The sequence below is a fragment of the Sinohyriopsis cumingii genome, chromosome 2 (assembly GCF_028554795.1).
Source record: "Sinohyriopsis cumingii isolate HCF-2022 chromosome 2, ASM2855479v2, whole genome shotgun sequence".
Lineage (NCBI taxonomy): Eukaryota > Metazoa > Mollusca > Bivalvia > Unionida > Unionidae > Sinohyriopsis > Sinohyriopsis cumingii.
Window position 1 is genome coordinate 42,580,685 of NC_142962.1, and position 72,089 is coordinate 42,652,773.

Below are 72,089 nucleotides of genomic sequence, written 5' to 3' on the forward strand. Positions count from 1 at the left end.
AATAATCCTTGTCCTGCACGATACACGGCGTGCTGTTGCACGGCTTTCATCATAGATTCATTATTGATCGATATTTGTTATCTAGAGTATGGCAGAGGACCGCCTGTATGGCCGATGATAAACAAAAAATGGAAGTACCAAATATAAAAAAGGCAAACAAATAAAAAACGTATAAAAACGCGTTTTTCGAGGTAAAATAAAAAACGAAAAAAAAATGTTTTTATCATCTATGGTACAAAACCAAAAATGGCGGCAACTGTATCCCCGATCTCTTGATATATGTAACAGTGGTGTAAATATTTCTGATTTTTATTTAACTGGTTAATATGAATTGATAGATGTACGATGAGCACGTCGTACTTAAAAGTTCACCTATACGACATTGTCCAATGCAAAATCTCGTGTGCCTCAAGCAAACATCTCACTCAACGTACGAAGTGGACTTTTAATAACCGCATCGTCAGAGACTTACATTGTATCTATGACGGACCAAATATATCCACGTTAGATCACTCACATCTGCAGATGACAAGGATATAACTTTCCTTTTTTCTAGTTGGACCATACAGGTTGAGTTCCTAACTATACATTAAACATACTGATGCTGTTTTCCGAACTCTTGATTCTATCGCAAAATCAGACACAGAAAAAGATGAAGGAATGCCATCAATAAGGACATAAGCATCTAAACGTTAATCTGATTGGCACAATATCACACAGTCCGGACCATACTGGAGAAGAGCCATTGATCAAGGTGCAGAAATCGCAGATTCCTCTGCAAATGTAAGTTACGCACATGTGTGGAAGAAACGCAACGGATAGCAAGCATAGTGTATATTTTATCATGCAAGAGCTCGCAATAATAATAATAATAATAATGATGATAACAATATTATTATTATTGTTGTTGTTCTTGAATATCATTTTAAAATAACATAAGATATAATTACTGTAAAATCGGATTAAAATCCTAATGACAATTGAAATATTAATTTAAGATAAAATATAAAAAGTCATTAAATTGTATCAGGAACTTATTTTGTTTGTTTTCTTTGATTGTTGATGTCGCAAATGTATGTTCTCTACCTAAATACTGACATGATCTACGGAGTAAATCCTGAAAACAGCGAGAAATAGAAAACCGGTTTTCAACTGAGCCGTTGTGCAAATTATACGCGTTACCCTGAGTGCTCTCCGTAGGCTAAGAGTAGGAAATGATTATATTCCATAAAATTGACTATATGTAGCATCAGTTGTGGATAATTGGACTTTTATTTGACACTCCGACTTAAATACCCGATTGCCCTAACCTACTGCTATTGAATGTCCTATCCTAGCGCTACTGAATGCCAAAGCCTATTGTCACCGTTCTCTACTTATCGTACAATAACAGTAATATATTCTAAACCTTCATGGTCCCAAATTTGTTTCTCTATCCACCCATCTCCATCAATCCGTCAACAGTCCCATTTTCATTTTAAAATCAGATCTCCGCAGTCTTAAATGATGATCTGACCGTGCCCGCGACCGCTTAGGGGTCATGTTCTGGTGACCTTTGAATTAGCTAATGGAGATGCAGATTTCAGAAATCTAAAAGTGAATAAAATCATTCGGCACACACTGATGCTCTTCCGCCACACTGCTCAGTCTCCCAAACGCGAAGATATAAGACTTCATCTGATTGGCTGATATAATTAGTGATCATGGTAGTAACATTGGTCAATAAAACATTACCCCTAAGCAGTCACTGTCAGTAGGACAGTTGAGATCTGGCATTGATCAAATTGACGTATCTAGCAAATCATCAGTTCGGTTTTGACTAGTGTACTCTTTTATAGCTACATGGACGTGATCCAATATTCTAAACCTATTTACGCACCGTGTACATGATAGTATGCGTAAAACTGTGATATAGGCTTGTATGAAATATGTCACGTACACATATGACTTTGATGAATTTCATGTATGTCATTCAAAACAAGTTTCAGTGTTTGCAATGTTTATTTTTGTTGTTGCTTTTCTTTAATGAATGTAAATACATTGGTTCCACAGTGGAAACACTTGTGACTTTGTGCTTGGCGGTGAATATAACTTTAAGGTTTACATTTCTGTATTGCTTTAATTCTTTATATCCTTTACTTTGTGCAAGTTCTTCTATTTCTATCCATAATGCAATTCTCTGCAACATGGAATACTACTTAGATACATTTATACGATACATACTACTTGCAACTTCATCCCCGTATCAAAGTTTCTGTGACTCGTATCATTTCTTCAAATTTGTTAGGTACGAAGGACATATTTTAACCGTTTTATCTGGAACTTAGGCTTCTCTGCATTCAGTTACATCTGGCAATTACACTTATCTGCATTCAATAATATACGGCTTGAAAATGCAATCTCTTTTTAAAATTAGTTATCTAAATAGCAGTTTATTTGCAAACTATCGAAGCAATGTTTAAATATGGTCAACTCTAAAGCTGACGAGACAAACTTAAATAAGTCAACCGGTTTCTAAGTAGTTACACCAAATTAAAGAATAATAGGGCAAGACTTAATAAAGATTGTGTTAAGTCATTTACACAGTACATGTTTGACTTTCATCTTTTCCTTTGCTCGCTAGCTACTACAAAATGAGGGGCCCTGGATGGTCCAATGTTCTAAAATGCCCACCTTCACCTCTATCCGCGTGGGTTCGAGTCTCGGGCTCGGCCATTGATGATATGCAATGAAACTTGCCAAAAGCTTCCTTTGGGTGTGTGGTTCTTGCTTCATCAGTCATACTCGCCGCCAGGCACAGCCTATCGTGTGGCTTTAAACCCACAACAACTACTACCATTACAAAATTAGTGTTCCTTTCTTTGCCAAGTTAGTGCATACATATTCTGCTGATGGCGCTACTAACATTGTCTAAGCTGTTTATTGCACTTCAGTTTCTATGCTGAATAGATGTATATATGATTAACGGTTATCAGGCGGGATTCCCAATATTTCCATTGTAATGACTCAGAGATGACCCCGAGACTGAATCACAGTGGATGAGGACAAATCCTGGAAACGATGTTACTTGCAAAAGGCAATGCCCTGTCATGTTCAAAAGAATACATATGCAATATATATCAGAGACAGAGAGACAGACACATAGATAGGTTTGAACTGCACACATTCTCAGCTGTAATCCGCGGGCCAGTCTCCATGTCAGGGAGTCAATACTAGATGCATCAATGACTGGTTTTTGTGTGCTGACGAAAGGGTCTACATGGTTATGGGATAGAAATCTCAATGATCACAAATATATATCCAGAAACCGGACCCGGGTTGTACGGACAGTTATGGGCAGTTTTAAAGTTAACGGTTTTTCTTTTTAAATTTTTTTTGATTATTAATGCAAATTTCACGAAAAATTTGGTGAGAGATGACAAAGTTATAAAAGTTTAAACATGTACGTGTTATACAGTAAATTGCTCTAGGTGTCTAACTATCACGCACAATGCCTCGCGAGTTAGAGAAGCAAAGCAAATAACCCGGTGCATGTTTAGGGTGAACTTCCAATAAAAGTCGATTAACTGGCAACGGTCGGTAGACAAGCAAAGACAGGTGATTGATCAAATGTTGTCTAGGTTTTCCGAGTGTAGTTGATTTTTGCATGCGAAGTGCAAAAATCAAGTCAATCAGTCATTAAATAATATCACTGCTACAAGACAGCCTTTGCAATTGATGAGAACTTTTTGTTTTGTAATTCAACCCGAATGAAGAAAAATGAAGAAAACATTTACATCTTGTTCAAAGTGATTTTAATGTTTACTGCATACGATTATAACGAATACATCATGATGTCAAAATTGTTTTATAATACATGCATTGTTATCATGTAAGCCAAAATGTATTCGAATTAAAATTATAATTGTTATCGTTTTAATAAATGTACAGAACAAGAATCAAAGTATTAACCCAGGATTTGTATTGACTTCGAAATATACTCTGAGAACAACAAGGGGAACAAAAATGCAACATGCATTCCACAGTGAAATATTTCCAATGAAATGTTTTACATTTGAGAATTTAATCATATGTTGACGACATTAAATTCATTTCAAATACTTTCATAAATTGCATTGGTTTCTTAATTCATCCGTATCTGAAAGGACCTTATCAAATGACTTTTGATGGAACTATACCTCCTAAGAAGTTAAATAAATCTATTACGTGTTATTAAATTAGATACATATATTACGTGTTATTAAGTTAGATACATATATTACGTGTAATTAAGTTAGATACATATATTACGTGTAATTAAGTTAGATACATCTCTTACCTGTAATTAAGTTAGATACATATATTACGTGTTATTAAGTTAGATACTGTATTACGTGTTATTAAGTTAGATACATCTATTACGTGTAATTAAGTTAGATACATCTATTACGTGTTATTAGGTTAGATACATATATTACGTGTTATTAAGTTAGATACATATATTACGTGTTATTAAGTTAGATACATCTATTACGTGTTATTAAGTTAGATACATATATTACGTGTTATTAAGTTAGATACATCTATTACGTGTAATTAAGTTAGATACATATATTACGTGTAATTAAGTTAGATACATATATTACGAGTAATTACGTTAGATGCATATATTACGTGTAATGACGTTAGATACATCTATTACGTGTAATTAAGTTAGATACATATATTACATGTTATTAAGTTAGATACAAATATTACGCGGAATTAAAGTAGATACATAGATTATGTGTAATTACGTCAGATACATCTATTACGTGTAATTAAGTTAGATACATATATTACGTGTAATTAAGTTAGATACATATATTACGTGTAATTAAAGCCAATTAAACATAACTGATACGAAGGCACATTTTACGCTTGAGTGAAAACAAATATATAGTTGTTCCCAGTGTCATCGACCAATGCATCCATAAAACAAACCCAGATTCGTTGAGCACGACTTTTCTCCGTAAACGTCACTGTATCAGCTCTAGGAAGCCTTCACTATTTTTCACACTGTCGTTGTCTATCAACATAAACGATCTTATGACGTCACCTACATTTCACCGTGTACCTCTTGTGATGGCTCCGGCCAACAGGGTCGGCTGTAGGGGTACAATCCCTAAAGTATGACCTGTGATTTAAGGAACTGTCATGTTATCATTGTGTCGGAATTGTTGAGTGTGAAGGTAGATGACATCGACAAAATGTATCTATGAAAATTGTAATATTTCCATCAATTAATTATGACTAATAATTTCGTAGGGCTGTTTCCTGAAAACCACATTAATATTTAACAATATATTTAATAAAATAATGTACACGCGTATACGCTAATATTTATCATCTGGAGGAAAAATGTGATTTTCTTTTTAATTTTGACGATTCTTATGTACTTGAGATATCATTCATTACGCATTCTGCTGATCGATAAAAAGGTATAAATCCCTATTACATTCATCGAATTTCCAGATGCCCTCATTACCAGTGTTATCCTTGCTGTTATGGTACAGCCACAAATCTTCATCAATGAATGTAAGGCATCGTCTGTGTATGATTAATAATGTGACTTTACTTAAGGGTCGATTTGATCCCATAATTGAAAATGTATGAATGAATTTAAAAATAATAGCTCTGTAATGCATTAAAGCTTAGAGGTAACAACAACACCTTTGTGTATGCATGAAAGATATGCTTAGGTTTTATTTAGCAAAACAAAAACAAAATCGTTTACTGTGAAGATAAACTAATGCGTATGATATACTTACCGATAACTGTGGCCTGTAGATAGTATAAAAGAGAAAACGTTCTCACTCAATAAGTACGAACTTAAAGGCTGTTATGTTTAGTAGCATATCTACAAATGTAATATTATTTAAAAACAATATGAAAAGTTGTAACAGAACTTTTATGGTAACTACAAAAACTTAGTTATGAAATAACACGGCATTATCGTAATTAAAAATTTAGCGTTGGGAGAAATATGGCTTTATTTGTTAATTATTATTGGTATAGCATCTAGAATTGGAAACTTTTCTTGCATTTTCAATATTCTTTACCCTTTAGAAGACAGGAAGATAGTTAGGCTAAGGTTGAATTTATTTTTTTATTTACTTGCTTATTGATTCCGAAATACACGGAATTCAGTATAAAGCAGTGCATGTACATAAACACCCCTTGCGTGTGAATATACAAAGTAGTATAAGATCAAAGATAATAATAATAATAATAATAATAATAATAATAATAACAGTTATCTGGATATCATCATGTACCAATATATAATTTTCAAAAAATTATTTTTCTTAACAGTCAAAAAGTTTGCTCGTACATTGAAATGTCAGGTACTTATAAGCTGATATTGTGTCATTTCGAGTCACTATGGGGCCATTACTTCTGCTAATCTATTAACTGTTCACGAATGAAACGTTAGGGTCAACATCAATGGGCCCGACAATTATTCTTGAAATTATGATTATTCAATTTTGCCCATTTTAATTCCAGTCATTTTCTGTACTGTTTTGAATACAGCATCCCAACTGCCTACTTTGTTTTTGATTACTTCACACCATAACATGTGCGTAATGTACACACTAATATTGTGTCAGAATATTTGACCCTATGCGAACGAAGTTCGAAAAGGTGTACATTGTAATCTGATTTTCCGCAATATCTCCTGAACCTTTGAAATACTGTCATGAGATTTGGTATGTTTTAAATCAATAATAGACATTGTATCCTGAAAATAATAAAGTTTACTTGATCAGCATTTTAATGATAGTCACCATTTTTATTGTCTGTCCGTACGTTCTATCACACTCTCCTCTGATTAATATCTCCTGACCCGTCCATGAAACTTGACATGAATTTGTATCTCAGTAAGGTTTTGTGTCGTACTTATGATTTGGGTTTCTCTGTTAGTAATTTCAGAGTTTTATTACAAGGTTGTACAAGCCCGTCTGTCAGTCCATCACACACTTCTATAATTAATATCTCCAGAACTGTTTGAAATATCTTCATGAAACTTTGCAAGCATTTGTATCATAACATTGCTTGTATGGCAGCTGGTATACCTTAAATACAGGTTTTCTAACAGATCTAATTTACTGATATTAGCGTAAATGGAACCAGAAAAAGTTTTTTTTTCTCCCTCAGTTCTCAATTACTCACTGTAATTCCAGTCGGGAAGACCAAATATGATTGTAAAATGTCGAATTTTGAATTTTATTGAACTTTAAAGTTGAATGCATTGAGCATTAAAAGTTTATCACATTTAAGCCAGATTTGTCTTTGTGAAGGGTCACTTGGACATTTCTTCTTTTCTCCCTCATATCAATATTAAAACTTGAAAGGCTAGAATTTATGAGTGAGTGTGATTCTACAGGGCATTGCTACACTGTCCTGAGAAATTAAACATTTTAGCTACCAACCATGACCGCTTGATAGGAACCCATGTCAAATTATTTTTCTCAAAAGGAAAAATTATATGCACTTTAAGCTGTCTAAGATCTGACGAAAGAAACTATTATCTTGGGAAAAATTTAAGAACTGCTGCTTACGATTGGTCAGAGTAAATTAAAGTGTACACTTTGGAAGTTATGTGAATTTAAAGTGCCGACCTTAGTCGAAATTCTTTAGTCTTAAAATTCATGAGAGGATAAGTTTGATTCTAAGGACGCCTAAGTAGAATAGTGCTTTCCTCGTTAAACATGAAACGAGGGATCAGGTTACTGTCTGGTATAAAAAAATAGGGTCTAGTGCTAGAACGCACATATTCTGAAGGAGAACAGCGATAAGGTACGCAATTTTAATTTTCTATTTTTCGATTGTTTGTTTTATGCAAATGTGTTGATATGATTAGAATTCAAATTATGTATCGTTTATTCAATTTCATGGAAATCTGTTAATGCTAGAGTTGTTATGCAATGTATCTCCTTAATTTTACAGTTACTAGTTCATTGATAGAATTGACGATTGCATGCTATCCGTTTTCATATGTGGTGTAGGATTTCATAGGGTTATATGAAATTTATTTCTTGGTCTGTTATGACGATTTTGATTATTATGCGCTAACGATAATCGCATATTTATATCTGATTTTGCAATGTTTAAATAATCTTGTAATATAGGGATTGCTGTGAACTAGAATTTTGTGAATTTTATTCAATAGTAACCGAGCATGTGGTAGCGTAGGTAAAGAGATATGGTAACGTGCGAAGCACTGCTAACGTGTTAATTATGACCGGACGCTGTGAAGCGAGGTTAATGTTCATACGGATTAGTGCAGAAGGTATGCAGTGTGAATAGCTAGTGTGCTTCTGAGTAACGTAAATGAGGGAATTTATGTACGTGTAGAAAGTGGTACATAAAGAAATTTAGGGGTATTTTTGGCCTTTAAGGAACAGCTTTCTGAGGAGAGACGGGACAGTCCGAAGACGGAAGTTCGAAAAAGGAGTGCCGAGTCCAGGGAAGAAGGGGTGAAGCGTAGAGAATAGGAAGGTTCGAGAAAACAGTAAGACGTTGATACACGGTCACGGGAAGAAGGTGATGTAATCAGTCCTGGACATTGCGCTCTTTTCACATCTCGTTATTGTGATGAAATAAATCCAAATTAGACACTGCTATTAAATTGTGTTTTATTACCTAGATTGAATTGGAGTTGCACTATTAATTTTTTATGGGATTAAATTTGTTATTTTCTTGTCTAATGGAGCTCGCATTGCATTATTTATTCCCAATATTATTGCTCAGTTCTCTGTTGAAATTCTATCTTTGTACTCCCACCGGGTTGTAATATAGAGGGAGGTCATCATCTAGATAACGCTAGTCAAATTCAGTTAACCACCCCTACGTTACAATGATAATAAAATAATAATAACGACCTGACCTGTAAACCATCAAGCACAATAATTTGCATAGCCTTTGGCCTCATTACTGAAAATGTTTAAATCCAAACCCCACCACCATTAGTAAAGTGCTGAGCTTATGATAACATAAAAGCATTGCCATGGCGCCCATATGATTTAGCTGGTCTAATCATTAGCTCATGGCAAATGAGAGTGGACTATTAAAGTAATAATCTATTCAGATGAGTAGTATCATTGTGGGCCTTTTGTATTTCGGATACTGATATAGGTCCAAATATTCGATAATCCACGATTTACACTCTTAAACCTGCAGTGAGCCTACCGCGATTGTAACCTTTGTGGAGCCTCAAGTAAAATTATTTTATGTCGCACCATGTTTTAAAAAACGTATTACACATAACTAGTTTTCTATGTGAATATATAGCTAACATAACATATTTTGCAGATATTTTATTGCGTAAGAATATTTTCTTTTGCATCAGTAAATTGTTTGTGTCTATATTTCTGTACAATATATTGTGTAATAATGTGATAGTTGCAAGATATTGCATAGATTGCATTGATATATATTATGTTGAAAAATTAGGATATAAATGGCGAAAAATTAGATTTAAAGTATTTTGAAATAATTGTTGAGCGTTCAGGGATTATGCTACTAGAACAGGGAAGTACTCTTAAAGTTTCAGCAAAGAGTAAATAGTTGTTTTGTTTAAATGCATTCTACATGTTTGTCAAATAGGCCGAAAAGATGCTATATATAATTTCTTAGATAAGTATTCGGAGATAATTTGTAAACCAATTAACTTAAGGATTATTTTGGAAGCACAGCGAATCAGGGAAGCATTAAGTATCTGGTGTTAGGTAAAACATCGAGTGTGGATGATGAAGTAAACAGATGCCCTATGATGATGTAACTAGTTCAATGTAATATATCTATCAGCAGTTAATATCATCATGGATAAATTAATTAAAGATATGACTTTAGTATTATAATATTTGGAATTACCAACGACATATTTTCGTAACAAAGTAAAATATTTTGAAGATGATCAGGCAAAAGCAAGGGCATTTTTGCTTTGCGACATGTTTCCTAACTCAGTTCGTACGTTGGTCATTGGACCAGCTAGATAAGGAAACATACAACTGTTGTCGAATATGATTTTGAGACGCTTTCGTACGATTTATGGCACATAAGTACGCCGTCCGCATACGATCAACCCGGTTTATCATATTATGTGAGAGTTTACTATAAAAGCATCAGTCGCCTCCAAGAAGTGAATCGTGCACCGTTGATTTCTTCTTCAAACTGATGCAGTTCCTACCATTGACGACCTTGATTCAAGCGAGGATAATCTTTTCATGTACGACGATGAAGACGAAGATCATCTCACGCAAATACTTTGCCGGGCTCGACTCAAAAACACGTGCGTAATCTATTTCTCACGTGCCTAAATTATTCAGAGATAACTGGAACATGTTTATGATATTTCGTGTTATTGATGCAGATGTCTTTGCAAAACATTCATTGGACTTGGCGTGCCACTGACTGCTTGTTGTGTTCGTTCCGTAATATGTTTCCTGAGGTCATCCAGGACATGTAGTTTCTTCACTATGGGCTTGACTAGTGGACCACGCAAGTGTCTAAATAGTTCCGGGCGTAAACGTGTCTAAAAAAACAATTTAGCAACCAAAATGAACATACATAATGGCGAAATCCCCAGCGTAGAGGCTGCTGATGTATGTAGCAAAGCCGCGCATGATTACCTGGAACGTTCAGGCTAGTACATGGGTGCAAGCAAATATGTCATAAATATGTTACTGTGGCAACAATACACATGGGAATACTTCCCAGCGGGCTTCGAACAAACGTTTGCACTGCTGATAAAACCAATAAGGGCAATTATAGCCACGATCTCAGAAACTACGGAACAAAGAAAATGATAGGTAAGATGGCAGAGATCGGTAACGGCAAACGTTTTAGACCACTAGGCCACCCGTAGTCTCTGTACAAAAGACTTTCAAAAAACGAAGACAAGGCAAAGGATAATATTTTGCAAACCAAACATACAACTCGTCCTTACAGCAATTATTACATTCCTGAAATGTTTATGAGCGTGCTTTGCATGCGTGATATGTGGTTTGTATTTTAAATGTTCTAGACAAAGCACATATTAATCTGATTTACCCCGCATCGTTTAGAGTCAGTTGCAAGACAGTGCCATAAAGGCTTATCAAAGAAATATTTTACTTGTTTGGATCCATCGTTATCTCCGATATCACGAAGGAAATTGAATTACGCGTTGTTTACCGCCGGATAATATATTATAATTCATATTGCATTTGATTGTTGAAATAATTCAGTTCTTTTAAGAGTTTTGACATTAAATGATGATGCTTTCATACTTCCAGCTAAAATTGTAACGTTGTCCACAATGTTGCAGATGTTACAGCTCACTGTATGCACCCTACACAGTAAGGTCATTCTTCGATGGAGATGCTATAGTACAAATTACATGCATATTTTCTAGCATTGCCTCTTGGTGCATTAAATATCGAAATCTTCATTATTGTCGTTTTAAAATAGGTCATTAGTTTTTAATGTATCAAACATTTTAGTAAATGCTCTCCTCGCTGTATACAGTCAGCCGAGTCACGTTCGGCAATAGCTATACCACGAACAAAGGGAATTACACAGTAACACGATTGCCACCGCACACATATATCTATGACCTCATTTGTGTGGAAAAAAATATGCCACAGATTCACTTTAATGTGCTAGAGTAGACAAATACCTGGTAACTGAAAATCTATTTTAGGGAGGTGTCGAAATTCAGGTGGTAGGGCAGCAGACTCGTGATCCAAATGTACCGGATTAGAACCCCTTCAGGTCAGTTTTGTTGGGATGCCTAGGTGTGCCTTGGGAAAGACATGTAATCTCATTTTCTCAGCACGAGAGCGAATAATATCTTAAAATGAAATTAAAACGGAAACGTAACATAGTTATCGTTTGGGGTTGAAACCCGTTTTATTGTTGAATTTACAAAAGTGAAGAAATCTTTTCAAATTTAAAGTCACAACCTTCTTGCACCCTATAAGAGATGGTGATACATACAGGTTTGAACTTATGATTGGGCTAGAAATGCCCCTCTACACACATACACACCACTCATATATATATATATATATATATATATATATATATATATATATATATATATATATATAATAGCGAGAGAGAGAGAGAGAGAGAGAGAGAGAAATAAGAGAGAGATATTTACAAATCCTTCGCACCCTCAAAAACAGATTTAGACGGAATATTGAATTTTTGACCCCCGGTATTCTAAAAGCTCATATATACATCCTCTACTTGATACACTCTATAAAATTTACATGTGTAGCAGAACATCCAAAATTTCTCTACTTAAAGATAAAACATTTTGCAATATTTAACCTAGTCATCATCACGCCAATTTGACGCTAAGCAATTGACATTTTTTTTCTCTGTACAATGGCCTTCAGGAAATATATAGTTCAAAAGTATATATGATAATTTTAGACTAAACGACAAGTATAAATTACACAGTCCTAAAAGTCGATGAAGTGATTATAAGAATTATTTAACCTTGACAACTAGGTATCTATTTCGAACTAATTCTTAACTGTTATCATTGAATTTAGAGTGCATGCAACTGAATTCGGTGACCTGTTGCATCCTTCGGCTTAGAATCGCGTGACAGAGTAAAATTCCGGAACCGCACATAACACCTGCCCGGAACCAGATATCGTCATTTCACCCATTTCCTTCTTTGCATGAAAATGATACCCCACATTTTTCGAGATCAGGTACTAATACAAACTGTTATATATTTTAATGATTAATCATGATAAAATTTTGATCGTTTTTTTTTCTTCCGATTAGGATTGACCTTGCATCTTTATAACAAGATAACATTTTAATTATCCTCTGGGATATTTTGTCTAAAACAACTCAATGACGCCGATAGACACTAGAAACAACAACAATAATCATCCCCGTAATTTTTAAGTAGGCTACTGTGCAAAAGCTATGACTATGGTGTCGATATTTGCGGAGCACTTCAGTTAATCAGGCAACCTTATAACAATACCGTCACACGCCAGGTAGCCAACACTGCATACCAAAGACCAAAGTAAAATGTGTTCTAGGTCAAAGTATGTTCAAAACGCACCCCTATTTTAGTAGAAGTTATTGGACTGGAGTTAGCTGGACGATTTTGTTTCTTGCGAATTTTTGCTCTCTGGTTGCTGATTGCAAACTCTTTTATTACTAAGCTGTGGTATATTAAAAGCACCTACAGTGAAAAATCAAAATTTGAATTTTAGATGAAGAAACCTTAGATGCTATAAACGGTCTGAGATCTTTTGCAAGTTCCATTATCCGATAATAAGTTCAAGGCAGACATTGTCAGGCATACAATAGCAGTGCAAATAATGCTCCAGCGGTCCTGCTGCTAATGCATCTCCCCAGAGAACTCATTTATTTAAAGCAAAAGCTTGATCATTTTAATTGCACTATTTGGAAACGAATATTGTCGTTTAGAAACGCAGACAAGAAACAAATGTAAAGAAGCTTTCTGATCAAAATGCTCCTGGTCATTTGCATACGTTTTCAAAAAATTAGATTTGAATTAGAGTACAGGTAAACTCTAGTTACATGAGCAAATTTAGTCCTGGAACATGGCAGCACAAGTCAAGGTTTAAATAAACTAATTTTATTCACATAAGATCCATTCATCATTGTGAGACGGGGACATTTACTACAGAGGGCCATACGGTTTGATTATATCAAACCTGGCATTTAAAACTTTATTCATAGAATTACAAAATTAAGTGCTAATATACATTTTGTTCTTGATTTTTATAGGTTTTGCGAAAACATAAACACAGTAGATAGACGAAACGTACCCTGCCCTTTATAAAGCACATGATAACGAACTAAAGTGTCCAAATAGCTTTGTAAATAAATTTATGAACGTAGGGGTTTCCTTACCGAGCGATTCCGAACCATGACGTGAATCCCGCTAGATGTCATATGTTTACCCTGTTTCCAAAGACCTCCATGCAACTACTGATGTAAACTAAAAATATCAACGCACCAACTATAAATAATTTTATTCTAATTAATACATGACCACAAATCTCAAAACTTCCCAACTGCCTGTCTACCATACAACTGAATGGTTTCTCCTCATTAAATTTACGTAACGTATCGCCAGTATGCCATGCCGTGAAAATATACAACTCAACCACCTAATACAGGGAACTATTTTTGACCACGCCACATTAGGCCAGTCAATTTATGATCTTAAGCTTCATTTTGCCTGTAACTCTACACCATTTGTTCAACCGTAGCCGACCGCTCCGGTGGCCTAGTGGTTAGGGCTTCCGCCTCGGATGCGTGAGGTCGTGGGTTCGATCCCCGACAGCCTGATGTTAGGATAACGTAACTGGGTGGTACATCATGCAACATGTCTGCGGCATGATGCTTCAGGGTTAGACATCCCTTTGAACTGCAGACATCGTAGCGATATGACTGAAAATATTTTAAAGCTACGTTAAAAATCCAAAGCACACACACACACACATGCATACAACCATAGCAACAGTAAACGGCAGCTGCCGATGACGGAACAGTCCTTTCTCGTTTATTCCCTTGTGCATTGTACCAGTCCCTAATCAGAACTACTGCTCGTGTAGTCACACAATGACTTCACACAACTAGATTTTAATAGGGACTACTGAACTCAGGGACTAACCTGAATTCACTAAATGTAAACCATGTCATCATGAAATCTCATCAACAATTGACTCCGTGACGTTTGCTCCTAGTAATTGGCTAATGATTCGGTCCGATAACTATTTCTCCGTCACCGATTTCACATAATCAACCAAGTAATCACAAATCTAAGAAATCCTTAAAATGGAGAGTTATAAACAAAAGCACATACTCTAAATTTATTACATTGCCCCGCCTTTAAAAGAAAACTGGAGAACGAGTGATAAAAACGTCACACGTATGTGATTATGAATAAAAATTGATTACTTACCTGATTCCTGATTCCTAAACGTGATTAAGACAAAACTCATAATCAATGGGCTTGTTTCTTAATACCAGTTCCTCACGTCTAAAACAATCTCTTTTTAATCACTCATTACTAAGAAGCAAACTAAATGTCTGCAATGAACACAAATTATCTAAGTTGAATCAAACATGAAGATGCTCTGACTGGCCATTCAGGACCAAACTCTCTCAGAACAACCTTCGGAATAAGCTGCAGGAAAGACTTCTCAACACATAAGTTCCTGTTCCTGTTTACCCGCCGAACTCAGATCGGAAATTGCTTTTCCATCGGGATAACGCGTCTCCCAAAAAACCACTGCGCATCGGCGCGAAATGCAATCGTCGACTAAGTCTTTTTCAGCCGATCCTATCCTCTGACAACTAACTCACCACTAATTAACTAATGCTACAGCAACCGAAAATGGTTACCATAGAACGTACTCCTGAAAGCAGAGTCTGAACAATATAACGTATTCGATTCAATTAATCAATGATATGCAGTATTGCTAAGTAACGCTGCAAATTAATTATCATGTGCTATGAACAGTTCTTCAGAACGTTGTTGTTGTTGTTGTTCTAGGGTTTAACGCCATTTTTCAGCACAAGATAGGCTATACATGGCGGCCAGTATAACTGGTGGAGGAAGAACCCTGGAAAACCCACGATAGAACCACCGACCCACGAGAAGCTACTGGCAGGCTTTCCCACGTACCCACGCTAACCGAGCCTTGGACTCGAACCCATGCAGACAGAGGTGAGATGGCAGTGATCCGTAACGGTGAGCGCTTTAGACCACTCGGCCACTCTGGGCCACTCTTCAGAACGTCCAGTGGACACTGATCTTACCAAGCACACGATTCAAACTATGCATGCTGGAAACCATATTCGACCATTACAAATATCAAGATGGTAGCGAACAGTTTTCAACATACACTGCATGAAATTCTTCCCAAGTCACCAGCAGGTCAAAGTAAATGTAACACAGGAACATTCCTGTTTACCAAGAGGTCAGAAAATGCGTTCTTCAGGAGAATAACACGTCTCTTATGAACCCCAACAAGCCAACCATGACTTCAAACGCCCAAACTGGCGCACCATAAATTGTCGTGCACAGACCAATGCTAGACTCGACACTAACTTCCTACAATTATATCACCACTAGTACTAATTCTACTGGGACAGAAACCAGTCCACTAACATCCAATAATCACAACCTAATCCAACATCTTGTACACTAATTTAGGTCTGCCTCTCTCACAGCACATACCAGACAAATATATCTAATTTACCAAAATCTAGTTCCAAGCAGCAACAACTTCTAAAAAAATGTTCTGACCTGACACTGCACACGATCGATCTAAACAACTTATCCGTATGAACAACAAAAACCTCACATGTCATCATAAAGCTAACTCAGCTTAGAATCACACTAGATACATAACCGATGGGCACAGATCAATCGGTTTTTATCTGAGTGACTTCTGTATCTCAACCCCTGGACGCTTTGTCTTATACCCAACCAATTTAATAGTCCGGGGAAAAACTGTTACCGATCAAAAAAAGTACATCACCGCTTCTGTCGGCTAGGACAACTGTGCCCAACCTCGAATTCTAGGTATTCTTCCTCCACGCCTTCCAAAAAAGGATTTTTTTTCTTCCAAGTCAATGTCAAATATATACCAGCGAAACAAGACTTTAGTATGTTTTTTTTTTTTTTGGTAAGTTGAAGCAGTGTTCCGCCTCTCTTTGTCTAGTCACGCACGTAAACTATAGAGGCGATGCACCGAGAGCACGTACATTTTTGTCAAAAAGGACACTGTCGCTCAGTACGAGTCACAAGGGACTGAACATCATTATCTATTTCGGTGAGTTTTTCTATGTTTCGAGGCAACACATTTTATGGCGTGAAGATTTGCCCTTAACAACTAGTGGTACTGATGTACCCATTCCAGCGCTCTATGCGCAATCACAACAAGATCCCCAATAGTCATTATAATAACCAGGCAATTCCTGGAGACTTACTTCTTGGCCGTCGTAATCAAATGATCATTACTGTACAATCAATTTGCTACCTATAGTTATTCAAATCATGAGCAAAAGATCCACAGACGTTGTTGTTGCTGCTGCTGTTGGTGTTATTGTTATTGCCAAATAGGTCATGGGATGACGATAAAATCAGCATCAAGCTCATCAACTTCAAAAAAGATAAGGGGGGGGGGGGGTTGTATACGGTGTCAAAGTTTGCTTGTCAATGGTCGCTATTAAAAAAACAAACGCGGACCAATGTATGAACTTTTCAGCTCGCTGAAAACGAAGCAGGTCTGTCAAAACCGTAATTATGGGTTTTAATTAAAAAAATATAGATTGGGGTTAATGCTCATCTTGGTCAAATCTCTTTTCATAGAAGCTTAATGAAAATAGAGCCGGCCGGGCACGTTGTCAAATACTTTTATGTTTTATTTTTACACGGTGCTTCTCCAGTTAATTAAATATTATACAGCCAAATTCATGAACCTTGTATGCAGAGGATTTCGTGGCCAAACAATTCTGATTATTTTAGTTCATCTGAGAATAGTTGTTAGGAAAAATCAGTATTTGTGCTCTCAGCTAACTTACACGTCCCAATCACGTTCTAGAGAGACCGACGACCCAATTTTCCCACTCTCTTATCACATGCACCGGCTACGTCATTTGTTTTGTGTATCACCACTACATTACATCCTGGATAGAGTATCCAAGTTATAATTGAACATCTCCAACAAATACACAAGTAATAATCAAATAAAACATTTTTCTTTAGAGGAAATACATATATCTACTTTCGCACAATAAATGACACAAGCCCAAACTGAAATTTTAAAGAGCGCTCTATCATTTATTTTTTTTAAAATTTATGACGCGTCGGTCTTTCCAGTTGTGATAGAATAACACAAACCAAATCAATTATAACTATCACAGAACTAGTCCAATTGCATCCGAAAACCGCCGACAACCAGAAATTTATTTCCTGCAGCAAGCCATGCGATTCCGAACCCTGAAGTGAATTCCGCTAGATGTCATATGTTTACCCTGATTCCAAAGACTTCCGTACAACTAATGTTGTAAACTGGAAATATGTACGCCCCAAACAATAAATATTTTTACTCTGAATTATACATGACCACAAATCTCACAACTTCCCAAATGCCTGTAAACCTCACAGATTCATGGTTTCTCTTCATTAAATTTACGTAACGTATCGCCGAGATTCCATGCCGTGATAATATACAACTCAACCACCTAATACAGGGAACTATTTTTGACCACGCCACCTTAGACCAGTCAAATCTTGATTTTAAGCCTCGTTTCACTTGTAACTCTACACCATGTGTACAACCATGGCACGGCAGCTGCCGAAGACGGAACAGTCCCTTCTCGTTTATTCCCTTGCGCATTGTACCAGTCCCCAATCATAACTACTGCACATGGAGACATACAATCAATTCACACAACTATATTTCAATAGAGACTACAGAACTCAAGACTCTCATGCGGCTTTGACCTGAATTCACTAAACGTAAACCATGTCACAATGCAATCTCGCTAACAATTCACTCCGTGACGCCTGCTTCGAGTAATTGGCTAATTGGTAAATTATTCGGTCGATGGACTATCTCCCCAGCGCAGATTTCACATAATCAAACAAGTAATCAAATTTTTTAAAGAAATCCTTCAAATAGAGAGTTATTATAAACAATTGCTCATACTCCAAATTTATTAATTTATTATAGTCCTTTTTCGTAATTTGTGTGAGTGTTTGTATATATATATATATATATATATATATATATATATATTACAAAAGTCATTACGAAATGTCTTTTAAAGGAAGGCAAAATCAATTTGAGCCTATTATATCCGTTGCTGGACATACCTTAGTAGTATGGTGTTCCTTACTTGAAAGTATATTTTTTTTAAAAAATGAGAAACATTATGTGTTAATCATACCAACAGAGTATCTCCAAATATTCGAGATTTTCTAACAATACCATACAAAAGAAGATTGTGTAGAACCATAATTCACTGCCCAGAACTACGTACTGATCATTGACGGAATCCTTAGCAACTGGAAGAAAATCTATACATTCCGTCGATACTCGTTTAAATAACATGTCCATCTTCTCACTGCACAGACCCGAATCTGCCGTTGCATAATGCGCCATCAGATCTTGGTCAGTGCGGTGTGTGAAGAGTAGTCAATAATATTTTTTTTTATTAAAAAAAACAGACTATGATCTGCAAACGCAATATGCTACGGCAGATCTGGATCTTTGTTATTTGCTGTTCGTCTCGACTTATAAGCGAGTACAAAAAATAATAAATTTCAAGCTTACAGAGCCCATAAAGCCCAAGACACAAAAAAATAATCAGATTTCATGTCATGTAAGCAGGTGGCCGTTTATTAAACTATACTTCAATACATTTATTTTATTTAACTATCGTTAAATGCAGTAAAGTCTCTTAGTAAGTTTTGTATCGGATCATACATTATCCTTACATATCTCCTGCAGAGCCATAATATACGATTGCCACTTTGTAATTAGGGAACACAAGACAGCCTTGATGAAACTCTTCATTTGCACATGAGTGAATTCAATTACAAGTTTGCACCCAGCGACATTATAAAAGACAAATTTATGCTATAAAAAGAGCCCTTGTGAAACGCCCAGAAGAACTAAATAGATAAAAGAATCTTGATAAAATTAATTTACCTGAAAATGTCTTTTTAATTCTTCTATAAAAGAGGAAGCTGCTGGCATCGTAAAATGACAGTAGACAGGCATCCATCAAAATCGGTTCAACTGATAAGCTAGCATTACTTCAGGATATTAAACAAGACTTGAAGGACATCCTTCGTGTCGTTATTTGAGTGAATTAGTTCGTGATAGACAGGATCCCACGCATTCAAGTTTTTGTTAGGTCCACACCATGTTCGTATTCTAGTTAATGTGAAAACTCACACTGACATAATACCTTCTGACAAATGAACTCCTGAGCTCCGCCTACGATGATCGTGCAATAGAAATAGTCTTAATCATGACTTGAGACTAATTTTTATTACAAACCTTTCATCGATGTTTCTTGAATGTACATCGCGCTTGCAAATGTTATACATATAAATTCAACGCTAAAGAAAAAGAGCAAAAAGAGAAGTCAAATATAGGAATTCTACAAAATCATCAGCCTTATCCATTTAAATAGACTTCCAATTAACGGTTTTGCATCATCCCTTCTGACCCGAACTTTATGAATACATGTTAATTTATTAATTAAGCAATAGTCGTATCGATAATTCATTGCCATTACTTAATGAATAAACCTGAATTTTTATTAAAATATGATTTAGCGCAATCATTCTACTAATAACATAGTAAAAACACGATTCGTAGGAGAACAAAATAATATAGATTCTAAAAACGAATATTACAAAGAAATTTTGTTGGTACAAATTACCGCTAGATTTAAAAGCTAGAATGTATTAAAGTAAACCGTATTTCATAATTTATATCGTGTAAAATGACACTGACACTTATTGCTTCTCTTCATGTGAGACTATAAAATCCAGATCCGTGCGTTTATTTTGCAATCCAATGCGAAATACATAGCTGAGATTCGGATCAAATATGCTAGGTGAGCGAAACGACGATATGCAAGTCTGCCCTTATCATCATAAACATTTTTCGGATATAATCATGTAAGTCCAAAAAGACTTGGTTGCTCTTTTGGTGCTTTACGATTAAGCAAAACAAGTAGGTTAATTAGTACCGAGGCAATTATAGTAAAGTGCCTTGCCCATGTACATGCCACGGTTGCTGACCCATGATGATAGGATTCAAATCCACGCCCTTTCGATCATGAGTTCTGCTCGCTGAGCACTGAGCCACCGTAGCTCAAGTTCAATTAGTGAGTTACGAAGCTCAGTACAAATAATCATAAGTATAAGAACGACATTGCAGGATAGCAAGCCACTGTTATGATGAGCATAAGTTCGCAAACGGCTAGTATGATGAGCACAAACTAGCAAACCAGTTATATGATGAGCACAAACTAGCAAACCAGTTATATGATGAGCACAAACTAGCAAACCACTATTATGATGAGCACAAACTAGCAAACCACTAGTATGATGAGCACAAACTAGCAAACCACTAGTATGATGATCACAAGCTAGAAACCCACTTGAATGATGAACACAAGCTAGAAACCCACTTGAATGATGAGCACAAGCTAGAAACCCACTTGAATGATGAGCACAAGCTAGAAACCCACTTGAATGATGAGCACAAGCAAGCAAACCACTAGTATGATGAGCACAAGATAGAAACCCACCTGAATGATGAGCACAAGCTAGAAACCCACTTGAATGATGAGCACAAGCAAGCAAACCACTAGTATGATGAGCACAAGATAGAAACCCACTTGAATGACGAGCACAAGCTAGAAGCCCACTTGAATGATGAACACAAGCTAGCAAACCACTAGTATTAGTTCGTTTGAGTTTCTTTAGATAGCATGTGAGGAATTAATGGGAACAATTTTCGATTTCATTTTCAATTTTTCCATGTATAAAATCAAGCATTTACAGTCCACTAAAGTTAACAAACATTATTAAATACATTTTTTTTGTCCAATTAGTTAAGCTAAATGCGTGTAATTCCTGTATTGCTTATATTCCTTTGTTCTTTAATTAAGCTTAGACTCAATACTTGTAGTTCCTGTAATCACACATATACCTTTGTTCTATAACTAAAGTTAGACTCAATACTTCTAATTCCTGTATCACACATATACTTTGTTTTTTAACTAAACTTAGACTGAATACTTCTAATTCCTGTATCACACACATGCCTTTGTTCTTTAGCTAAACTTACACACAATACATGTAATTCTTGTATCACATATGTACCTTAGTTCTTTATTTAAACTTAGACAGAATACGTGTAATTCTTATAGAACGCATATACCTTTTCTTTATTAATTCTATCATTTCTACTTGGTCATCACCGTAAAGCCTTATTTATCTCAGTACCAAGATCCATAACCGAGAAAAGAACTTTCTGCCTTCATGGAATCTTTGATGTACACGAAATGGTGTAGGTAATAAGGTAAACAGATGCTGCACTGTGAAGCTGTTTCGGAGGTCAGCATTGGATATACAATAAACTGTTTATCATCACTTTTCTTTTTATCGAGTCCAAAACGTTGATGGAAAGTCCATCGTTGAGAGCTTCCAGTTTAGGGAGGTCTTTAACTGCAGCTGGAAAGATGATCCCGGTGGTGCGTATGTTATGAAAATACGCCTTGTATATGGAGACATCATTGTTTTTGACGTAGATAAATGATATGGTCGCGATGCTTTGCCTGGGAAGGGGTACATACTTACTTCCACGCAATGGTGTGAATTGAGAACTTTGAAATGAGACATAATTAACTCCGGCGAAGACCCATGCCGGTCCTGATTCGCAAGAATCTTCAATGCGACGTTAGATAAACGACCATGCGATGTCGACGATGTGGCTAAAATTGTCGCTGCGATAACCTATGAATGATTTGAATTTCATATACACGTCGATGTTCTTATCTTTCCGCACAAAATGAACGTTGAGAGCTACTCCAAGTTCTATATCAGTGTGTGTTCGTAGTTCTGCATCCACGGTAGGTTTTAGAATATGCTGCAGGGTTTTCTTAAAATCTGCATTGCGGTCAAGCACGTGTGGATGATCGTAAATAAATCCTTTGTCGGCGCATCCGTAGGCTTTTTCGTTGAGTCTGGGTGGTGTAACCGCGGATGGACGCGTGATTTTAGCGCGTTGCTGTTGAAGTCTTGCATATCGATTTTGGAATTTTTTTCATCTATGTCAGCTCGCCTCAACCTGCTCATGATCTCGTGCTGAAGGTGAAAGAGTTTGGAAGGTTAGCGGTTATTTCCGCAAACGCCTCGTATTTGTCTTGCATGTTGCATGTGCTTCATGTACTGCTGCGTGATAGTGATTTATCGCCCCACCAGTGATTTGTGCTCGTTCACAAGATTACGCAGGGACACTGTATGTCCTGAAGCAGAGATTGCAGGATCTCCTCTTGGCATCGCATTTAAGGATCCTCTGACTCGCTCGATCAACTCATGCAGAGCGGCATTTGATCTCGGATAGGGTACGTTTACCCCATGCATCAATTGAGAATTGCTCCTGAGCCGACGAGCAATATGATGCCGTAGAATAAAGGACACACACACACACACACACACACACACACACACACATACATACATACATACATATATATATATATATATATATATATATATATATATATATATATATATATATATATATATATATATATATATGCCAGTGCGTGGAATCAACAGGCGTACATGGCTACATCAGGGAAGCAAGGAAAAGTGAAACAATGCATACTTGATAAAGTATTGCGCGCAGCATAAATCCCTCATCGCGAAGGGCAGTCCAGGACTGAAACCCATCCTGGGGTGTCACAAGAGTGTTCGATGATACAAGAATATAGTCATTATTCAACAGGTATCGAGTACACAAGTGTACAATCTGAGGTCAGCCACTTCTAACACTGTTACTATGTAGCGCAAATTCGGGACAGCAACTTGTATCAATGTTCCCATTGCCGGGACGTCTTGGGTCTCCATAGTAACATCCATGTTAACCATATGGTAACATTTAACATAGGATTTACCATTGTCCCCAAGTGTCATTCCCATCTTAAATTCCAAATGTCCCTAGACCGTCCCACCCTGTTCAATTACCCTTGTCCCTTGTCCCTCGATAGCCCCGCCCTGTTCCATTCCTCTTGTCCGTAGAGAGTCTCACCCTGTTCCATTCCCGTTTCAGTCTATACAGACCCTATGTTCCATTTCCATTTAGGATATAGTGAGCCTGTTCATTTCCTATTTGAGGCTATACAACCCTACCATATTCAGTTTCCATTAGAGGCGATAGTACAACCGACCAGTTTTGACATCGAAGTCTACGTGAGGCTATAACTCTTGTGGCTATAATACAACCCTCTCCCAATTTTGACATAGAAGTCTACGTGGGGCTATAACTCTTGTGGCTATAATACAACCCTCTCCCAATTTTGACATAGAAGTCTACGTGGGGCTATAACTCTTGTGGCTATAATACAACCCTCTCCCAATTTTGACATCGAAGTCTACGTGGGGCTATAACTCTTGTGGCTATAATACAACCCTCTCCCAATTTTGACATCGAAGTCTACGTGGGGCTATAACTCTTGTGGCTATAATACAACCCTCTCCCAATTTTGACATAGAAGTCTACGTGGGGCTACGGTACCCCCCATCCCTACTTATGTCTGTGTACTTTGTTTCTAAACAACTTTACACTTTTTGTTATTTGAAAAGTATAGATTCTGCTAAGTAAAATTAGCGTATTGATTAGTAGAGGAGTAGGTGCTCACCAGCCAAAATTGCGTACTGGATTGTAGGTGTGGATGTTAGTAGGTGAATTGGTAATGGTTATTCAATGTGCGTATTGGCTAGTAGAGGTCAATGGTGGTCAGTAAAACTGTTGATTAGTAAAATAGTTAATAATTTCACATTACATTTTCCCTTGAGGTGAATATGAATGTTAAATTCACCTGGTCTCCAGTATTCCACTCAACATGTTAATCATCTGGACATTATAACACAAAATTCCGTTGACCGTAGACACCTAATCACATGGTAATCATATGAACATTGCAACATAAACTTCCATTGACCCTAGAATCTAATCACATATTAATCTAATGGACAATTTTACCATTATATTTCCTTTGACTCTGAAATATCATTTTTGTACCTAACACAAAAACAAAATCATGAGTTCACGGGTAGATTTCATGCTAACGTCATAATGTTACATTCCTTTCAACCAAGACTCCCACTCACATGTTACATCTGTGGACAAATTAGTACGGAATTCCCACTGACCTCCGACTGACATACTTTCAAGATGGTAACCATAATGTTAATTCCCGTTTACCATAGACAGGCCTATCTTATCCAAAGGCTGCCCCCTATACTACTTAGTACAGACAGACGGATAGTTAGAAAAAGTATGACTACTGTAAGCTCCTACGTGATGATAACAAACCTTAATAGTTGGTTTATTTACATTTATCGAGTAGCTTGATTCATTTATTTGTCTGTATTTTATAGTTTGTACATATAACCCGCTTTTATTTGGAAATTAATTAAAGGAATATTTATTTTCTTTGCATAAAAACAGTATATCCAGAGTCAATGGAATGGCTCTGTGCCGTGATTGAAAAAGAAATGACGAAGATTAACTGGTCTATATATCTACTATATTTTCATTTAGTTAAAATATACTTCATAATTTCCTGTATCTTGAATAACTTAATTGTGGGAGACTTTTGTTACAGCAGATTTGTTCTCTAATGCGAGCTGATGGATATTCACTAATTGTAGGCCAAAACAAAGAATATATTTTAAGGCAACAGATTATTCCTAGTGACTTTGTGAACGTTGCATGTAAACAAGGTACTCTAAAATGGAGCCAAGTAATTCTGAAGAACCCTTGATACAGTGTTTTGCACATGTTACTACAATTACCGTGGAGTGGTTTTTTGTCATGTGTAGAAAGAATTCCAAGAGATAGTATTTCTCGGTGTATGCTGGAGACCAATTATGTAGTCTAATATGTCATTTCTTTGTTTGAGCAGCAATTACGGAATAACCATTTTATGACCCTGTCCGTATCATCGCCTTACTGACATCGAATTGATGACAGTATTTGGATATCTATACGTAAACACTTCATTGATGATATGGTGTATTTCCAGACATTTTGTAAATTCGCTGTCTTTCCACGTGTTGTTTACCTTGAACGGAAACGTATGGATTAACAGTCATTTATAGTTAGCTACACAGTTTAGTCATCTTTAATACCTATTTATCCAATATAACCACTTTAATTTCGTATAATTCGGTTTCATGGCAAAATTAAAGTTTAAGATTTGGCACGTTATAAGTAGTACTATGCGAACAATTCTTTCGCTACAGACGTAATTTTCATCGTAAATCACACAATCCACTATGCAAATGCTGATCGGTGTGGAGCACGCAAGAGGGTTATAATCGCAAAGCATGGTTGTTCTGCACTTTTGTACAGATACACGTCTGTGGATAAATATAAAGTCCTCAGCAAAGGAAGTATAAAATACAACATTGGAAAACAATCCTATTCAATCGAAATGTGACAAACTAGTTTCGACCATCCGGCTGATGATTATCGTGCCATCCGGCTGATGATTATCGTATGGCATAAGCTGTGGAACCTTCAGTTTGGACAAAGCATATTTTTCTTGAATAAAGCTTACGACATCAGTTACAGGGAATGTACTATACATAATTTCTGTCTCTGAAAATAAGCTATGAGTACTAAGGTATATGTGAGGTCTGGGCTAATCAAATCATATTACACTAGATTAAACTATATATGTGAAGTTTGTACACAACGTGTATGCATGCAAATTTAATTCTTAGGATATTGCCTGCCCCAAACTGTTTTGTGAATTGATTCAAAGGCACTTAAGTTGATGTATTTTGCATTAGATCTATGGATCAAGTTTGTTTTTATTAATTGTTATTTATATATGTACCTTCCAGATACCCCTTTAGACTCAGAATTGTCTGACTTTGGTACAATGTTAAAAACAAATGTGATATATAATTATCCTTCATAAAAACACAAAATACACACATACACATGAACCCATTTCTTTAAGAAATGTATACATGATTTCTGTCTCTGAAAATAAGCTATGAGTACTAAGGTATACGTGAGGTCTGGGCTAATTAAATCATATTACACTAGATTAAACTAGACTCCAAAATGTTCATATCTTTGTTTATCAACAATACCTATTGGGATATTTGAAGAGCATCAACATGACCTATTGGGATATTTGAAGAGCATCAACATGACCTACAGGGATATTTGAACAGTATCAACATGACCTACAGGGATATTTGAAGAGCATCAACATGATCTACAGGGGTATTTGAACAGTATCAACAAGACCTACAGTGATATTTGAACAGCATCAACAAGATCTACAGGGATATTTGAAGAGTATCAACAAGACCTACAGGGATCTTGGAACAGTATCAATATGACCTACAGGGATATTTGAACAGTAAACTAAAATTGAAAATGTGATTATATGCAAGCGACATGCAAATTAAAATTAAACCAACTAATCGATCAGCAAGTCAAGAGGTCTTTTAAAAAGCTAAATTAAAAGTAATCCGATTGTATCGTCAGCTCCTGTAGAGGGGCAATGTTTCTGACCAACTCAATTTCAGAGAAAACAACATTAAAATGAAAACAATGCCTGCCTCACCATACACGTTTACAGCTAACTTGTGTAGGGATATAACAGTCCTCCATGTGCCTTGGTTTCGTGTATAATATTCACGCATAAACATTGGTTTCGTGCATAATATTCTTCAATACACATTGGCTTCGTGTATAAATATAATATTCCTCCATACATTTTACTTTCCTGTAGGAATATAATATTCCTCCATACATACTGGCTTCGTGTAGGGATATAATACTCCAACTCCCACTGCAGCCTGCTTGGCGAGTGGTGCTGAGCGCGATGATAAGGCTATAAGTACCTTTAAAAATTCACCGAAGAACATCACCGAGGCCAGTTCCATACTATGATACTTAAACAAGTTTCCTCGCGTTAAGAACACGAATGAATCTTACATGTCCATGCACAACCGTCATTATTATACTTGGATGTGAGGTCGATCTCTAATGTACAGGTGTATCTCTAATGTGCAGATGTATCGTTAATGTTTGACCGCGAAGAGCTACAACGTGTCCATCTTGATTCACAAGTGCAAAGCGAATATGTGTAAACCGATAATTATCATATCGAAGATATACACGTGCAGCGGGTGTAATCATACGAATTCACCTAGTTCCACTGTTGGCGAAAATCCAGACAGAATATAAACTCTGAACAATTATGCCTGTCATTTCAAACCTGCTTTCATAACTGCCACTGACAGCGTCACAAGTTAAATTGACTGGGTCGCTGAGGTAATCCACACAATATAAGGAGCGATACGATATCCCAGACGTAAGAATCGCTTACCGTCTGGAACGTTGTCAAGCCAACCTAAAACTAATCTTATCGGCGACTGTTAAATGATAACCGAATACATTTAAGATTATATTGAGATGAGAGAACTGAGTGTGAGCTCAGGGCACTTACGGACATTTAGTGTCTTTGCCAGTCACTAGTGCGATTCTTTGTACGATTTCTTCATTGATTGATTGTATGTCGTACGGGCCTGAAGGAGGCTCGGTATTATCTCGGGTACCGTCTCCACCATTATCGGATGTAAACCAAAATAAATTGTTTCGCGGACAGAACACCAAACGGATGTGATCGGATATTAGGCCAACTGCAATACACTGGCAGCGACGCTAGTGAGATCTCATGAGTCCGTGAATCACCAGAGGTCAGAGGTGCAGAAGAAGTCACAATGAATTCTGGTTTTGTTGATGAGATTTTGATCATCGAGATAACCCTCTGGGCTGTAATTACAAACACCTATTGCATACCAGTATATATTATGCGTAGCGTAAGCATCATCTCAATTGTTTCAGAACTCATCATCGATGTTGTCTTATACATAATGAATATATTCAACAAAATCATGCATCAGCTCACGATGTGAGTCTCTGTCCGTAATATATATTGCTGAAAAACCGCTGACAAATCGATATGTCCTCACGGATGACTTCTTGTGCGTTGTTTCCCGCACAAACTGATCCCACAAGTGTTTCCAGTCGATCAGCAAAGTCGTTAGTGTCACCCAATCCATCAGAAGCTTTTCCTTCTATTGACTGATGTTCTTTTTACTTTTCATTTGTTCATCTACCCATTTACTGTGTTCTTCCAATGTGTGATATTTTAGTGCAGGTTGTTAATCTAACCCCTCTTTATATATTGTCCTATTCTGCTTCCTATTTGGCAAACCAAATTGGAGATATATCTAAAAAAATTGCTGTGAGTAAACGTCTATATTTTGGACGTTGTTCTGTTTCATCTGGTGTGGTTGCAAGTGTTTGTTTTGGTTGTCGCTTCGGTGCAGGTTTAGGTGGACCGTTTTCCTTTTCGATTGTGATTTTCGTGCAATTTTCGCAGCTAACTCGTCGCTTAGCTTAATGGCTCTGTACGTTCTTTGTTCTAATTGTTGCTTCTCTTGAATGCGTTGTAGGGCAGTTTTTACTATAGCATATTTAGGACATGGGTCTCAAGGAAGTTGTTGTTTTAATTGCATTACTGGTTGCAATTGTTAAAAAAATCTCCCCATAACGCTTCACCTTCTTCAGTTCATCCACTCATAAATGCATTAAATGTTTGCATAAATTAATTTAAAATAGTTTCCAATAAACTCCCTAAATATCATTTTAGTTCATTAAAGGATTATGTATCATGTGTCTTTGATGGCATGTTTATAATGTATCCTTTCCAGTTGTTAAGTCATCAAGTACAATAGTATCTTTTGCAAGTACCATTAGCTTTTCCAATGTCACCAACATCTTATTTCACTCCCTCAATCGTAATTTCTGCATTACTCTAGTTGCGTTTTATAACCTCGATACGTTTGGCAATCTTACGAACTGGACCAGGTGCTTCATGGTTTCCGTTAGCGCTGTCACCTGTCCTATGGTTGCAATGGTTGCCTTTTTAATGTCCTCAGCAATTTTAGAGATTTTCTTTGTGGGTTTAATTAGCGGAGCAAATATTTGTTCACATCCGGCTGAGATGTCTTCTCTTGCAGTTTTGTCGCGACTGTAACATAGATTTCTACGGCCTTCAATCACATTTTGATTCAATTTCCGCTGTTCACGAGCGGCTTTACGGCGTAGATCCTCATACCCTTCTGTCATCACTGGCGGACATTTTATATGGTTGGTTTTTGATTATTATATTGAAGGGTCCAATCCCACACGATATTTTTTGCTGCAAGTTCCAGTTAAATCAATGGTGAGAAAGCTATACTGGTCTTTGTGATCTGCGTAAACATTTCACGAAATTCATTGCACATGTGTTCGGCAGCACACCAAATCCTATGTATGTTTCCAGAACCATTCGCGTCACTACCACGAAATACAATTAACATGCTGCAGTTGTCACAGATTACGTTGGGCACATGTTCTTATCACTGAGTCAAATAAATGACGTCAGTGTTTTTGTACAGACCTCGTGAAAACATTTATGCGGGATTAAGTTGGTTATCAAGCATTACTTCGTTGTACACTAAAAGACTGCTTTTGAAAACATCTAAACCGCCAATGGTAGGTGCTTCTTCCATCGTGGAAAAGAAATCGATGATGGTTCACCAACTCTTCTCAACTATCTTTTGTCACTCAACGCTTTTTGAAAGATATTTAAGACATCATAGCAAGGTTGATCATAAGTCGCTTGTACAATCACGTACAACACATCCCATGTTAACCATCGTTAAACCATATTCAACAACATTTGGTTTTTATTTTCCTTATCCAGCAAGACCAATGATCAGCGAACGAACATAGTTTAGAAATACGGTTATATTACCCGACTTAGACGATTTCTTCGTTGCTTGTGCAGAGGAGTCAATGACGGAAAAATCTTTGATTTTTCTCAAATCTTTCTTTCTGCCGAAAGCATCTGCGACATTCGACTTTCGTGATGCCATTGAATAATACAGTGTTATAGTACGATCGTGTTTTCATACTGAGTGCAATGTCGTGCCAAAACACGTACCGCAGATCCAACTCTATTTTATACACGTAATGGACAAGCAGAGATTACTGGAACTTGTGTTGGATGTGGAGAAAAGAAGTTCACATTCATCAGGAAAGCTGCAAACGAGTTGGAATTTAAGAAAATGTCGTAGACCGTGATATTATGGCTGCCTTAACAAAGTTACCAGAGACACAATGGAGCAAATACCCTGGTGAATAAAAAATATCTTCCAGGATACAATTATGCAGCATGATTCTAACAACCAACCAAAAGCCTGGCGAAACACGTCAACCGCGTTGATGCTGCTTGTTACTGACATGTCCATGCTTCTAAAGCAAATCATTATATCCGTTCGCGTCAACGCGTCAACATGCATCTCATCCGTGACTTAAATGCGATTGGGAGTACGTGTCGCATGATGGGTCGTCAAAGGAGATATGAAAGCCAAGATTGGACTTGGAAGATGATAGACCCTCTAGTGGACAAAAGTCGACATGGAGGAATACAAAAGTCCACTCAATAAAAACAAATTAATATACATGCAAACAATGGACATAATGAGCCGGACAAAATATATTACAGTCTGCGTGGGTATTAGAAAAGTGAAGCCGCAGTGAAACATTTGTCAAGTGCGGCAAAAGTCACTAATGGGATTTCTCGAGCATGGTTGAGCAAGTGTTGTGGAAAATTTACTTACCGGTACCAAGAGAAATTTCACGTGGGTGGTTAGATGTCCAAAACCTAATGAAGACCATCACGCTGATTTGTTGTTTCTTCTACGCGATGGTGTCGTGATCGATAAGGTAAATTAAACACCTTCAAGTACGCATTATCAGTTGTCAGTATTTCCACGAGATGCAAAGAAGAGGATCAGCTGACGTCAAAAGCTTATGCATGTTCGTAAATGCACTCGAACACATTTATGCAAATGGACCACTCACATGGCCACGATTGTTACAAGTAGATCCTGGTAAAGAATTTCTCGGATCTGTTACTGCGCTGTTGACCAAACACGGTGTACGACTACATGTCGGACACGACAATGTGCAACGTGACCAAGCTATTATGAAACGATTTAATGGTACTCTTACCGAACGGTTATTCAGTCATCAGTACTCGCAGGAAGTGCTAATGAGGTCAAAGCTGTAACACGACTTCCATTTGTTATAGCAGCATTGAACAAAGTAGTACGTAATTGGGGATTTTGCGCCAATAACCAACTTTACGACCTTTCCAGAAAGAAGAAATTGCCAGTGGATGCTTATATATAAATGGTGTGTGGCGACGAAACTAATGATGTGCAAAGTGTACTGAATAAATTTATCGAAATTTGTAACAGTGCTGTAAATATTCCAAAATATTGAAATGTCAAGAATGCGACCTATAAATATGGTTCTTTGTATCGTTTGAATGCATCAGAAAAGTTCATTACAGAAGCACAAAAGTTGTTATACGAATTCTCTGATACAAAACAGAACACATTGATAATTTGGTTAATGAGGGAGTGATCTAAGAAATGGAACCCAACAAAATGTTGGCCAGCATTTTTAAGCAAACAAAACTAAATGTAGTCTGTGGAATATCGTGCATGAAAGAGTACACCCTCAAAAGAAACAATTCATCCACTGTATCTGAAGCGTGTGAAGTTTTTGATAAGGTCCGTTGTTTCAGAGAAGGCTAATTAGACAAATATTTTGTGGCCATAAGTACAGAAATGGCCTCCGAACTCAATTTGTTTTGCAAAGCAATATACCACGAATCAGAAAAGAGACAACATGAATGTATAACAATACTTTTAGACGCTCTCGTCAGACACAAAGTGGATAAAACTCAATAGAGGAAGTTTAACATCATTGGGTACATGCGACAGTCGTCTGACAAAACTGCTGGTGCTGTCGTACTCGATGATCACTCATTTGCGCTTATTGAGGCAGGCCTGTTTCTGAAAGATATTTTACTCAACACCGCAGAAGGATTTCGCTGTGGATACACTGAGATAGGCGTAGTTAGTTGTTTGGCAAGGATTTATTTACAGCTTCGCTGTAAAAATGGAGAATTCGAGTTGGGTGCTGCTAACAACATATAACAGAAAATGTAGTTAGCTTTTCGCCAAGTAGATAAACTATTGTGGGTATGTATTCACGAAGCTGTTAAAAGCAGCAATTTTTTTAAAAAAAATTGGAACTGCAACTAAAGAGAATGCTAACTTCCTTCAGTTTTCCGCCGAACCCTAATTTTGTTAAAATTATTTAGTCAGTGCTACATATCTAGATCCATAGCTTGTCTAATCTCGACATGTAATCAGCAATTCAGTCCGTCCTGGCCGAATGATGGACTATCTTCGTATTTTTCTGTGTAATAATGTCAAAATTTACATATTAGAAGGCGCCTTGGAAGAGTATTTGGACTGTCAGGGACACGATTCTGTGTCTTTCTATATCGCTCTGGGGAAGTATCTACATTATTAAATTAAAATTTGTGTTTTCGGCCTAATTATTTCACGTGATTATTTAGTATGCAATGTTAGCATGAAATTATCACATTGCCGCCGTTGTTGATGTAAACTATCATTACGTCAATGTAGATTGCAAATATTTTCCACATATACAAACACTTTGAGAATGTCGGACAAAAGTGATGTCATAGTGCAAGGATTATATTTTTTGGCGGTTCATACGGGTATACAAAATTCAAAAGGAACTGTCTAACGAAATTGCTAAAAACTGCAAGGAAGAAATAAAAATAAAATAATGATAAAACACTACGCAATAAGTTTTATTACTAAACTCTTTCACAGTGATTACTCTGTGATCACATATAAAACAAATTGTGATTTTGGCTGAATCAAGTAAATTTTGCATTATGGAAGGCAAGAGATAATTCTGCAATTTATATTCGTGTTTGATAAAATGCTTCTTGATTTAGTTAAATCAGGACAGAAACTTAGACATTTTGCATTCGTCATTTATAAAAGCTCCTATTGTTGGTGGTATTCCACAGACTGATACATGAATTGTCAATTGATGTTCGCTATATTCCACAGACTCATACATGAATTGTCAATTGATGTTCGCTATATTCCACAGACTGATACATGAATTGTCAATTGATGTTCGCTATATTCCACAGACTCATACATGAATTGTCAATTGATGTTCGCTATATTCCACAGACTCATACATGAATTGCCAATTGATGTTCGCTATATTCCACAGACTCATACATGAATTGTCAATTGTTGTTCGCTATATTCCACAGACTCATACATGAATTGTTAATTGTTGTTCGCTATATTCCACAGACTGAAACATCATTTGTCTGTTGTTGTTGTTCCATGTATTCATACATCATTTGTCAGTTATTGGTGGTATTCCACCGATTGATACATCAACTGTCAATTGTTGGTGGTATTCCATATGCTCATACATCAATTATCAATTGTTAGTGATATTCCACCGATTGATACATCAATTGTCAATTGTTGGTTGTATTACACAGGATGTTGGCAATTGTAAATAGTAGGTGCTATGTATATTTAATTTGCATTAATCGTTATCTATTTTTTATTTATGTTTTAATTTCATTATATACCATGCAAAATTGTATGTTGGACATGAGCTTGTCCAAACTAAAGTTCATTTTTTACTTGACTTTAATCATTGGGTTTTTATTATTCTGTAAACAACTAAGAAATAGAAAATAGTTTCCTATTAAATATGGGTAAACTATTATGATCAATATCTTGTTCTGATTCAAGGACAGTGTATTTATCAAATTTTATATTCTAATCATAACTAACATTTTATTTTGTAAAAATTAGGAACCTTATAGGTTATTTTTCATTATGTAATAGTTATTTTTAATTACAAATGCTAATTGTGACCTTAGGTCAAGTAGAGGACTATATAACCCTGTTTTGCTAAATATAATTCATTAGTGGCTTGAGATCTGATCAGAATCAATTGTAATATTGTTGTGTCAAATAGTTTCTTTGAGCAGGAATTTTATTTATTCAGTTTATTTATTCTCTTGAAATACAAAGACCTCCTCAAAAAATAACATTCTTGTAAAAAAAAGAAACTTTATTTTTTGTAGTGAAATTTCAAATAAGGATATATTACTGGTGGCATTATTGTGATAAAAAAGACTGTTGGCACATCACCACTACACGGTTCACTACAGTTACATCAACAGTTCCTGCGATGGATTTAATTATGATTCAAATAAAGTGTATTCTAAACTTTAATTATTATGACTTGTTTTTGTCATTCTAAGATTATTTGGAATTAAATTTGAAATACTGTAAGTTCCTTTTTTACATATTCACTTTGTATTTCTAAGGATATAAACCGTTTGTTAAACTTTACAAAACTTATTGCTTCTCACTCTTTTCTATTACTTGTTTTAATACAATAGAGTTGTAATATTGGTATTATTGTAAGAGCGGACACATTAATTGTCAATTGTTAGTGGTATTCAACAGTCTGACACCTCAATTGTCAGTTGGTGGTGGTAGTCTACAGGTTGACATGTTAATTGTCAATTATTGGTAGTATTCCACAGTTTTGAACATCAAGTGTCAATTGTTGATGGTATCCCACAGGTGATACGGCAATTGTTAACTGTTGGCGGTATTCCACATGATGATATGTACAGTTTCAACTCATGGCGGTATTCCACATGATGATATGTCAAGTTTCAACTCCTGTCGGTAATCCACATGATAGTATGTCAATTTCCAACTTCTAGCGGTATTCCACTGGCTAAAACATGAATTGCCAATTGTTGATGATATCCCACAGGTGATACGTCAATTGTGAACTGTTGGTAGTATTCCATTTGATATGACAATTTTCAAGTGCTGGTGGTATTCCACATAATGATATATCAATTTTCAACTGTTGGCGGTATTCCACACAATGATATGTCAGTTTTCAAGTGTTGGTGGTATTCCACATAATAATATGTCAGTTTTCAAGTGCTGGTGGTATTCCACATAATGATATGTCAATTTTTAAGTGCTGGCCGTATTCCATAAAATGATATGTCAGTTTTCAAGTGCTGGCGGTATTCCACATAACGATATGTCAATTTTCAAGTGCTGGCGGTATTCCACATAATGATATGTCAATTTTCAAGTGCTGGTGGTATTTCACAAGCTGAAACACCCATTGTCATTTTGGTGGTGTTCCATATGCTAATGAGCTATGTATGGCAGCTCGACAGAAAATTATAGAGGAAGAAAAACGAAGACAAAGTGTATCAACGTTATATAAAGAAGAAATCAAGGAGGAGGACGTTTCTGCTGTCAGATCTGCTATTCTAATTTTGAGGGGCAGGATCAGGTGACACATTAATCTAGAAACGCCAAGAAATAATGTTTGTCATGAAGAAACAAACATTAATATTGACATTAATGGTTGCATGAGCTGATGTGAAATCAGACGATAATATACCGGGCCCCTTGAGCCTCGGGGGCCTTGGGCACGTTGCCCACTTTGCCCTATGGATAATCGGCCCTGTATAGCCTAGTATGTGATGTAAAATGACGTTCAAGACTGGATCAGGTTTTTAAAAAAGATGGGGGGGGGGGGCAGGGGGCAAATGACTGTGTGTGTGTGTCTGTACTAGTTTTAGCTGGGGGGGGGGGGGCGGGTCTGAAAACCCGGACCTCCAAGCCCTCTTCCACTCCCGTTGCGATTCAGGCGTCGTTAAACCCACACAACAAACCAAGAAAACCCAAAACTGTATCAAAGAGACCATTATCACAGAGTTTGGCAAAAATCAAAACAATTAGGAGTCGTCTCCCTTGCCACGTTCCGGCAAGACTGCCATACTACGTATGATGGCTGGGTTATTCGTTACCCTATAAAAGACAGTTTTAGTAAATACATGCAAGCTTCTGCGTACCATATATACTCGCCTACAAATAGGATCCAACTGCAAACAACATAGACAGTAATCTATCGTCGCGTAATGTGCCGGCAGATTAGGGTCTATGTTGTTAGTTCTACTTACTAATCCTAACAAAGCGCAAAGACCAACAAAACTGGTACATAATGCGCCGGCAGATCTAGTCTATAGAGAATCGGACCAGTTACCTCCCGCATCCGAGGCGGTCGCTTTAAGTACTTAGACAACCGGATAGGTCTGGGATGGATGCGTACACTAGGGATTGCTTTACTGTTTTATGTTCGCTGACATAGCTGACATATTTCTATAGTAAAGCCTGTAATGTGATTGGCCTCTGTTCATACTTAGATAAATATACCACTGACATGAGAGAGAGAGAGAGAGAGAGAGAGAGAACAAAAAAATTATTGATGCGTGTACATGATATACCATTTAATGACATGTATATTTTCCGTGATTCGCTACATGTATGTTGAAAGCAAGTTAGTGTCGTGATTTCATTGAACTGAATACTTCTACTAAAGGAAATCGAGGCAAAAGCAACAATAGAAAACAAAATTTGAAAGTATGAGAGTTTTAACACGTAACTTGACCAGCAAGAAAAGTTGTTTATTATTATTGTTGTTGCTTTTGTTGCTGTCAGTAGACGATAATTAGGCGACAATTTGTTACCGACATCTTACATTGACAAGGGAGTCGGCATGTACCGTACATACTCACTTTTCAAGTCGTGTCAAAAGGCGAACAAGAAAGAATGCTCCTGCAGATCAGGGTCCATGTTGTTTGTTCTACTGAATACTCCAAACAAATTGCACAGACCCAGATCTGCCGGCGCATGATGCAATGGCTGATCTGTGTCTGTGAAGTTTGCAGTTGGACTCGTCTTAAAAGTGAGTACATAAGGTAGGTCTTGTACAGTTACTAAAACTTTTATTCCAAAAATTGCTGACCTTAACTGGCTGGAAATTTCGAAATGTTACGGCAGTGCTCTGACAACTGTAATATATAGTGTAGACGTAAATGTGCCTATGTCGCCTCTGGCAGCCTTAGAAAGGAGACATTGACATATTGTGCACATTTGTTCCATAGGAGCCTGTTGCTTTTAATAGCTTTACAAGATAATCATAATTGCTGTAGCAAAAGTTTACTGCAAAACACAATTTTATTTGTTTATGTTGTCATACATATATTGAGAAGTAAACGAAAAATAAACAACCAAACCCCGAAAAAAAAACAAAAAAAAACAAAAAAAAACAAAAAAAAAAAACCAAAGGCTGTCCTCTTAGTTAAATGAAGTATTGTGAACGTTTATTTCCCGGGGAATCCGCGCCACGTTGCCTTACATTAACCATAAATATTCGATGCATTCGTCTTGCCGGCTAGGGATAGGTGAAACTTGAATGTAAACATTTATGTTGAACCCTCTGTTGCGGAATGATGAATGGAAATTTGCTTTTCTACTATACTATGTTACCAAGTCTGTCGTTTAGATCGGTAATATCGGTCAGGTATAAACCCTACCCATTCATGAATTGTACTGGTGTTGTGGAACAGAGTGTGATATGGCTTGAGGCTTAGAGGCGGTGTCTGTGGAAGATTCGGGACTGTCATTGGTGCTCGGAGTAGTGTGGCACGGCAAAATGGGATGGGCCATTGTATCAGGGCAGAGGTATTTGTTGATAGCGTTCTAACTCTACACTCATTACTTACATACTCCGAATACAAACAACATGTAGGTTGCTACTGTCACCATTTTAACTTAGGTAACCAGAATCTTAGTCAAGTAAAGGGATCTTCTTCTCCACACATGATGCGTACTGTTGATACCGCTGCTGCTGCTGCTCTCCCGGAAGCAAAAGAGTTGAGACAGGGTCGGGATGCTGATTCCGGGATTAGTTCTCAAAGCGACGGAAATGATTCTGATTTAGAAGGATTAATGCTGAGCAGGAAACTAGAATATAACTTGCGTACCCGGACTCTTGTAAATAGGATTGAGACGGAGATTAAGAAAAATTCGCCAAGAACTCCAAAACCAAAATCAAAGCCTGCTCCGCTCAGCAAGTACAGAAGGAGAACAGCAAATACACGGGAAAGGACTCGAATGAAGGACATAAATGCGGCCTTCGACCATTTAAAGAAAGTTTTACCAAATATTGAGAAGGGATCGGGAACACAAATGACAAAAATCACCACTCTCAGGCTTGCCTTGAATTATATCAGTGCTCTCCGAGAGATTCTTGGATATACATCTGAGGTACCTTGCGAGTCCGGATCCGACATGAGTAGTTCGGAGACAGCAGGGGAACTGTCATCGGACGGAAATTCAACTGGGATACCAAGTGTGTCGTCAGGTGACGAAGTCTGCATGAGTCCTGAGGACGGAGATCTCCTTGATATAGACCTGCTTTCCGAGGACCCTTCGGGTTTGCTACCTCTTGATCCGGAATCATTATTGCTCTGACAATACCAAAGTCAACTTATTTCTAAATTTAGCAGCAATCTCTCTGTCTTGAATGGCGACTGGAATGTTGATTTCAGAAATACGGGTGTATGACTAAATGACTATAAACGTCAAGCTTTCACCCAGTCGTTGTTTCGCGTAATTGCATGACGAAAGCCATTGGACTATTAATTCCGGCTGCCGGTACATCACATGGTGCCTGGATGATGGTGGTAAAAATTTCTTTACAAACTAAGCGATAGACATTCGAATTCAACAGAATGGTTCCTCGTGGGATCCTGCAAATGTATCTAACAACGTATGAAGATTGTATGGGTGGGCGTAATGGTAAAAAAAAAAATATTCGTGTTCCTTTTATACATATAATGCCTGGAATCTATTTATTACCCACAAAGACAAGGGAAGAGGATGGGTGTGGGTATTAAATTATAGTGGTCTTTGTTATATTAAAGTGCAACGGATACCAGATACTAATTCGAACAGGAATATAAATATCCATATTGCTTGCTAGGGTACTTGGCAGAAATGTGTAAATAAAAACTGTATTTGCAAATTTGCTAAATACAAACTGTCGGACCTGTTAATATATATTGATGATTCTACCTATGTTACACAGTATGACAGGGACAGAGGTGTTTTTGACTGAGAAGTAAACCTAATTACACGTGTAGTCTGATACACAGTCTCAGGAGGCGTTTATGCCGTGTCCGCTCAAGTATGCGGGGTGCATAGTGTTTGCATTTTCTAACATGCGTCTCATAGTGCTCGTCTTATTCAGAGTTCATATTCATTAATCAGCTAAAGGTATACATTTTATTCATTGTACGTTGATATTCCGCCCTTAACCCACTGTGGAAATAGTTTGTACAAATGCGGCCTGTAGATTGTGAATTACCTTTTGCAGTTCCATACACGATGTCTGTAGGACAAATTGGGTCATTGCTAAGCGCAGTTAATCGAATGTGTATCAATTTCATCTGTGCTAACGGCACTCTTTTACTCACATAATCTCAGTTCTTGTAAATCACGTGTGTATTCATGCGATAACGTGACCGACAATTTTAAAAAGATTTGAGTCATTTATACTTATTTTTACTTCGCATCCTTTTTAGCTACCATTATACGTATAAATTAGATATTAATTTTGTATTTTCTTAAAATTTCAGATTTCATATCAAAGGAAAAAAACTAAATGCATTCATAGTTTCTATTCAGAGGCAACTCACAGTAGATATAAAGATATTCTAGCTCCAAGTTTTTAAATAAAGGCACTATTTTAATGGTTCAATATATTATATTTCCTGATTAGGTTGCAAAATATGTTATTTTCAAATTGATTATTGACACAAACGTGATATTGCATCGCATATCAACCCATGACATTGCAGCTAAATCAACATTGCCGTATTCATTTTATCATTTATTATTTGAAGACAAAAAGACGCTGTCAGGATATATCACCCATATTGTTCTACTTTTCTATAGTTTTATTTATTTACAAACCTACAAACACTGTTACAAGATGTTCTATTATTTCTGTTTTTTACAATTTCCACAAAAGTTTACACGAAAATTAATAAATCTTATGTTGAATAAATACAAACGTCTTATTGTATTCGTTCCAACCTCTATCCGCTAAATACAAGGCTTTTGTCTCTACCTCTAATTACACAGGTGTAGTACTATGAAAACTGCTTGCATATGAAACCCTCTGTCTCTCTCGCTCGCTCGCTCGCTCGCTCTCTCGCTCGCTCGCTCGCTCTCTCGCACACGTTTCCGACATATATTTAGTTAAGTAAGTGCTTTTCTTGCAAGCAGAACAGGTTTAGTTATTTGCAAATGAATGACTGGTACTAATATTGCAAATGTGATACTGTGCAAAGCGTTTGAAATGTTTAGTTTTCAAAAGTATATTATGGAAATATCACGGTTTTCCTTCGCAGTTGATTTCATTCGCCTTGTTTTAAAAATCTTTTTTGATAATTTGACATTTTCATTAATTATATCAAGTAACCTTGCTTATATGTATACGGTCCCCATTGACTCTTTTTGGGCAAGGTTACATGGAGTGTCATTGATGAGCGTCTAACTACGGCTCAATAGGCACATTTTACGAAGTGCTCTCTGCTTACAATGTCAGATAGACATTGACTGTGTAAGAAACTGACCTAAATAATTGTATCTCTACAACCTGGTCCATCATCCATTTCAAAATCTCCATATAACAGAGCTTAGGTCAGATTGGTGTTCTTGGGCCTCATCTAGCGTCTAGATATATTATTATGCAGCTTAATAAATTATTTGTGTTGGCTTTGATTTTGTTGGTTTTACGGCACGTTGAACATATTGGCTATAGCACGCTACATTAATGGAAGCTAAGTGCTTTTGCCAATGACACATTAAAGCATCTAGCCTGGGTTGGATTGTGCAGGTTTTGAACCCTCAACTCTTGGATTCTGAACCCGACGCTCTTCCAACTGAAATCCCTATAATCAATGAAGTGGACTGTCTTTTATATTTCATTCCTTGATTGGCCGTCACATGTTCCAGAGGCAGTGTGTAATAGACACTTGCTATTACAACAACATTCAACGCAAAGATGTAAAAACTTTAAAACATCAATAAAAAAAGTATTCCTTTCTGTCTTTATTCCTTAAGTAACCCTACTGACACCTAATTTCTGTAACGCATGGATCTGTTGATGCCTGCGTTTTCAGATAAGGAGACAGTCTTTAGTTCGCCTAGTGTTCATATATATATATATATATATATATATATATATATATATATATATATATATATATATATATATATAACAAAACGTGTTGTTTTGCTTGTTTGTTTTTTTTTTTTTTTTTTGCATTGAAAGGGGAATTAGATAAAATCACTTAATGAATACTGTCACATTAGCCTGAATATAGGCTATATATGAGGGCCAGTATAAATGGTGCAGGAAGAATCCCCCGGTAAGAACCACCAACCAACGGGAAAGTACTGGCAGCTTTCTCACACACCTACAATGGCCGAGCCCGAGACTTAAACCCATGCGAATCGAGAGATGGCAGTGATCGGTTCAAGCGAGCGCTTTAAAAAAGAAAAAGAAAATGCACACTCTGAAAGAGTGATCTTTAAGACATAATTCGTATAATGCATCTTGTATTTCTGAAACACCAAACATATCCCGATCATTATTTTCGGACCAAAGTGTATACTTATAATTTTGGACATTTCTAAAGCTGGACTAATAAATTTCAACGAGCGGTATGATACCTGTTTATTCCGGCGATATCACTTAGTCATCAGTAATTTGTAAATGTGAAATTAATATTGTTTATCACATAGTCTGTTCACTTAACATATAGTGTGTACATTTTAATATTTGATATTACAACATGTTAACACATCACTTTATCTGATTCTGATTGGTGCAAATAAGCCCATTAAATACTTGCACAGTATTCTCTTTACTGCTTGGCTTCGATCGTGGGAAAATTATCTTGGACCCACCTTCGGGAACTTTTTTTTGACTATCAACATTCTGGAGACCATTTTTCGAATAGATTTCCGAAAGGGAACGGGGGACAGAATGTCAAGTCTGAATATGGCCAATTTACCTCACGGGATCTGCGCTATGTATTACCTATCATGTACTGAAACATGCTGTTCAATCCCAAACAAAAATAACAACAGCATGAAATAAAAGTAAAGGCATTGGTCAATAGACAGTGGGCGTGGGGGACGGGGTGGGCGGTATTCCTGTAACATGAAATCCACCCTATATGCAATTGTGGTTTACATGTCATTTTCTATGAACAAGTATACGGTCCTTGGTTTATAAAAGAATGTGGATATAAACCGGTCTCCCAGATGACAGAACGTTATCAAACCACGGCATTTTTAAACAGTAAAATAGCTCAAACGATCTAATGTTTATGTGATACAATTCTAATGTTCCAAATCAAATAATACAAATGACCCGGTCACAAGTACATTACAGTAAATCTGGAATTTCAGCATCCAGTAATCATCATTTCATATGAACTTCTAGTAGCGTGAACAGTGACCGTCTAACCTAAACCGAATCAAACTGTGGCGCCACAAGGAACTTCCACACGGCAGACATTCTGTGTTTGATTGATTGATTGATTAATTAATTAGATTTATGTCGCTTGCACCCAAAAAGGCATGTGCGTCGGGTTTATTCCCGCACAGCGAAATGCTAAATCTTCCTGGGCGAAGGAATTAGTGTCACATTCCCCAGGCGCTTATGTACTCAAGGAGCACTGCTAATTTTTCCTTCCGGTCGTAGGACTATATATCCCTAACAACCTGAATGAAGGGCTTTCATGAATGGGAATGGGCTCAACACACACTCATGTTAACCAAGAGTTGATTTCATTCCGTTATTGACTGTACTAGGTGTCGATCCAAGCAGTATGTAACGCCCGTTGCGATTGGTCGCAACGATGACGTCACATCGGGACACCTAGCTTTTTTTTTTTACTTCTGTATGTTAACATTTAAACCACGCTTGTATATACTGTGGATTCTATATCTATGTTACAGATCTACCTCTCCCTCTCCCCCCCCCCCATAAAATAAGCAATACCCTTAGTTTTACTTTTTATTGTTGTTCCCGTCTTGTAGCTTTACGCCATGTTTCTCATTATCATATTGTTATACATTTTGATTGATTGATTGATTGGATTTACGTCGCGTGCGCCCAGAAGGGCATGTGCGACGGGTTTATTTCCGCACAGCGGGATGCTAAATGTTCCTGGAGGAAGGAATTAGTGCCACACCCCTCAGGCGTTTATGTGCTCAAGGTACACTGCTAATTTAGCCGTCAGGTCGTAGGACTATATGTCTCTAACGACCTGAATGAAGAGCTTTCATTAGTGGGAATGGGCCCAACACACACTCATGTTAACAATGAGTTGATTTCAGTCCGAATTTTCTGTACTAGGTGTCGACCCAAGCAGTATGTAACGCCAGTTGCGATTGGTCGCAACGATGGCATCACATCGGGACACCTAGCATTAGGCGGGTGGAAATTGTTACACATTTCCGCCGTTATACGATGTTTGAGAGAGGCAAGAGAGCAAGGAACTCGGCAAGCCAGCCATGGATGTCGTGCACTCCCAAGAACGTCGGTGCGTGCTTAGTCAAATTTAGTCTAGTTGTACTAATGGACAATAAAAAAATGTCAATAATGTGTTAGCCACCTGTGCAATTGGGTCAAATCAAAACAAGTTGTAAAATTTTCCTACGTCCTAACAATCGTAAAAATTCTAGTACATAGTGTACGTTGTAGATGCCCTACAGAATTTTAATAACTAATATGTCTGAGCGAGATATAAAATGTTTGGTCTCTGTTAGGTCATAAAAGGTTTGAATTTTGAATTGGTGGAATGACGGATCAAGTTAGTGTACATAATAGTTTTATCCAAACGGGATACCACGCCAAAATGGTTCCCTGGATAAGATGCAGTATTGGAAGCCCTTAGAAGGGCTTTTTTTAAAGCAGAATTTCCCCGTTTTTCTTCTGCTTATTTACATTTCTCCACAGTCCTTTTTCCTCTCAGGTATTTTCGGAGAAATGGTAGCTGTATAGCGTAAAATTGTAGTTAGCTGCTTCTGCTAGCATGCTGGACTGAGTAGTTTTTGCAGGCCTCTTGATAGAATTGTGTAAGGATTCTGACACCATAGTGCCACTCGCTATTCATTTATTTTTGCTTTTATTTACGTTAGGTGTTTCATTTGCACGCTTGTGTCCTACTGAGGCAAAGGAGGTAGTGACCAGGAAAGCAGGTGACCATCTGCAGGCAGGAGTCCGCTCATTTCAGGGTACTGGTCTAAATGGATGTACTTGCAAGAATTTTGAGTTTTGGTTCTTGTGTCTGAAATTGTTCTAAAGATGAACTAGATTACATTGGATGGAAAACTCTGTGCTGCTTTAGTGTTAGTATGATCTGTATCACAGAATTAGGCCGCATTATTACTTTGGCTGTCTTTCATGGCATAACAAACCCGTATGGGGGTAACATATCCATATTCAGACAGCGGAAGTAATTTTTCCTCAATTTTCTTTCGCGAGTCGAGTTAAAAAATGGCCGCAAAAAATGTTCATTCAAAACCAATTATTCAAGAAGGCGGGGTTAAAGTCGTTTTCCCACGATCCCAGCCATTCGGTAAACAGAATACTGCACAATAATTTCATGGCCTTATCTAACCAATCAGAATCACATAAAGTGATATTTTAACATGTGGTAATATCAAAAATATGAAACTGCACATACTATAGGAAAACTATACCTACTATGTGATAAATCAAAAGTAGGATATGTTAGGTTTAACATAATATCACAGTAGTGTATGGTAAATATATTGATTGTGTCCTGCCCTAATCAAACTAAAACGTGTCTGAAGCAGCAGATCAAAAATATTACGTTAATTTCCAGCTTATATTGTGTACTCAGATGTCTTAGTATCTCATCGTCTATTCAGCATCGAGTTTGTCATCCCTTTCCAAGACAACCTAACTATAGGTTCATATTTCAGAAACATGGTTTAGGTTTTCCCATATATTACATGACAAAGTGTGCATTGTTCTGTGAAACTATAAGTTGGGTCTTGAACTATACTGGTAAAGACGATTATACAGGCGTTGCTAGGATACCTACAGCATACGTGTGAACTGACCTGGACGATCTGGGTCATCCAACTTCATCCCAGCTTTTATGTAAATAGTTGCTCAAGTATGAATTTAAGTTTTGGGATTCCATTTTAATAAACTTCAGAATTCATATCGAGAATATACTATTTTGTAACATTTAGCGTGAAAATAGACTAAATACGATAGTATTGTAGACATCAAGCGATTATACATTTAACAGCAGCCCATTCCTAGGGGAATACGACATCATAGCAAACTATTCATACAAGAATACTACAACACCTAATAAAATCAATATAAGCGTTTTAGTGAGCTTTATTTTTTCTTTCTCACACCAATCCATTCGTCTTGGAATAGGACATAGAAATAGAAACCTTCTAAATGCATTATGCCAGTATGAATTATTTACACTTACCGGAAGAAATGAGACAACACTAATATTTACACATTTTTAAAAATAACTCAATTTTCACTGGCGCAGTAGTACCTGGTACTCAAAAAAAGTATTTACTGGCACAGATATACATTGTGCTATTTAAAAACTTACTCAGATTTGTGTGATAAAATGCTATAATTGTGATACGAAAACTCACCAAGCCTGCTTAACTTTGCGTAATAGAGCAAATGAGGCAAAGTGGATTGGAGGTGCAGTTGTTTTCTACCATCCTATTTGAGCGGACACAAAAGAATAACAAATGTCAGTATACATGTAGATCTTTACTTGGGAACTTGGTAATTGAGCCCACTTTGTCAAGACGCATAGCGCGTGAATGCAAATCAAATGGCAGACACGTGAACACTATGAAGTTTAGTATTATGTAGTTCAATTTAATTGCAACTTTTGGAGTTCTTGAATATGTCACAGTGAAATCATCAATAAGTCTTCAGCGTGGTTGCTACGTTAAACTTGGAGGGACATTCACTAAGGAGTCTAAATTATACCATGCATTTAGAAATGTTGGGTGGTATGGATCTATTCTAATTAATGTAATCTTTTAGACAATGTTTATTGCACATATTAGTCCATTTGTGCACACATCAAAGATATTAACGTATTTTAATATCAAACTCCGACTTGTGTCTGCATTTCATAGGGTCTTTGTGACCCAGTTTTCACGCTAGATAGGTATGTTATAGTTTCTTGTTACCTAGTTTCCATGCTGTATGGACGTTTCTTTGTTGTTTAGGCTAGAATCTCATAATGACATTGTATATTCCTTGTAAAGTAGTAAATCTGGTTTGATGCATTTTAAATAGTATTAACGCGTCTGTTTAGAACTAGATCACTGTAACCTAGTTGTAGACTATGCTTATTTTGATTACGTTTGCTTTTTTGAACAGTCCATATGCTCACACTAAATTAGAATCGCTTAAAACCCTTTAAACATCATGTATCCACCCTCATTCATTTAGACATCATGTATCCATCTTCATTCATTTAGACATCATGTATCCATCTTCATTCGTTTTGATGCAGTCGCCATGCAGAACCATTCATTGTGTTTTTAATCACATACAGATTTGAGAGAGTCGTCGTCTTGAAGACGCTCTATATTTTAATCTGATCCCTAAATAAGTAAGTTGTATTTATTTATGAATGTTTAAAAAAATCTTTATATTTAATCACAAAAGTCTATATTATATATCTTGAGCTTAGATGATCCTCCTTTGTTTTCAATTTATCTTTAATTTTTTTATTTTCATTATGTTTTCTTTAGTTCGCCTCTACAAAGAAGAGAAAACCATTATAAAACCCATCAGAATAAGTGTTGGTGCCCTCCCTTTTAAAAGCCTATACATACATACAGTGCAATTGAATCTAGATCATTCTATCTACCTATGTTCTAGGTAAGTTTTCAGTGTCTTTCATAGCACCTACTCCATTTGAAGGTGGGGTGGGGTCAGAGGGACGACAGGGTGAGGATTTGGTTTTCGTTTACCTGAAGAACTTTGCATCCTGTATACATACTGTTATAGCTGGAATCATGTAAACTTGGTGAGTAGATGCATTTTGACGTGTGCAACTCCCGCACCAACATAATACATAAGTATATGCATCTATGTTAGTCACACACCATTATAAAAAGGTTACTTTGATCTACGTTTCACATTTTAATGATTTAAGTTTTTACTCTTAGCTCAGGGCCATATAGGTCTTTTTTGCAGTTTGTATGCATACTATTACACTTGCAGTTTGTGTGCATACTATTACACATGAAATTATAAAATTTGGTGAAGATAGGCATTGTGAAGATTGCCGCAACGTACCTTACACGTATCTAGCACGTTTTAATAGAAATTGAACCTACTGCTGAGCCCGGTTTCTAAATCGTCTCATCAATGCACTCTACTGTATACTGCATTGTTTTTCTGCATAGGGTTAATACTCTTTCTTATTGATATAATCGTTTCTTTTGTTTTCTGCATGAGGTTAATAACATTTTTTCTTCTTCATATGATCGTTTCTTTTTCGAATTTTACATGTTTTGGATATTCGCATGGATTTAACAAGTTAGTTAAGATCTCTGTCGCACTCATGTACATATATACATATAGCAGGGATAGACAATTTAGCTTTCAAACAAGATATATGTGTCACACACACACACACACACACACACACACACACACACACACACATAATGATACTATAGACAATTTCATTTTCAAACAAGAAACCTATGTCCCAAACACACATATGTACTGATAGAATAGGCAAAGAGCAAGAAACGTATGTCCCAAACACACAAATATACTGATTGGATCGGCAAACAACAAGAAATCTATATCTCAAACATACATATGTACTGATAGGATAGGCAGACAGCAAGAAACCAATGTCCCAAACACACATACATGCATATAGATATGACATCAATTTAATTTTAAAACAGGAAACCAATATCCCAAACATTGCTTCAATTAGCATTTAACAACCCCCCCCCCCCATCGTCTTTTTTGCCCCTCCATTCCATTTGGCTTGGAAGGGTTGCGTACGTACATTTTACAAGACTATTCATTTCAGAATTCGCACAATACTGACGTCACCATGATAAAACTTGCAGTTGAGGCTTATGCTATCCTTCATGTTCCCTTTGATTTGTTTGCATTTATATTGCAAGGTGTTTACACGATGGTTAAGGTGAAGTTGATTGATTTCTGAACATTTTAAGAATTTGATAAGAAAAGAGTATTTCAATGAATATGAAAGGCGGTAGATAAACGTGGATTGCTTACTAACTCAAAAAGTAATCAATTCATACAAATATTCAGAATTATTACAATACAGCTTTTCCTCAGCTTTCAAGACGCAATACTGTTCCCCCTTTTGTTGAGCTATCAGTCGTTTGTCGTTTGTCAAAAGATGTTGTTTGAGTTTCTGCAACATAAAAGCTTGAAATATAATCATAATCTGATATCAAACAGACATGACAATAAGTGTGACGATAAATTTAGCACACCAGTGACTGATTTTAGCTCTGCCTTTTTAAATCTAATACAATTTTTTAAAATCTGTTTTTCACTTGCATGCGGTTTATGAATGCGATTAAATCATTTCAAATAACTCAGAAGTAAAGCTGATTTAGCGGGAGTTTTGGCAGTATTGATTTAAACATGTCTAACTGTTCGTACCCCATACACACGGTCAGAATGTTCGTACACGTGCACAAGCTCTGACTTTTCTTATCCCATACACATTGCATATAGTTCTATTGATGCCCAGAAATGTTTCATTACAATGGCCTTTTAAGAGAATATGCTGCTGAAAACAAGTTCATTTTATCCCAAGCGTGAAAGAAACTTGAGAATATTGCCATATATGCCCGGTATATATATATATATATATATATATATATATATATATATATATATATATATATATATATATATATATATATAATGAAATAACCAACACCAGCAGGTAGAATGTGTGACCGGTTTCGCTTGAATGCTTCATCAGACTGAATTCAAACTGAATTCAATATTTATATGTTACTGCATTTGTATGGGAAAATATGAACGAGGTTTTTTGGATGGAATACTGCACGATCTTGGCTGTACAGTATATCCATCCGACAAAACGAGTTCATATTTTCCAATCCAAATGCAGTAACCTTTTAATTATATGTTCATTTTCTTATTCTACCTATGGCTTAATTATATAAACAAAATACACAACAAGAAACAAGGTAAAAGAATGTATGCCGTATTCTAAACGAAATACACAAGTGCAGATTCATCATTACACAACAACAACATTATTAATGCGCACATAACTTCGTCCAGATAAATTTGAACTTGTCGCGCGCATGACTCAAGTTTCGAAAGAAAATGGCGTTTTCGTCTACTTAAAATTGAACTTTGGAGTCATATTGTGTATGAATGCGCATTGCAACAACTTTTCCATTTGATCTGGAATTAATAGATTTTGGTATTTTTGTCGATTCTACGATATTTCGTGATTATGGTCTGGAGTCATCTGTGCAAATTGTACATGAAATACATCGGGTTGAAGCAGCGTGGGAGAAGCGTGTTTACATCTGCAAGTGTGTTTGTTCTGTCATTGACTATTTGAAATCATAATGTGGGGAAAATATGAAGTGTTTCACATAACAGTGCACACTTTGTCATGGAATATATAGGAAAACCTAAACCATTTTACTGAAATATGAACATATAGTTAGGTTGTCTTGGAAAGGAATGACGAACTCGATGCTGAATAGACGATGAGATACTAAGACATCTGAGTACACAATATAGGCTGGAAATTAACTTAATATTTTTTAAGTTATTTTCCCCCCGAGGCAAATATTATTCGAGTATTGCTTATGAAATAATTTGCTTATGTCCTTGCACTCTAGCTGTATATTCTTATAAGGTAGGATTTCAATATAAACTTGTCACATTCAGCTTCCGTTAGTCGCCATACCAACCCCTTCTCCACAATGAGCATCAGTCAAGTGTGATGCATTAAGGCAATGTATATTCAACTTTGTCGATATACTAAGGCATTATATATTCAGCTGTAGAGATGCATTAAAGCACTATATATTTAACTTTACCGATGCAGTAAGGCATTGTATATTCAACCGTACCGATGCATGAAGGTATTTCCTCATCTTCTGTGCACAAAACCGCATTTTGTTCTAAATTGTATTGTACCAAATAATGTCCCTGCAATGGTAGTAGTGAAGTGGGATACTACAGGGTCTATGGGATTTATCATTAAAAAGACCCCTGGGACAATATAGGGTCTATGTAAATTTAACATGGAGAAAAATCGTGGGACAATATAGGGTCTATGGGAATTAACATGGCCAAAAAACCCTGGGACTATATAGGGTCTATGTAAATTTAACATTAACCACCCTGGGACAATATAGGGTCTATGGGAATTTAACATAGCCAAAAACCCCTGGGATTATATAGGGTCTATGTAAAATTGAAACAGGGAGGGTCTCTATTTTTTTTTTAAAAATAAAATATAAGAAGGGGTAGGCAATGGAAAGACTATCTCTTTTCGAGAAATATGGCTGGCCCTGAAAAGGGCTTTTGGGTTTTCTTCTTCTTCTTCTAATTTCTTCTTTTCCTCCACCAAGTTCTTATTTTATCTCCTACACTCTTCTTCTCTTTCTTTTTTTTCTTCTCCTCCTCTTCTTTCTTCTTCTCTTCCTGCTCTTCTTTCTTCCTCTTTTCATTTTCTTCTTCTTTTTCAATTTTTTCGTTCCATTTGCGTATTCTTATTCTTTCCTCTTCATCCTCCTTCTCCTCCTTGATCTCTTTCATTACAACACTTATCTTGTCCTTTGCTTTCCTTAAGTTATTAATTTCCATCTTCACACGATGGGGACTATAGGAATAATGGTCTTCAACCAGTCTTAATAGCATCTGTTCCATTATTCCTAAGTTGTCTAAAACGTCTTGCAAGGTTTGTATTTTGTCCATTTGGTTTGACGCCATCTTCTTTTTATTCTTTGCAGAATGGTTTGAACCACGAATACTTTGGGTTCTTATACTTAAAGCGCGGACGTGATGGAAAACATCCCCCTAAAAAACATAAAATTGATCTTACCTAGATCATAACCCAACAACGTGCGGACGTGAAGGAAAACATCCCCACTTTTCTCATTTCATATAATCAAACCCAAACTATACTCTCCACATACTCTAAGAAACAATAAAGAAACCCATAATCTACTATTCACACAAACATACCTGAGCTCTTACAAACACAAACACAAACACACAAACACATACCCTCACATTTTTTTAAAAAGAGTTAGTGTTTATAATCACACTACTCTACCTACACACATTGGCAAATGGATTGTTATTTCTTTTCTAGAGTATTGGGTAGCCCTGAAAAGGACTGTTTTTGGAACTTCAGAGGCACCTGGCTAATGGTGACACCTTCCGGGTCTGGCACCACAGACACAACGCCTACTCCAGTCATTGGTCCAATTGACTGAAGTTGTTGGAAGAGCTGACGGGGGGTGAGTGGCTTCACTATCCCACTCCTCCGTTTGCGGAATAGTGAACATTTCTTCTTCCCTTTGTCTTCTTTCTCTTCTATTCCTCATTCGAGGATGAACAATTACCTCTTGTTGTGGTTGTAACTGTGGTGCAGTCATTGCCTGTGGAGGTTCCATCACCCAGGGCTTCACCTCACATTTCTTTATCATCAACACGTGAGACCTTATCCCTCTCTTTTTTTCTTCCTCTTCTTTCAGTTTTCTTTCTTCTTCCTCTTGTTTTATCCTGGCTTCTTCCACAAGGGCCTCTGCAGCCAGCTCATTCAGGAGGCATCTGGCATACTCCAGATGCATCTGAAGTTCCATCAATTTACTCAGTCTGCTGCTCATTTTTCTAGTGTTGAACAATCAACAAGGGTAGCTGGACTGCCGAACGAGTTTCAATTTATACTGAAAGCGCGGACGTGAAGGAAAACATCCCCCTAATAACATAAAATTCATCTTACCTAGATCATAACCAAAAAAAACAACAACAACGCGCGGACCTAAAAGAAACACTCACTCACTTTTTTATGCTACCCATCACTATTTTAAAATTTTTTATAAATCACTTCAATCCACTATCCACATACTCAAAGCAATCCAATCTAACTCCAAATATACACCTCAAACACCAAAAAGACATCATTTTAATCTACTATCCATACCAACTTACTTTATCACTTACTAACACAAACACACCAACACATACCCTCACATTTTTAAAAAGAGTTAGTGTTTATTTTCACACTACTCTACCTACACACATTGGCAAATCGATCGTTACTTCTTTTCTAGAGTATTGGGGTAGCCCTGAAAAGGGCTGTTTTTTTTTGTTTGCTATGGCATTCTTTTTTAGTTTCTAAGAATGCGATGTCCTCTGATTATAGACTTTCTGGCGATAGGTCTGCTTCTTCGGAAAGAGAAGAAGAACTCTTTGGTGTCTGTCAGCTTCAGGTTGCTGCTGCTGTTGTTGTTGTTGCTGTTGTTGCTGCTGTTGCTGCTGTCTCTGAAGTCTGTACTTCTCTGTCCATTCTTCTTTTTCCCTGTTCACTTCTTCTCTGAAGAGCTCTTCTATTAGGTCTTCAGTGATTTTTAACATTCTCACATTCTCTATTTCTTCTGGCTTTGGTATCAGACTGTGTCTGACCCTATGCAAATTCACGTAGGCTTCGTTGAGCTTAGCTAGTTTGGAGCACATCTTCGTAGGAGGATGAGTCGACAATGGATGGTTAGACTGGGAACAAACCGGTTCTTAAAGTCAAAGCGCGGACGTGAAGGAAAACATCCCCCACACGGTTTTCGAGCCGCAACGTTCATGAGAGGGATAGTAAGAAAAAAAGAGCATCAATCCAACATTCTTATAGCTAAACAAACCACAAAGGCATTTTTTTCAAAACACAACATTTTTTAATTCAAAAATCACTTAACACTTAACAACAACTCTAACATTTTTTAACAATAATCCAACACTATAACATCAAACAATTTTTTTCTAATCACTAACATTTTTTTCTCAATTTACAATCTACTTTAAACAAGGCTGACAACGTTGTGAATGAAATCGTGATTTCCACTGTTGGAAATCATTAGGCCATTGATGGACACTACGTTTCCTAGCTTGAGACAAAAGATAAGCATAATGGTCACAAAACCATTGATCTACTTTCACATCATTTCTAGCAGAAGAACGAGGATCGAAATGAGTCACTAAATGTTCTAAGGAATAGCCCAGGCTGCGATGATGCAGAAAATACACACAGTACTGTCCACACACCAAGGAATCTGTGCCTTGTAATTTCACATTATTGAAACGGGTGATCTGAGCATTTCTTCTCATAAAGTCGATGATATCGTCTTCCAAAGGGGGTAATCCGTACGAATCGAAATATTCCACACATCCTTCTTGAGGAAAGTAGACGGCTACCCAGTGGGTTCCTGGGAGATGACTGTCGTCCGTGTTGATCACGTAAGCTTGATGGTCTTTAGGTTTGCGATGAGGGAGTTCATCTTTAGCACAGACGACAGGATTCCAAGAAGCCGTATACGAACTGTGGTTCAAAAGGTAATGAAGTTCCCAGGTATCCATTGTTTTGTGTTTTTTTCTTCTTCACAGGTAATAATAAGTCGTCAATTCGATCCTGACTTTTTGCTTGAAAATGTCTGACGAATAAACGGTTATTCGTTCTGTTTCCTCACTCCGATTCAGGAGAGCTTCGATACGATGGATCTCTTGAGTGGTTAATGGTGGACAAGAATGTTCACGCAAGTCTTTATACCACTGGTGCAACACGTCTTTGTTCGAGATGAGACTCCAAGCTTCGTCCAGATACTCGTCCAATTTTTCTTCTTGACTTAACATCAGGCATTTATCGTGTTGAATTTGACTGGGATGATCGTTTTGACATCCATAACAATTTTTCTTGATCAATTCCGTCATTTTGTCGACCAAGTGTTTGGCAAAACAGGAGACTAAATGGGCTTCTTGTTCTGGCCATCTCGACTTCATCATGATCACTTCTTCTTTTTCCACGGTCTCCTCACATTCCATCTCCAAAGTTTCTCCACTAGGTAAAGAGGGACAACAGTCTTCCATGGTTTCTAGTAATCTAGGATGACTTCTCTCAAACTGTTGATTTCTATGGTATTATCGAATTCTGCATACAGGATGACGTTCACTGTCTCTTTCAGTGGTTCTGCAAACTGAAGTTCCACACGAATCTGGCCTGATTTTATAGGGTGGAAATGTCCCTCGTCGCTGCCTTGGTCTGGAGTGAAATCGAAAGCCCACAAAGCATAGCCTCCTGCGTAATCCTCGTACGTAATACCGTGACTGGTGTTGGTTCCTAACTGTCCGGTGGCTTCGTACAGGGACAAGTACGATCTCAGGTAATTTTTGTTGGTAAAGTCAGGTTCGAAAGGTCGGGTACACAAGGTCTTGCCATCGCGACTGACTTCGATTTTCTTCACGTTAAAGTGTTGAAAGTTGAAAGGATTTTGAGCGAAGGCTCCGTTGAAGGCTGAATTCGAGACCATACCAAGGATCAAACGTTTGGGTAGCTGTCCTTGGAACAGATGATCTTCGATCATGGAATGATGTCCAACGGGAATGGTGAACGTTTTCACTTCCACGCGTCGTATGGGATACTTGGCGGTCGTTCTGCTCAACGTTTGACTGATGTCGTTACCTACTTTGGGTAACACTTCCACGCGTCGTACGTAGAGTTTGGCCTCTTCGATTTTGCTTTTAGGAGCCTTAGCATCCTCAGCCAACAAATGGAATGCGGTACTGCTACGATTCAGTCTCAAGCGGACATTGACTCCGTTCAGCAAATATTTCTCTTGCAACCACATGTCCAAATGCAAACGATCCATCAGTTCTAAACTCTTCTTATCTAAGATTTTGAGTTCTCTTTGCGCAAAGCCGTTATTGGTTCCATCTACAAGGTCGAACTTGCCCGCTTCGTCAGGTTCCCACAGCACACAAGCATTGAGATGGGTATCCTTGGCATCTATTCCGTACGTCAAGAGATTTTCCAGGTAGGCACGGTAAGGGTAAGTATCCATGCTGCTGCTGCTGACCAGTTTGTTATTCAAGTACAAGTCCACTCCACTAAACAAGGAATGCATGAAATTGTTGACGGGAGCTATATTCTCAGTGTCATCTACTGCACCATCATCCTTATCTAGAACTTTGACTTTCAAGTACAAGTAACTGCTATTCAGATCGATGTAATCTTCGGGCTGTCCTTTGATTTCAAACTCGATGGGAGCTGAGGCTGTCAATGAGGAGACGGGATGAAATTCCACCCATTGAGATTCTTGCATCGTCATCATGGTGGGGGGCATGGCAAACAGATCCAGTTCCGTCTTGGAACAAGCGCAAGACTCTCGGTGCATCATTTTTCTCTGTGTCTCAATAATCGAAAACGTCTAAGTCTCGAACGGTTCTTCTTTTCTTAGCCTTTCTCGCTTGAAGTCTGGTGAAAGGGTGTTTTCTTCGTCGTCTCTTTCTGCCTTGTCCTTGCTGAATGCCTGACTCGGTAGCGTGCAGAGCATTTATAGGTGTGTCTCGTCGGCCCAAAATGTCTTTGCCCGTTTGCAGCAAGACATTTTTGCCTGCCCTCATGAAGGCTTCTTTAGGCTTTTGTTTGTCGATGATGACATTTTGGAGAAATTCTTTGCCTTGCGTCAGTGCCGCATCTTTCAAGGCGTGCAATCCGCGTGTCACCATCGGTTTCAAGACTGGGGCCACCGAACGAAAGGCCGATTTTAACATGTCTCCTAAGCCGTGTCCTCGCTGTCGAGCAACCCCTCGGTACACTGGATACATGACTTACTTACGAGTCGTGAGAGAACCGTTTTCGAAAATGGAGTTTCACCGTGACTTTTCCTTTGGTGAATGGAATATTTTGTCCCAAATCTCCTTTTATAGTAATGTTGACTGTGTCCAAATACGACTTGCTGACAGGCAAATAGTGAGGATGGACAAATTCGCGGTGGACGTGGTAAGTGTTTCCACCTTCCTCGTCAGCGTTTGCGGCAGAATCCACTTTGAAAGGAATGACACGCAGTAACGGTACGGAGGTGTGTCCCACCACGTTGTACTCCACCACATCGGAGTACACGAACATCAAATTCAGTCCTTGGTTCAGTTCTACCGGGGTACGAAAATACTTGGCAAAAGAATCGTTGTCAGAAATGACTGGTAATTCACCTTTTTCTTTTTCTACTTTCTTCCTCAGCTCCATGTCACCGCCCAACATGTCAAACAATTCAGGACAAAATAAGAAAGACATGATTTTAGGCCCCTCAGGAAATTTCATCAGGAAGCGACGAGCTGTTTTGTGGTACTCCAGGGTGACACTTTTTTTGACACTTTCCAAAGCTTTCAGAAACACACCATTAAACCTGGTGGCTATGGTGTTGACCAAATGTTGACCACTAAAATAATAGCCTGGGGGAATGAACAAGTGATAGGTGGTCCACTTTGAATTTGGTGTACGGGTTTTCTTCTCATATTTACTATATGTATCCATCCACTGTTGCATTTGCTCGTCATGAACTTCCACATCAAATTTATTTTGATTGGGAAGGACATTGAGGACTTGGGTCGGGTGAATCATTTCTACTAAAGCCACTTCCCAATGGGCTTCGTGATCTAAGGGGATGGCTTGAGGTAATTTGGCCGTGTAACAGCACAACGTGTTGTGGGGAAACACCTCCATGGAACTGTCACTGGGTAAGGTTAAGTAAAATTGGTTTTCGTGACTCATAATTCCAGAGTTCTGTGGCTGTCCGAGGGGTTAGTGGACGTCAGAGGCGTGTCTCCGCCCAAAATGGGATTCTGATTGTGGTTGGACTGGTGACTGACACTGGCACTGGACACAACGTTCCCGTTCGAGGAGAATTTCAGGGAGGGATTAGGAAGCAGGTAACCGATGCAACTGCTCAATAAAATGGTCCACAATTGTTTGTCTCCTTGTTGCAAACTCAAATTGGCAATGGCTGCCCCGATGACACAATACACCACGAAGATTTGGCAGAAAAAGACGATTTGCGTTTTAGGCACACGTTCTCCACACCACACCCACAAGGGTTGTTTTTGTAAATCTTGCACAGAAGAACTAGGGGAAGAAGGAGTGGTCGACGTAGCTGCGTCTGCTGAGTGAAAGGGCATGATGGTCACTTCTTCTTTTTATAGTCGATGACTTGCGAAGCGTCGATCCAAGAATCGAAACTGGGTGAATATCCTTTCCAACGTACTTTGACTTCTTTGACACGTCGTTTGCCCACTTTACGGGTTCTGCGCTCGAGAATGCTTTCGATGTCGTACACGTCGTCTTCTTTTTTGGTGACACGTTGTAACTCGGGCAAATAAAACGTTCCTTTGAGTACTTCTCCGTTCATGTCTTCCAATTTATAGACGGCAGGATGACGGCCATGCACTCGTCCAGTGACGCGAAACAATTCGGTGGTCCAGTTAGGTAAGTAACCTTTGTCGAAAGTGCGTTTGGTTTTGCCAATGCGTACCCAATCTCCTATGGTCAACTCTCCACTTTTCTTGGGGACAGCCCTCGTCGGGGACGTACCAAACAGACGCTCGAACACCAGCACTTCGTTGTCGGGAGTCACGTCTTGCGGGGCACGTCCGATGCTTCGATGGTAAGATTGGTTGTACGCTTGCACCAGGTGCGGTAAGATGTCGATGTACTTCAGAGTGTGGTGATGCGTAAAATATTTCCACATGCGTTCTTTCAAAGTACGTTGAAAACGTTCCACGATGCTGGCTTTGGTTTCGGGATTCTCGGTGGTAAAAAAATGAATGTCACGTTTCTTTAATTCTTTTTGAAAAGCTTGGTTCAGAAATTCGGTGCCTTTGTCCGTTTGCCATCGAAGAGGGCGACGACCGCTTTGTTTCAACACCCGTTGCAGGGCTCGCACTAACTCGCTGCTCGATTTGGAAGTCAAAGGCACGACCCAGGCAAATTTGGAAAAGACGTCGATGACACAAAACAAATATTTGTAGCCGCGATTGTAGCTGGCCAAATGAGAGACATCGGCTAAATCGGCTTGCCATTGATGATCGATGCCTTCCACTCGGGTGCGACTTCTGGCAAACTTGCGTCGAATGGGTTTGTGTAAAGTGTAGGTAGCTTGTTCTTGTAACCATCGTTGCACTTGAGGTAAACGGAGACTTTTCAGTCGCGTTTTGGCAGCACGATACAATTTTTGAACTCCTGCGTAACCTGCAGGATGCGAGGGATCGTAGTAAATGCTGGCTAAGACTTTTTTCATTTTTTTGTGTTGGTTGGTGTGTTAATAAGACACCGACTCTTGGAGGATGCTACTCTTTTTCTCTTGGGGTATTTTCTTGGATTGCAATGCTTTGCGTGTGCGGCCAGCAATAGGTGTCGAAGAGGAGAAGGATGTCTGAGCGGGGGATATCGGTTCTTGTTTCACTTCTGTCTTCACTTCTGTCTTCACTTTCTTTTTCTCTTGTGAGGAAGAAGGGGTGGCCATCATCTTTTTAATCCATCCAATTCTGGAGGTAGGTGGTGTTGTTAACTTGCGTACTTTTTCTGGTGGAGTTTGAAACCCTTCTTCTTCTTTTCCTTTTTCTGTCTTGACCACTGGTACTGGTACTGGTACTGGTGATGGTGCTGGACTTTTCATCAAGGTCTTAAAATCTTTTAGAGTGGGTAAAGCTGTTTCGTCTAAAGCTTTCTGGTGAAAGAGTTGCAGTCGTTGCAAGAGTTGACCGTACTTTTGCGATTTTTCTGTTTCGGACAAATCTTGGCGATCCATCAAGGACTGCAATTCGTGTTGTAACTGGGACATCTCGCTCAAATTGGGATTGGGAGGTAAATGCGGGGTGCGTTGTTCTTGCCACCGATGGTATTCCATCCATCGTTTGTAAGGCACTAAAGCTAGTTTTCGTCCTTCCATGGGGTTGTCAGGGGTCGATTCTGAGATCTTGGGACTTTCGAAGGCCTTTTTATCTTGCTCCCATCAGTCCTCCCAACATGGTTCCCAAGACTCCTTTCAGTATGGGGCCTAACAAGAGGTGCAAAATGCCTCCACGTTGAACCAACATCTTCTTTTTTTGACGAATGGGAATTTTCTTTCGAACCATTTGGCGAAGAACGTGACGATGTTTGCCTAAGCATTGTTTCTGCTGTTTGGACAAAGGGATCGTGCCTTTCAAAACGTTCAAACAACATTCGCACACGGTATCGATGACCTCTTTGGAGGCCGTTTGAATGAGTTTTTTTCGTAGGGGTGGAGAAGCTTTGGACAGGACAGATAACATGTCCCCATGTTTGGCTAAACGTGGTGGCAGTCCTTTCCTTTTCTTTCCTTGGGGTTTTCTGGAGGGTGACATCTTTGAGTCTTTAGGAGCACCAAAAGAACACTGATACCCTACTTGGTCACAGGCCTTTTTTATACTGGAACGCGTCGCCACTGATTGTCTTTACGGCGTATCAACTTCATGACAGGCATGACACGTCGTGCAGGGGTACGTAACGGACTAAATCGAGTCAGTTCTTGCTTGGACAAATCCAGTAAACTTTGTAACATGCCCGATCTTTCATGGACTTTGATTTTGGGAGAAGGTAATTTGTGAGCAGCAGCCACTGCCGCTAAATTGGAAGGTCCTGCCACTGGGGAAGTTCTTTTGGGGGTCATCAACGGAGAAGTTCTTGGTGTGATTAACGTCTCCAAGTACTCTTCAGTTCCTGGTGACATCAACGGAGAAGTGGATAAACGTGAGGCTGTCGGAGACACATTCACCGCTGTGGCAGGTCGTGGTTTGCGAGTGTAAGGCTGCGTCCTGGCCGCAGTGCCTCTCTTGCGACTAGTTTTCTTCTGTGGACTTTTCTTTTTCTGAGGACTTTTTCTCTGTTTCTTTTTCTGGGGGCTTCTTTTCTTTTTTCGGGGTGGTGTCTGGTAAGAGGAGGGTCCCGCCACTGGAGAAGTTCTTCTCTTTGGGGACCTGGTCTTTTTCTTCTTGGGGCTTCGTTGAACTTTTGTCTTAGGGATAACTTTGGGGGCATTAGGATCCCATCTTAAGAGTGAGCGAATGATGACCCCGCCTAGAGTACCGCTCCCTCCAGGTTTCAAAATGATTTGTTTTTTGGTTTGAGTGTCGATGCGGGGATCGGCCAGTTGGACCAAAGCGACTTTGTTTCGATCGAAAAAGCGTTGGGTTTGATGAGGAATCTGAATGATTCCTTGGAGTAATTGACGTGCCGTCACCGTAAACCATCGTAAGACTTCTTTGAGACTAGCTTCTAAGACACGAGCTCGTGTTTGTGGATCTTTTTCTCGACTGATGCCATACAACGCACGAATCAATTTGACGGGAAGATGCGACTGAAGGGACGACATGTTCACACTGCGTGAGACAGACGAAAAAGGGTCTGAGGTTTTTATAGATTTTTTGATGGGGAGTGAAATGAAGTCGAGGACGGAGACGAGTACAGGACAGGCCCTCCGTCTTGGCACCAGTGGTGAAACAAGTGGGTACGAAATCGCAAATCCTCGGGAGTGGTAGGTTTCAAATCGACGAGTAAATAGGCGTGTGGCGTTTGAGTGGCATCGTCGTACGCCTGAGTCAGCCAAGGTGTTCCTAACTGTTTGGCTAAGACTTGCACTTGCGATTTATCTCGAGGGCTTTTAAACAAGACCACGTAATGTGCATTGTGACTGATGGTGCGATGGGCTTTACTTTGTTGAAACAAATTTTGGGTGATGTAAATGACACTGGCATTACGGTGATGCCCTTTGCGCGTGAACCACAATTTAATTTCTTCTTCGTCTTCTCCTAACATGTCGTCAAAAATGACCAAATGGGTTTGACGGGAGTCAGAGACGATGCCGTCGTCTTCTTTAGGAATGCCTTCCACAAACACGATGGCATCGCCTTGACTTTCTCGCAAAAGGCTGTACGCCGATTGCCACTCTTTGTAACACCACACGATCCGTTGAGGGGGCCGATCGATCAAATGATGTTTATGTTCGATCAAACGTTTGACGAATTCGGTTTTGCCTGAACCGCTAGGTCCAGCAATGAGCATGTTAAAGGGATGGCGAAGATACAAAGCCTCCCAACTGGCACGATCTAAGTGTTCGTCGATGACTTTGACAGTAGAGGAAGAGGGAGCAGAGACAGCAGAGGTAGCCATGGTGTGAGAAATGTCACTTGTGACACGAAAAACAAACAAGACAAGAGTTTATATACTTTTTCAGAACACGTTTATTGAATGTTTCAAATATGAACACGAAAGACAAAAATACATACAACCCAAATAGTGATGTACAGGAATATAAAACACAGCAAAGCGATCAAAGTGGAATATAAACAAGTGTCTGTACAACATGTTTTGGGTAACCAAGATGTCCTAGGGACAGTGTGTAATGTTCTTACAGTCTCTACATGAGGTATTGTCACACAAGTGTCCTCCCGGAATGACCTTTCAGGAATGTCCATGACAGTCCTGTCCTGAAGCGAGTGGTTGTTCTCGGTGACGGGTTCTTCTGGCACCGTCACTGACACAGGTTGAAAAGTAACTTTTTTCCTTGAACATCTCTTGTGCATACTTGGCCACTTCTTGGGTCCAAGCCTCAAAACCCCCCTTTTTCCAGTCACGAACATCTGTCCAATGAGGGTGTAAGTCTCAAGCTACACACACATCGTCATACACGTCTTGGGTAGCTAAAAGTTGACTTATCTTTTTTTCCTGTTGAGGTCGAGAAGTATCCAGATGAAACCGCAAGGCTTTGAGCAAAAGGAGTTTTTCGTGACCATTTAAGGCCATGGAGGTGGTAAGTACTGATCGTAAAGAGTCCACAAAGAATCGGCTGGTAAACGAAATCCCAGAAAACAAGTCACTAAGACACACACCACTTGTCGTCCCAAATTGAATGGATACAGTTCTTGTAATAATCGATGGTAATGATCCACGGTTTGAATATGGTCATTGAGTTCCTTCCACGGAATCTGTTGGATGACATACGACATAAGTCGTGGCATAGCTGCCTGTTTTTATAGTCTCTTTGTTTCGAAAAGAATACATGTACTTTCTAGCCAGTGATCTTCGTTTTCCAGTGGGGAATGTAAATCTTGCATACTGTAACCGAAACGTCAGAGTTCGATTAGAAGTTTCCTCTTCCGCTAAGTAGATTCCACGTAAAATATGTTGGTAATCCTTTACCTCGTCTTCCTCAATGGGTTGCTCTAGGTGAATCTCGAAGTAACCAAAATGATCAACACGTGAATCATCGGGGGTCTGGAAGTATTGAACAAGGTCTGACCATTGAAACAATTTCTGACGAATCAGTTCTCTTATACCATTCAGGTACCAGTGGTTAAAGATCTGGTGACGTAACGGATGCAATTGTTCTTTACGTTTCACTTGTATTTTGACCAGCTCTCGGTAAATGCGTTCTCTCAACTCCACAGGCAAAGCACGAATGTTCTCTAGCAAAGTATCCATGAATAGGTCATACTAAATCCTCTTTGGTCTGACACAAGAAATGTACTGTTTGCACAAACATGGTTTTAATTCATTGTCGAATCTAAATCGTTTCACCACTAATCTACACATTACAATTCGTTCAGAAGTTTCCTCTTTCACTAAGTTGACATTGCGTGAAAGATGTTGGTAATTCGTTAACTCTTCCTCTGGAATTCGATGCAGTACGTTTACAATGTAGTAGATAGAATCGTCCATACCAAACCATTCCTTTTTATAACCAGGAGGTCGTTGATCAATGTCTGTCCAATGGAACACTTTCAACTCAATCAGTCCTTGTATAGCCTGAAGGTACCAGTGGTTCAAACACCGGTGACGTAACGGATGCAATTGTTCTTTACGTTTCACTTGCATTTTGACCAGCTCTCGATAAATGCGTTCTCTCAACTCCACAGGCAAAGCACAAATGTTCTCTTGTAAAGTATCCATGAACAGATTATTATGGTAAGAAGTTACTTCAATGTCTCGGTCCCACTAAGGGTAAGTAATGACAATTCGGTGACCATCGAGCATGTTCTACGTAGGCCGAATCTTGCGGTTCCCAGTGGTGAAGTGACACACCGCAACTGAAGCACTTGACTTTATCTCCTTCGCTCAAGTAGAAAAATCCGGCTCTGGCTAATTCTTCGGGGGTCGGTCCTCCCAGATACTTTGGCCATTTTCCTTTGAACGATTGAAGACGATTTTCAAAGTCGCAGTATTCCGACAAACGCACAGGAAACGAATATTCGTCTTTCACAGGTTCGTTTCGATGAGGGTTGGGTGACAGGAACAGGAATTTGCTCAGGGCTGGATGACATCCGTAGGGGGGTAGACGTGAAGGTGAACATTCCCCTTTAAACCCGGTAAAATGTCTAAGAGGACGAGCGGCATCACTTTCGCATCCCACAGGTTTGACACGCACAGCATCACTTTCCATGACAGGGGTAGTGAGAACAAAGTTCCCATGATGCTTTACGGCATCGCTCAGGTCACACGTACAGCATCGTACACATCGCAAGGCTCACAATCGCACTCGTCTGCAAACTCCGTTACGCAATTACAATGGTAACCGCATGGACAATCGCAGTTTCCTTCCGGACATTTTCCGTCGCAATGCATGGGTCTTATCCATCCAGTATTAGTCACACCAGAGGAAGATACAACTTTTTTACAATCCCCAAACTGGAACGATGTCTCTTTCAAAGTATTCATCTTGTTCGCTCGGTCTTGGTAGTCACAATGAACTATCGATCTTGACCATAGCCCCTTTTTATACTAGTCGCAATGCAGTCTCCAGCTTGTACATCTTTCCTTTTTTACGTTTTTTATGTCCTGTTCTGGAAGGTACCGTCTCTAAGGTACCGTCAACATTGTACCGTAGTGTGATGGGTGGAAAGGCCATAGAAAGGTAAGGGCAATGCGGAGGCCATCGAGTATGCTCCAGAATAGCTGAATCTTTATAGATACATAGATCCATTCGTAACTTCAGTCCGCAAGCGAAACACTGTACCTCGTATCCCAATCCTGACTCAGGTCCCAAGTAGACAAATCCTGTTCTAGCTAAAACATGCGAAGAAGGTAATCCTTCCCTATCCGTAGGCCATTTCTGAAACGTGTCCAATCGACGGGCACAATCACAATAGTCAGGTAAGAAGACTGGAAAATGGTAGGGTTTGAACTTGGAGTTCTCATCGGGTTTCTCACTCGATTCTTGCTGTGGCGAAGTCATCTTTCTGGTGGGTGACTATCCTCTTACAACCAATGTTTTATACCAACGTGTCCATACGGTAAGGTGAAATGATTGGGAAATCGAACTCGCTTCTGGTACACGATTTGATAAACTTTTTCCAAAGGTCGACTGACGATGTGGTGAGTGGGTAAATGTACAATCTTGTTCGGTTGGTGAGTGGTCACTTTAAAGTTTCCATCCTCTCCCGATTGCAAGGCTTCTTTCAATACCCCAAAGTTGACCACTCGACTGGTACGATAATTCAGAGTCAGTCCTTTCACTTTGCACGTCGTGTGCACTTCTCCTTGTTTGTCCCGGTATTCGTAGCCGTAATTTTTGGGACCGCCACTGACGAAACTTAGAATCTTGTCGTCGGGATGCTCGTCTGTCCAGGCTCCTAAACGGTCTCCTTCGATGTTAGGGTGATGTTGAATCGGGTGATGGATGTAAATGCAACTGTCCGTGTCAAAGTACAGGACGCGTTCTTCTAACAGTTCTAAAGCTTTGTACAATTTTAAGCGAGCATGGGCTGTCACGTAAGCCGCAATGATGACATTTCCAAAAGGGTCGTCTTGTACAAAGTCCAGATCTTCTTCGTAATTGACCAAGATCAAATTCTCTCGAACGACGTCCACGTGTTTCATGTATTTGGTTTTGTCGTGAATCATCTGGAAGTAGCGGGAAGGTTCTGTCAAATATTCCGTCTTAGGTAAACACGGTCGTTGTGCCATTTTACCCCACAAGCAATTTAACATCACTTTGGCAAACGATCGCCTGCCTTCGTTTTTCTCGATGTGGTCTAAAGTGATGCCTTCTTGTTCGTAGTATTTCTCTTTGAATTGTATTTGGTCTTCGGGAGTGTGACACCAGGAAGGATAGCCGCTGGCTTCTTGCTTCAGTTTCAAAAAGGCATCCACGTAGTCTGCGAAAATGCCTTTCTGCGTGGGGTCACCCTTGCGGTATTGTTGTGTCTTGGGAAAGTGGCAAATTTCGTACACTTCTAACAGTTGGTATCCCATGTCCAGAGCTTTGAACAATTCCACGCTGACCCAGGTTCCCGTCAAGGCCCGTTCTTCCTGGCTGTGATGACAAGGCTGGTCTTGGTTGCACGTTTCGGCACAAGTACGGCACAAGGGAAACATCAGTTTGCCTTGACAATGGTGAGGTAAGACGGGATGGTATAGGTTCGTGGGAGGCAAAACTTTACACTTGATCAAGCCTTCGTATTGTCGAATGTTTTTCAGGTCGATGTGTTCCGTTAACAATTGCGGGTGCCCTACAGGAAAGCGACAATATTTGCACACGTAGGGATACAGCGAACACACGTCCAAGTATTTGATTTCTTCTCCTTTCTCTTCGTCGGCTTGGTACAGCAAACAGGTGGCATTGGTCCTTCCTCCGTACAAACTATCCCTCGGGTTCAGCGGGTCCATGAACTGGTAACTTTCCACGAGGCGTTTAAACTCGCGATCGGTTTTCATACGGTGATCGTACTCGTGTTCCCACATTTCCACCACTTGGTATCCTTGCTGTTCTAACTTTAGGCGTCGCTGACAAGTGTCCTGGTACAAGTCTTCCATGGTTCGTTGCAAAAACTGATTTTTAGTGCCACGGTCAGGGTAACAGACGGGACATCCGTGAAATAAGCAACCGTTAAACTCGTACACGATCTTGGGGTTTTCTAAGTCCCAGCCATCGACCGAATACGTTCCAATGGTCTTTTCGCCCCCTCCGTTGCGGGCATGCTGAATCCACTTGTCTTCCTTGTCGCACAAGTAATGTAACCAACGTAGGGCTTTGACCGAGTATTGACGTTTGACAAAGTGGGTCGTTTGAGGACTGATGACAGCCACGGTCTTTTCAGGCATGAATCGTTGGCGGTACACTAAGGAACACGCTTTGGCAATGGTGCAAGCTTCTTTCAAAGGATCGACCCCTCCGTGTTCCATGAACAGTTCTCGAAATTTTCCACAGCAACGCCGTAAAATGTCCACGTCGGAACGACAATACTTTAGCATTTCTTCCTGAAAGTCGAAAGGGTCCGAGGCGTGAGCCTGGTACCAAGCGTAGAAAGCTTCTCGTTGTTCGGTACGCATGTTGTCGGGGTCGTAATAGTGAGCCTCAGGCAAATGGGGTAGAACGGCGTGTTGATTGGCTTCCGTATTGAAAAAGTGTGGAAAGTACCCTTTAGCCATTTCTGTCATTCCAAACGTTTTAGGCATTCGACTCAAAGGCATGGCCAAGTAACTCATCGAATCTTTAAACTGTACTTGTCCCACTTGCATGAAAATGATTTTGGCTCCGTTCAAAGTCACTTTAGGACGCTCGGTGCCTTGTTCCGTATAATACCTCAAAAGAAACTGTCCATCGTATCCGGAGAAATTGTGAGCCATCACCGTGGCATGACGATGACAATCTCTGTAACGTTCGATATCCTCTTGGCTCCACGTCTTGTCGACGGGGTCTAAGACCCATTGGGCAAAATCGGCTAACGTGTTCGTCCCCCGAAAGATTTTTTCACGCCCTCCAGGAATCTTGCTGCAGTGAGGGCAATGACTGAAGATAGGTTCTTGAATGCACTTCTCGCACGCTCGATGAGCCACGCAGAAATTAGGGATGTGAATGCCAGTCTCTTGCATGCATTCGAAATCGAAAAAGATGAAATTGCCTTTCTTCTTGTGACCGTCCTCTTTCTCTGGTGGGGGTTGGTATTTTTGCACGTAGCATTGGTGTTCCAAGTCCACGATGTGGTGACAAATGTGACATTTTTTCTTTCCTCGACATACGTGTGCCTTGGCATTGTTGGTAAGTATGCCTTGTCCACAGGTAGGGCACAATCTCAAGAGTTGACAAGCACATTTCTGCTGTGAACCTTGCGTCTTCAGATGTTGCTGGTAACAGGCAGGGCTGACAAACGTACGCAGACAAGTTGAACAAGGCACTGGTTCTTCGCTCAGACAGGGTGGAGAGGCCAAACATCCTGGGCATTTCAATCCACAATGCTTGTGTTGCTCTCGATTGTTATAACCATAATCACATTTCTCACAATAATAACCGTATCCCAGGAATCCAGTGATACTGGTAATGGTATCGAAATGGTCATCGTGATGATAGACATGAATGTATTTTCCGTCCTTAAAGTCTTGGCCTCGAAACAACAGAAACCCGCGCATTTCTTGAGGGTGCACTTTCAAAGTGTAGCGTGGAGCTAGGGCATCTTGCAATTTTTGCATCTCAGGAATGCCACAGGGTGTGTCTTTGGACATGCCAGCTTGTCGTAACAGGAGTTCTGCTTCACTTCGTTGTTTGGCTCGGTCCGATTGTCGAATGTTCTCCCAGTCTCTTTTCCATTCTGCCGTGTCGTTCTTGTTGACATAGGTTCGTCCCACCACGATGGCACGGGCTAAACACATCTGGTCATGAGGATTGTGAATTTGGACAAGGCTACCCTTAATGCTGCGAAGGTCGTTCACCAATAACATCTTTTTGCGTCCGGTCCCTTGAGGAGGAGAGACGTGGGTCATGTCCAATGTGGCTTTTCCATCGGTGATGTCAAACTGGTCATTAGATTGTTGCACGTGTTGAATCTTGTCCATGACTTTGGAAGCGGTCAATTCTGCAGGGGTGCTAAACTCGATCCAAACAGGGGATTTCAAACCGTCGTGTTGTATGGAAAGTCTCAAGCGATCGTCTTCTTTGGGTTGACATTGTCGCTTGAGTGCAGTGAGCAGAGAATCCCACACTCCGGTGATGAACCCTTCTGCTTTCTCTAACGGTACTTCGGACTTGAAATCTTTAAACTTCACTGTATATTTGTAAGCCGTGGTTCTAAATTTTCTAGAGGAGCGCTTTTCCGTCTCTCGAATGGAATAGTATTTTTCAGGGTTGACTAAGGGTGGTGAATTTGGTTGAGAGGTTTCAAATTCTGGTTCACTCATGTCCTCTTCAAAATCACTGGCATGAATTTGTGCCAAGATTTCAGCCCTGGTTCGAGACGATAGATCACGTTTCTGCCTCTTACTTTCTTCTTCTTTCTTCTCGAATGAATTAGATCGTTTCATCTTGAAAGTAAAAAGTCAAATGACTCAAGTTCAAACACCATGAGCTTCTTTATAGTCATAGCAGACCAGCGTATATAAAAGGGTGCGTGTCTTGTCCTTTCACTATTCATTTCACTCTCAAGCCGAGTACAACGATGGAAGAGACTAACCAGATGGAACGTTTCGTCAGAGCTTTGCGAGGGGTCATTAGAAAATTCTCTTCAGACCAGCCTACGGACTACTCTCCTTCCTTTCGAGATAAAAGTCAAGATACTTGCTATATCTGTCAGAAGAAAGGGCATTGGTCTTCAGAGTGTCCAGACCGTCAAACAAGAACAAAAACAGGGACTAAAAAAGACAAAAGTCAAGATACCTGTTATTATTGTAAAGAAAAAGGACATTGGTCTCCAGATTGCCCAAAAAAGAAACAAGAGGAGTCAGAAGAAAAGAGGGATTCTTCAGAAGAAGAGAGGAATTCTTCGAAAGAAGAGAGGGATTCTTCTGAGGAAGAAGAGGAAGAAAAAAGACAATTGTATTTACAAGAGGTAAAGAAACAGGAGAAGAAGAAAAGAAGAAGGGAAGAAAATGAGGAAAAGACGGTGAAGAAATTCAAAAAACAGAGAGACTAAACAAGGAGAAAGAAGAAGTCAATGAACTTTTAATTAAAGTGTTGTGTTGTGAATTGTGAATTGGATTGTAAAAAATGGAGAAAAGAATAAATTAATGATATAAGGTAAGTGTCTTGAGTTTTGATTTTAAAATAAGAAGCTACACTCACGCACTCATACACAGACACGTACTATAAGGTAAAATGGGTGGGGTTTTTTGAGTTATTGGCAAATTGAAATTGTATTTCTTTTCGAGAAATGTGGGTGGCCCTGAAAAGGGCCTTTTTTGGTGTAGGGGTGAGTTTAAGCAATCAACTTTAACTGCCTTATGCCTTTGCCACGGCCAAGGCCTACTTCTGGACTGCGTAATGTTGATGATGATGATGATAATGATTGGGTTGAAATCACTAAGGGTGGTACGGTAGGCTTAGTCACAGGGTTGACGTGTTTAGCTCGGGAAGGTCGTATTCTCTTCGGTCGTGATAAAGAAGTCTGATACATTTGTTTCAGACTTCTTAACTCCGCTAAAATGTCCAACAGTACCGTGACCGTTTGATTCTCACCCTCTTGTTTCTTTGCTGCTACTTCTTCTTGCTGTTGCTGCTGTTGTTTTTTTCTTACCTCTTCTTCTTGTTGCTGTTGCTGTAGGAGAAAAGCCTGTTCCGCTTCCTTTTGTCGTTGTATAAATTTCTCCAATTCTTCTTTCTGTCTCTGTCTAAAATTTTCCACTTGCGGTAATGAAGAAGGTAACGAAGGTTCCGGAACAAATTCTTGCGAGGAGAGAAAATCCACAAAATCCCAATTCACCTCTTCTGAAAGTAAGTCCGAGTTCCCTTGGGCAGTCTCCCCTGCTGGTGCACCCCAATGGATCGTTTTCTGAGTTTTCGTCATGTTGAATCACTGTCGCATAGATTGACTGCACACAAGCGCTAGTGAATCTATATAAACTACGTGACGTCACAGACTGCACTCTTCGGATTGGATGCGGGCTGACTGAATTCTGTAACGCGTGTTCGGATTGGTGAATGAACTCAATCCGTTTCAATCCTTCCTGTCCCTATAAATAAGCGCCGTTCACTGCATTGATTCACCTATTCTCGGAGCCTCAACATGTGGACAGACGTTGAATCTTCAACCCATGTGTCAACAATGATGTTCAGGACGGACATGCTCATGTATGTCCGATCCAAGTGGACCGTTGTCCACAGGACCAACAGCAGCCTGTGGATAAGAAGAGTCTATATAGAGAGACAAGGTTGCCTCAAGAGGACTCTGATGTATGGCCCTGCTGTAAGACGAAGTTTGAGGACAAGAAGATGTCGCAAATGCCCTTTATGTTAAGGGCATATTAACATAAACCCAAAGGCCCTTTTCAGGGCCAGCCATATTTCTCGAAAAGAGATAGTTTTTCCATTGCCTACCCCTTCTTATATTTTATGTTTAAAAAAAAAAATAGAGACCCTCCCTGTTTCAATTTTACATAGACCCTATATAATCCCAGGGGTTTTTGGCTATGTTAAATTCCCATAGACCCTATATTGTCCCAGGGTGGTTAATGTTAAATTTACATAGACCCTATATAGTCCCAGGGTTTTTTGGCCATGTTAATTCCCATAGACCCTATATTGTCCCACGATTTTTCTCCATGTTAAATTTACATAGACCCTATATTGTCCCAGGGGTCTTTTTAATGATAAATCCCATAGACCCTATAGTATCCCACTTCACTACTAATGGTTATTGAACCATATCATCCTTCCAAAAGCCATGATGTTCATAGCATTTTGCAAATGAGACTCACATTTAGAAACGTACCAGGTCTGTTAAACAGAAAAAGTGGTGTTTGAAACTGATCTTGCATGGTTGATTTAATATGTTTTGGAAATGTAAGTCTGGTTTCTAATTGAAGTTTCCACAGAAGGAATTTTATTGGAGATCCCAAGCAAGCAGCTCTTTAAACATGTGGATATGTCATAATAGCACGTTATGGTAATTTTGGTAATGTTCGTAATTTTTTGAAAACACTGTAATCTATTCAATAACAAAGTTAGCATCTTGGTGTGTCTTGATCTGTATCATAATATAAATCCAAACCTATGTCACTGTAACCCATTTTTATACTTTATAGACGTGTTTTGTCGAACCCCTGTTAGTGGGAAGCGAGAGTCATATCAGTCACTTTTATGGCTGAGGTTCAACAGTTTGTTATGGTAATGATAAGAACTTAAAAATGGTTTGATTGCCGGCTCAGTATGCACATCATGGCCTTTTTGTCTGAGGCCT

General features: G+C 38.7%; 1 protein-coding gene and 1 long non-coding RNA gene across 2 annotated transcripts; one reads left to right on the forward strand and one right to left on the reverse strand.

Moving 5' to 3' along the window:
• Positions 1–4,747: 4,747 nt before the first annotated feature.
• On the reverse strand, positions 4,748–19,949 carry LOC149804722 (uncharacterized). Its single transcript, XR_016414195.1, has 3 exons — positions 19,740–19,949; positions 5,790–5,802; positions 4,748–5,155 (listed from the first exon to the last, which is right to left on the reverse strand). It is a non-coding gene; the product is annotated as an uncharacterized LOC149804722 (long non-coding RNA).
• An 18,234-nt stretch (positions 19,950–38,183) lies between these two features.
• On the forward strand, positions 38,184–40,823 carry LOC149804723 (uncharacterized). Its single transcript, XM_089943470.1, has one exon. The coding sequence runs from the start codon at positions 38,405–38,407 to the stop codon at positions 39,218–39,220; it is 816 nt and encodes a 271-aa protein (XP_089799596.1). The 5' UTR covers positions 38,184–38,404; the 3' UTR covers positions 39,221–40,823.
• Positions 40,824–72,089: the final 31,266 nt, after the last annotated feature.

What these genes read in the sequence shown, in the direction of transcription:
- LOC149804723 (XM_089943470.1), top strand. Translation starts at nt 38,405, where the DNA reads ATGGGCCATTGTATCAGGGCAGAGGTATTTGTTGATAGCGTTCTAACT.